The 72,089-nt window shown below is 44.4% G+C and overlaps 3 protein-coding genes across 4 annotated transcripts; 1 reads left to right on the forward strand and 2 right to left on the reverse strand.

Annotated features, from left to right (window-relative positions):
• Positions 1 to 24,766: 24,766 nt before the first annotated feature.
• On the forward strand, positions 24,767 to 25,593 carry LOC133900540 (dirigent protein 22-like). Its single transcript, XM_062341713.1, has one exon. It carries the CDS (start codon positions 24,830 to 24,832, stop codon positions 25,364 to 25,366), a length of 537 nt encoding a protein of 178 aa, XP_062197697.1. The 5' UTR covers positions 24,767 to 24,829; the 3' UTR covers positions 25,367 to 25,593.
• A 12,569-nt stretch (positions 25,594 to 38,162) lies between these two features.
• LOC133900766 (receptor-like serine/threonine-protein kinase SD1-7) lies at positions 38,163 to 40,811 on the reverse strand. Of its 2 annotated transcripts, none has more exons than XM_062341996.1 (6): positions 40,587 to 40,811; positions 39,910 to 40,119; positions 39,483 to 39,723; positions 38,771 to 38,996; positions 38,535 to 38,688; positions 38,163 to 38,456 (listed from the first exon to the last, which is right to left on the reverse strand). In XM_062341996.1, exons 2-6 carry the CDS (start codon positions 40,099 to 40,101, stop codon positions 38,292 to 38,294), a joined length of 978 nt encoding a protein of 325 aa, XP_062197980.1. In that variant the 5' UTR covers positions 40,102 to 40,119; positions 40,587 to 40,811; the 3' UTR covers positions 38,163 to 38,291. The 2 variants fall into 2 exon arrangements, with proteins under 2 accessions (XP_062197980.1, XP_062197979.1); XM_062341995.1 differs by having other exon boundaries at positions 39,459 to 39,723.
• A 15,358-nt stretch (positions 40,812 to 56,169) lies between these two features.
• On the reverse strand, positions 56,170 to 65,120 carry LOC133900589 (protein-tyrosine-phosphatase PTP1-like; the record flags this gene model as incomplete). Its single annotated transcript, XM_062341779.1, has 9 exons — positions 56,170 to 56,454; positions 56,588 to 56,672; positions 61,210 to 61,351; positions 61,442 to 61,584; positions 62,812 to 62,934; positions 63,039 to 63,173; positions 63,270 to 63,337; positions 63,431 to 63,524; positions 64,764 to 65,120. Coding segments are annotated over 8 exons (1,134 nt in total), but the record flags the coding sequence as incomplete, so codon positions are not given.
• Between the last annotated feature and the right edge of the window lie 6,969 nt (positions 65,121 to 72,089).

Genomic DNA, 72,089 nt, shown 5'->3' on the forward strand with positions numbered 1-72,089 from the left:
TGGTACTCCTTTTGAACTTGGTTCACGACTAGTTGTGAGTCCTGTTTCACAAGAAGTCATCTAATTCCAAGCGATGCAGCTATGCGGAGCTCGTTTACGAGTTCTTCATATTCTGTAACATTGTTGGAAGCTTTGAAGTCTAATTGAACAGCGTACTTGAGTTCGTCACCCATTGGAGATTTGAGTACAATGTCAACGCCTGAGCCCTGGAGCGTGAGCGATCCATCAAAGAAGAGCGTCCAGTGATCTTCAACAATGTTTGGTCTTGTTTCTTCAACGCTTGTCCATTCGGTGATGAAATCTTCTAACACTCTGGATTTCACGCTTGTGCGTGGTGCGTAGCTTACGTCGAACTCATTTATCTCTACCGTCCATTGCGCGATTAGTCCAGTAGCTTCCCGATTGCATATTACATCCTTCAATGGGTATGTTGCCATGACAGTGATCCTGTGTGCTAGAAAGTAATGCTGTAATTTTTGGGAAAACATCAAGACTGCATATATCAGCTTCTGTACTTGTGGGTATCGTAGCGTAGCATCGTGTAGAACCTCGTTCACGTAGTAAACAGGTTTCTAAACCTTGACCTTTTTCTCGGGACATTCCCGTTCGACCACCAATACCGTGCTTACAACTTGTGGGGTAGCTACAATATACAAAAAGAGCTCCTCTTTTTTGTTGGGCGGTGTAAGGATTAATGGAGATGATAAGTACCTTTTTAAGTCCTAGAAGGCACGCTCCACTTCTTTTGTCCACTCAAACCGGTCTTGTTTCTTCAACAGCTTGAAGAAAGGTATCCCTCGCTCGCCCATCCTAGAAATGAATCAACTAAGAGCAACAGTGTAACCTGTCAGTTTCTGAACTTCCTTCACTGTTCAAGGTGACCACATCTGGTCGAGAGCCTCAATTTTGCGTGGGTTGGCCTCAATGCCACGACTTGACATCAGGAAGCCGAGAAGCTTGTTGGATGGCACACCGAACGTGCATTTTTCAGGGTTGAGCATCATGCGATACCTGAGGTTGTCGAACATTTCTTTGAGATCGTCAACCAATGCGTTTTCGATTTTTGATCTGACTACAACATCATCGACGTATGCTTCTACATTGCGCCCGATTTGGGGTTGTAGACAGTTTTGAATACACCTTTAATACGTAGCACTAGTGTTTTTGAAACCGAAAGACATCTTTACATAGCAAAATACACCGAAAGGAGTAGTAAAAGTTATTTTCTCCTCATCCTCTACTCCCATGCTAATTTGGTGATACCCTGAATAGGCATCTAGAAAACATAGCAACGCGCAGTCTGCAGTAGAGTCGACTATCTGGTCGATGCGTGGGAGAGGAAAGGATCCTTGGGACAAGCCTTGTTGAGGTCGGTAAAGTTGACGCACATTCTCCATCTGCCATTGGCTTTCTTGACGAGGACGGGATTTGCGAGCCATGTAGGATGACGCACTTCTCGAATGAAGCCCGCCTTTAGGAGCTTATCGACCTCCTCCTGGATGGCCTGCTTCCTATCTTCTGCAAATCTTCACTGCTTCTGCACCACAAGTTTGGCGTCGGGTTTAACAGCTAGTCAATGCTCGATCACCTCCCTGGGGATCCCTGACAGTTCGATCTGGCCGAGAGGCATGGTCGATGAGTTGGGAGTTATGCCATGGAAAGGCTCGACTCCTAACCTAAGTTCTGATCTCTGAATTCCCATCTTGTCCAAGGTTTTGGAGAATATGAGGTTGAGTGAACTATCACCATCGACCAGAGTTCTGGAAACTTTGATGTTGAGTATGGTCGGTTGAACCACGACTGGGTATCGACCAAGATGTGGTACCGCGGCCAAATGGTCGGTTTGATCAAAGGTGATCAGCTGTTCCGACCACTTGAGATACTGAGTGGGCCCAGTTAGGTCCAAGTTGACTTCTCGTTCGACCATCTTGCACCGCCTTTTGGATTCGTACGTGGTGGATCCTCCGAAGATGTGCGCCAAGCTGTGGTCTGCCTTGTGGAACTAGGGCTCATCACCCTCAACATTTGGTGTAGCCTGCTTATTGCCACGCTCAGCATTTGCCTTGATCTTTTCATCAAGTTTCTTCTTGAACACATAGCACTCGTCGAAGTCGTGCTGGTTGCTCCGATGGATGGGACACCACTTTCCGCCACCTCGACTGAGGCCTTTGTTGTCTCCAGTGTTGCGCGATTTGGTCATGTCGACTGTGGCAATAGTCGTATCAGGACCCTTACGCTTGTCACTCGGTTTGTTCTTCTTTCCTCCGCTCTTCGAGGACTCGTATTTGTCCTTGCCAGATTAAAGGTTTTTAGCACGCACCTGAGCTTCTGCTCATTTTGCGCACTTGTCGACCAACTCGAAAAGCTCTTTGACCATATAGATCTTCCGAGTAGTCATCTTTCCATGCAAATTCGTGTCTTGAGCACCTTTTTTAAAGGCAATGATTACCGAGTCATTGGATATGTCTAGGATTGTGTTACGCTTGTCACTGAACTGATAGATGAAATCTCGAAGGGGTTCATCGTCGCCCTGGTGCAATTGGTGGAGGTTGTTCTCCGTTCCTGGGCGCTCGAATGTGCCTTGGAAATTGGCTATGAACTGAGCCTTATGTTCTTCCAAGAACGAATCGAGTTGGGTGGTAAGTTTAGCAACTAGGACCTTGTGGGTCCATCAAGAGCGGTTAACAGGTAGTTGGCTATTACTAGGTTGTCACCACCAGCTGCTCGAATGACAGTGCTGTAGATCTGCAACCACTCATTGGGATTGATCTTCCCGTCATACTTTTGGATCAGACCTTCTTTGAACTTCTCGGGCCACCGAATTGACCAAAGTTCGCGTACAAAAGCCTCACAGCCCCCATCGAACTCTTCAAGAGGAGGTGGTGGGGGACTGTCACCCCTGTCTCTTCGGGCAGGGGAGTCATGTCGACCATCTCGTGCTGTAGATCTACGGTTATAGTAGCGGCGATTGTCTTCATGGTGTTCAGTGGTTTTTGATCGCCGTACGTAGATCATGTCGGTTATGAGGAATACGGTTTCTTAGGTCTTCATGATTTCTGCGTCTATGGATAGGGCAGCTACAGTTTGGTCCACAGTGTCATGTTCGAGATCGACCACCTGAGCTTCCCGTCTGAGATTCCTATACTCGAGAGCATTCCCACCCGTGGTTCCTCGAGCCGGGACCGTAACGACTGGGGGGCCTGAAGTTGCGGGGATTGTTTGCTCGAGCAACTTGGATCTGGGTTGCATTGAGTAGGCTCTTGACTTGATTGACCATAGGAGTTAGTGGATTCACCGGATCCAACTTTGGAAGGGATCTGAGAATCAGATGAGCTCCTTGTACGTTAGCGTCTGAAGTACTGAATACGCCGCTTCCGAGGCTCGGTTGCAGTCGAGCTGATGAAGCCTCATGGTGACTGTTCAGAGGGAGCTTGTCCCTTGAACCGTGGACTATCACCGGCGGAGGCGCACCCACCAGAAGTCATCGGGAAAGGCTAGGAGGCATCTGCCTTCCTGTGGTCCACTGGTGGAGGGTCGTGTTGGGTGCACGTAAGGCTCCAGCTACGGATGTTTCAGGTGGTAACTCGGCACCGGTACCATCGGCAGCGATGGCTGTCGCCGGATCTTCAGGAATTCCCACGCCGTTGTCGACCACGGCGTTTGGATCCACCACCATTGGGTCAGCCGGTGGGGGGTCATCGCCTCTGGCCATAAACACGAATCAATCTATTTTGCTGCTCTGGCTAGTGTTGGAGTCACCGTTCCCACTTTCATCGCTGTCGGTGTCCATACAGTGGAGAACATTAGGCTCCATGGGATCCCACTCAAGATGTCCCACCTCACGGTACGCATCCAATGGTCTGAACTCGATGGTACCAGTGTAGATCAGTCCACCTTGATCGTCCTAATGAAAAACCATAGTTCCGAAGATGATCTCAGAGTCAATGGGAGGGGACTCGAAGATGTCCGCCATCGACTTCAAGTGATAGTAGAAGCTGGTGTCGGAGAATCCAACATAAAAGTGAGCCCGAGGCATGATTAATCCTACAAACAGAAGAAGTCCCCTACCTGGCGTGCCAACTGTCAAAGTTTAGTTCCCGACAATGTCCGTAAATTGACTAGATACCTTCAAGTGCAGGGATTAATCATGAAATGGGACACACGATGTATATAGGTTCGGGCCTCCGATTGGAGTAATACCCTACGTCCTGTGGGGGTGTTGCTGCTGTATGTTGATGATCTTGAGTACAAGTGATGTGGCTAAAACTATTACAAGGAGTAGATTAGATCTAATCTAACCTAGGGCTAAGGTTGCCGAGTACCTCCTTTGCTAGGGTCTTGATGCTTCCCTCTCGTCCTTCTCCTCCTCCCCCAGCCTTTTCGCCATATATAGGGGGATGTACCGACTCCTATCCAGCTGTAGTCGATAGTGAGTTATCTTCCTTGACGTCCAAGTAGATAGTTCTGTTTTGGATACTGATCGTTCCGAGTTGGGTAACCAATCTAGACCTTCCTAGTATGTACTTCCTTGATTTTGGGTGTATCAGGTACTGCTGATTCAGTTCCGTGATATCTGGAGCTGCCTAATATGTGTTGTATATACCCTGTCTGTGTATGGTATACTTCTTATGCGCATATACCCTATAGTTAGATATTTGACAATACGAGCAGTAGAGATCTCATAGTTGGAGTCCATAATCTCCCATATTGCACTTTCTTGGCTCAAGGATAAGCCTCCATGTCCACTTTTCAGTAAAAAAGTCCTAACCTTCAAAGAGAGGAATCTTCCCATGTTTCTCTATTGTCACACACGGATCACAAAACCGGTTAGGGTCAATAAGTGATCAAACTTGCTCTGATACCAATTGTAGGATCGAGAATGATGACCAGAGGGGGGTGAATATGCGTCTTACCAAATTCTTACGAATCAAATGACCTTCTCCTTCGTTACACCCAATGCACCTCAAAAACTCAAGTGGAAGCAAAATGGAAAGAAACAAGTCACAATCAGGAATGAAAAGGAAATCATAGCTCTCATGGTTATATAAGAACCGTAGGTTCTAATGAAACTCAATCCACGAGTTATCACCGTAAAAAGATTACAACTTGAGGAAAGAAACCTTCAAAACAAAGACAAGATCACAAGTAAAAGAGATTCTCCAAGTTGATGATCTAGAGTCAAGGGAATTCAAGACCCAATTGTATACATATATATGTGAATTTTATACATCTAGCAACAAGAAGAATAGCTTCCCAAGGTGGAAAATTTTCAGCTCAATAACCCAAACAAAAACACAACCGAAAAGAGAAAAACTCACAACAGAACAAAGAAGCCAATAGAAAGAAACTAGAAGAAGATGAACACAAGCATCGAAAGAAACAATGTCTTTATTTCTTGCGGAGGACAACTCTCTTTCGGTAGATTACAAGATGTTTTCCTCATAAAAAGCTCTCACCTATTACAAAAGCTAAGCTCTCATTTTATCTCTTCTAAAACCTATCTCTCAAGGCTCAAATGGCTAGCTCGCCCTATCACTAGCTCTACCCCTCTATTTATAAGCCTAGGGAGGTAGCTTAACCCTTAAGGTTCTTTGTTCCCAAAATACCCATATCTTCCAATGGTCTCCTACCTACCACTGGAGCATTTTGGTCCATTTTTTTTCCATCCATCGAATGGTGGTGGCGCTTTCATGCCTTAGCTTCGCTTCGATGCAAGCTTCGTGATGATTTCACGTGCACTCCATTCTTTCACGGTTTTAAGGCCAAACCGCTAAACCACCTCGCACACTTCTCAAAGCGTGACTCGCTGCCACTTGCTTTCACCTCAAGTAAGCATCCCGATATCAACGTGTGTACTCTGTTTTGCAATCTTGACCGTCGGTAAGTCTCTCTCACTTTCAATCCCTCGGGTTGCCTTGGCACTTGCACCTGCATCCCCTTATCTTGATTTCATCAACACGTCGTCTTCATCCTTCCTTCCATGCTTTGCTTGATCTCCATGTGCATAGCTAGAATCGCCCTTGACTCCGCCCGGCCCCCTCGATCGCCTGGCACCATGCACCCCACTTGGTGCCAGGCGATCGAGGGGGCCCGATCATCCCTCCATCAGCCGCCAAGCTACATTCATCACATGCACATCATGAGACAAGCACATACATATCTCCAAACCATCTCCAGTTAGTTCCAAATCGAAATCCTCAGCTTAAGTCACATCCCAGAAAAATCATGAATGCCGAATGATCCAATGTTCACAACTTCTAAGCACCAGATCAGCTGGTGTGTATTTCTTTTCCAGACCATCCATCTTGCAAACTCTCTACAAGAAATGCTCTGGTGAAGCATTCAGCATTCAAACCTTTGAATGCCAGACCATTCGACGAGTACAAGTCCACCAGAGCCGACTCGCAACCTCTCTGCAAGAAAAGCTCCGACGTTCACTTTACTCTATCGCTGGACCATCTGGTGTATACTTCAATCTTTGCCTCTGGGATGAAATACTCCGGCGTATACATATGCTTGTTGCCGGACCGCCCGGTGCATGTAAGTCCACCACGGCTGACTTGCAACCTCTCTGCAAGAAAAGCTCTGGCATTCACTGATACCCAATGCCGAACCATCCGACGTGTACTTCAGTTTTTGCTTCTTCGTTGAAATGCTCTGACGTGTATTGCACATAAACGTCGGATCATTTGGCGAGTTCATTTTATTTAGCGTCAGATCATCTGGCGTGTACAATTCTCCTAAACTCAGAGACGAACATGCCAACTCCATTTTCTCAGCAACTTTTGTTAGTTATGATCATAATTGCAGTACATAACCATGCCAATGCAATCTCAAAATCATCAAACCAAATCAACACCATTGTCAATCACTTATCACATATAAACCAAGGCACATTTCAGCTTAGTTCCTCAATCTCCCCCTTGATGAGCATATTGACAATCCTTAAAGCACAAAGATTTTGGTTTGAAGAAATCTAACAAGAGAAGTGAAGGTGATATGCTCTAGAGGCAATCATAGAGATGATTGTATCACACGTCTATGTTCATGTACTACTGAATAATGTGTTATTCCAAGAATGACTATCGTTTACTTTGATTGGCAAGTATGTGACTTGTTCATGAAACTCTTTGTTTATATCATGATGTTATTCTTAGTCGATCCCTGATCGTATATCATTGTGATGATACATAAGACCAGCACATGTATTGATTGATGATCACATTTTATGGATCATGGGTATAGAGATACCAGGTCAATAATGTGGATATTTATGTTAGAGAATATGATGTTGGATAGACCTACCTTGAGATACTGCTGGAATTGTTATTTATGATGTGCCATCAGTTGTTATCTCAAATGGTGTACCTGCAGGATCCTTAGACATGAGATCTTCATTGGTTCCCAGAATGTGTAGTGGCATACTTTGAGGCTGCCAAACGCTATTCCATAACTGGATAGTCATAAAGGTAGTTTTCGAGTTTGTCATGAAACATGTCGTGGGGTATGAACGATCAAGATGGAATTTGCCTCTCCTTGATGATAGGAGAGATATCTCTGGGCCGCTCGAGATCGTTGGATTGAGAAAGTGCATGGCCATGACAATATGATTAAAGAGTTAATCATGATGAATTCACTACTTGATTGAGTGAATGGTTGAGCTATCACAAGGGTGGCATGTATCTCGCCTTGAGCTTGACTGGTATCGTGAAGTGAAGGGATCGGTGTATGTTTATATCAAGGTTCTGCCGATATGATCTTTATGTATACTCGGGAGTCAATATGTCCTGCTAGGGACCGCTATTGATTTCGGTTTAGAAAGGGTTTCTGATTCATAGCCATTTGCACATGAACCTAACGGGTCACACACTTAATGGGTTAGAACAAAACATGCAAATTGGATTCATATATAGATTTTGATTGGATTGTGATCCATGAGAAGTTAGAGTCCTAAAGGGCTTTCAACGTGGGAGCCTATTGGCGAGCTCTATATAAGGAGAGGCGTGGGTAGGGCGTGCTGAGGTTTTGAGCCACTCTAAAGCCCTAGCCGCAGCCTTCCACATGATCTCCCAAAACCCTAGCCGCGCGTGCGATGCCAGCACATCGGAGCTCGGCGTTTCTGCCCAGTACGTGTGAATACCATAGAGACATTGCTGCTATTGTGGCACCGATCTTCTCTTTGAGTTGAACGTAATGTGTTCGGGACTGGTCGACCACCTGCTCAGAGTTGGTCAATGAGCACGACCACCTACTCGGAGTTGGTCGAGGAGCACGACCATCTGATCGGAGTTGGTCGAGGAGCACGACCATCTGATCGGAGTTGGTCGAGGAGCACGACCATCTGCTCTGAGTTGGTCGAGGAGCATGACCACCTGTGTGGGGCTGGTCACAGACCTAATTGAGAAGCTGCTTGAGGAGTTTGACGCGCACGACGTTGGATTGGTCTACTCCAACTCTTCTTCCGTTGCACTGCGCGTCGAGTGGTAACGATCTAAGATCTCCTACTACCATAATTTTTTGGGTGAATGTGGTAGAATTTTTTTGTTTTAGGCTAAAGTAGCCTGTCCATTCCCAACAAGAAGCTCATCCAAGTGACCAAAAACTCAAGAAAGAGCAGAAAATATCACTTGGCCTCAAAACCCTAATAAAAGCACAATTGCTCCCCCTTGATGAATGCACGATTCTTCTCTTGATGAATGCATGATTCTTCTTTGTGGCTTAGTGCATATATTTCTCTGCTTTTGACAATGCAATCATCAAGGACAAAACACCATGCAATGCATGAATATTCAATCCTAAAGAGCTTTCACAAGTATACCACAATGCATTTGCAAGAGCTAGAAACTTCAAAGGGCTATGAAGAGTGGAATGAGGACCTCCCAATTGCACAAATGCTCGAAAAGATACAGTTACACAAAAACATGAAGCTACACAAGCTAAACTAAATAATTGTTGGCTCATTTAGGTTCAAATAGCCAAATCATGTTAAATGAGATCACCACGTAAGTATCCACTTGTGTCGAGGCAATACAAGCATCAAGAACTAGCCAACTTCAATCTCAAACTTGCCAAACAAGCATTCAGGACAGAAGGCTTTGCAAAGCTCACATATGAAACCAAGACTTAGTTAGATCAAGTGATTAAAATTGAGTTGGTCATTTTGGCATATTTTTCATTATTATTCTTTTTATCCTCAAAGTTGTCTCTTATCTAAGTAGGGTATTGCGCGACTAGGTACGACAAACACCTTGAGGGTTCAAGACAAACGTATTGGATCTCATTTGAGCACAAGAAACTTGATTACTTAAGATTATTCAAATTGCACAAAATATCAAGTTTTCACTTAGATCAAGTCAAGTAGTGTCTTTGTGATCTAAGGAACACATGTTCCTACAAGGTTCTATCATGAGCAATTTTTTTGACAAAGACAGAAAATATAGTGCAATATTTTCCAATCCATTATCTTGAACCAAGAAACCTTATAGGAAGGACGAGGTCTAGCGTGACCCTGCTCACCCTCCAACGTCATTAGGATCTTCTTCGACTACATCTTCCACAAGCTGGTTGCCGATGACCGTGGCCACTGCTGATGACCCCAACAATCATCCGGATGAGGACACTTTCCTCATCTCGACATCCTTTGACCTAGAGCAAGGGATCAAGGAGTGAGAGTGATGCGATTGTTCGCCTGATCTTCCGATAGGTAGCGATAAATCGGTAGGTGGAGAACTCGACGTTGATGATCTGAAGGCTTCAACCCGAACATATCGTCTCCCTTGCAATCACTACACCACAGCTCCGTTGGTTATCAATCGTGTCGCGCGGTTGACCTCGCCAAGAAGGCTCAATCCCTGCAAGCGTACCGAGAACACAAGCAAGAACGTAGAAGATGCAATCTGAAATATTGCAAATAGAATTCAAGCACTCGAAGTTGGGGTTCCACAAACACTTGCAGCGGCCTAGTCGGTCCGGAACAAGAGCAAAAATCTCACAATCTGTGTGTAGATCAATATCTAAGCAAAACCCCCCTAATTGGGGAGACATCAACTGTATATAAGAGACTAGGGTCGGCCAAGAATCCCTGGACGCGTCCCTAAGGGACTCCAATACGTTACACGGCCCAACGGGCCAAAAGATGGTGACGCAGCACCCTGACAGATTCTGGACATCCACTTGTTTTGATTATTACTGTTGACTCAGAAAGAATTTGGACATGGGACCAGTCCCGTTGGAAAGCCTATCTCCTTAGCTTTCCAACCATATGGAGAATGTTGAAAACGGAGTCCGTATGCGTCCTGGGCGACGATTTTAGTGCAGTCTGGTCCTGAACTCCGAAACGGACTCGAACTTGATTGGACCTCCACCTTGGCTTGGGCGCCCTTGCTGGTCTTCTCCCGTGTTCCTAAGTAACAATACATCAAAATTATTCAGTAGCATCCTATCCTTATCAAAATATAATGGAACACTAAGGAACGAGCTCACCTCATGATTTAGTTGACGTGCACGAGCTCGTGTCAATGGACCTATTGTTGGAGGAATACTCGGTGTGTGTGTATCCGAAAGAGTGATGTCCTCATCAGAGAGGGCACTGCTATTGTCTCCCGGGTGCTCAGTCTCCCACATCCCCAAGGTTTATGGCTAATCTTCACTCATCGTGCGCTGGGCAACCCAGCCACTTCCTTTCAGGTCTCTGAGGTCCCCCCTGAACAATGGCAATACAACTACAAGTACCAGGTGCTGGTCCACTTAGATCTCCTTGAGGACTACACTACTTCGCCTAACAAGCTAGGCCTAGGTGGCTCAGAGATTGTGCGCCAGCCACTAACCCTATAGTCGTTCAACTGGTTCCGCAGCATGAAAGATGGCAAACTGGGGCCAAACGTGTCCTTGAAGCACCCTGCTTCACCACGTGGCCACCATGCTGACCGCAATGAGCGCGGTGATCGTGGCTAGGAGCGTGACGCACGCTATGACCACGCCAAGAGCAGTGACTGCAAACAGGGGCACCACGCGCGGGAACATGGAGACCATGGCCATACCGGTGGTAGTGGGCATGTTTGACGTGACTATGAGGATGACCACCCAACATACAAGGCACTGCGGCATGGGCGCAAGGATCCCGAGGATGAAGACGGTGTAGGCAGTTATCATGGCTTTGGTGGCGGCTGCTCTGGCCATCAAGACGGTCGTGGCAGGGACGCAAATTGCAGCACCATTCACAAGGAGTGCACACGCTCCCTGTTGCACTAGGTACATGCCGACAGCAGATGGCGATGCCAGCAAGAACCTACAAGCATGATGTTGTAGCCAGCGGACTTTAACCTTAGGCTCCTCTTGTAGGAGGAGCTTAGAGCAAAACAAGCTACTGAGCTACAGCGGCTCTTCTCAACCCAAGCGGCCGCACTGTGCTCTGACCTTCAACACCTCCTTGCAGAGCAGGTCCACTCCTCCGTTCGTGATTCCTTAGCTCCAATCCACTCTCGGCTTTGTGGCATGTAGGATGTGTAGCAACATTTGATGAAAGAGGCCGATGAGTACATCTTAAAAGGCTTGCCAGCTTGCAGACAAGCTCAACATGTGGGCAGCCACCTGCCGGCCAGCTGCAATGAAGCCTGGTCCATCACAGGGGGCAAGTCGCTAGGGAGGGCATCACTACATGCACGTGCTGGGAGGGGTACACCTGGGGGAACTACCCCCTTCCGCTGTGTTTAGCATCCCCCACTGATAGCATGCCAACAGACCTGGTGCAGCCATCTCAAGTCTCTATGCAACAGGTGGAGGATGCTCTGCGCCTTCTAGAGCTCACAGCAGCCACTGACGTGCATGTGCAGACGGATCAACCCCTACCACCAATGGTGGGCCCTATGATGACTGGGCTTGCCACCGACGTGGCTAACTCGACACTGGTAATGCCCGAAGTGGTCAGTAGTTCCCTAGCAGCCTCGGTGCCGCTCGACCAAGATGTTGTGGCCAGGGCGGAGGATCCACTGGAGGCTCCAGCCAGCCCTGAGGCTGCCTCTGATGCAATAGCTTAGGGGGGTGTGCAGCCAGCGACAACGCCATTGGTGGTGGAGCTCTTCTCCACCCCGCTGCACCCAGTGCTGGACAATCCACCACTGGTGCATGTGCAATAGTCATCGCCTACCCCTGCAACAAGGCGCCAGCGTAGGCATCACGTCCATGACTAGACCTCGATACATCGTAGCGCACACCTAGCCAATTAGCCCCCGATGGCACTGATGCATAGAGCTAACCACAACTTATGCCGCAAGCTTGGCCTTCTCCAGGATGACCAAGCCCCCATTGATGTTGCACTATAGGAGTATGTGGCCAAGTTCAATGGCCCCTTGCCACCGGAGGTGATTGCGAGTGATTGCGACACTGATGGTAATTTTCCAGGTAGACGATGAAGTTGTTGCTACCATGGACAACACTATACCAGAATTGGTAGGAGAAGGCGACATTGAGCTGGCACAGGAGATCGCAGTAGTGGCATAACAGCTGCAAGTTTTAGGACCAATGCAAGCTGTCGGAGTGCTCCCTGTTACCATGGTTTATTTCAAATTTCAGAACTTCATCTTCGTTTTGGTTGTACTATGTAAAGCCAACAATGGCTGCTACCAGAACTTGCATGTATGCTACAACACTCCCAAAACATGGAGGTGTGCCAATTATCACTCTGTGCATGCCAACCCAGTGATGTCCAAGTGGTGGTGAAAGGCACGGCTCACATCGCCACAATGGCGCTAGCATCAGCCACGCCATGCTTCCTGCGCTCTCACCAGTTCTCCATGATAGGCCCGAACCTAGACATTGCTTGCTCGAATGTACGCGGACTAAATGAAATGGCACGTCACGATACAGTATATGAGACCCTCACCACTACAACGTGCCACATAGCATGTCTCTAGGAAACAAAATTACAAGATGTTGATGCTACCACTGCATTCTATCTGGGGGATACCGCCTCAACAAGTTTGCCCAAAAGTTGTCCATCAGCACACGTGGAGGCATCTTGATGCTATGGGATGACAACCATGTTGATGTTCAAAACATTTCCACTGGGGAGTTCCATATTTCGGCGAGTGTCATGATACGAGAATGCTCCACGAGCTTCCTTCTTACTACGGTATATGGACCAGCGAGGGACATTATCAAACTAGCTTTCTTGTAAGAGCTCAGATCCATCAGGCCAGCAGCTGGGCAGAGTTGGCTCATAATGGGGGACTTCAATCTCATCTATAGCGCCAATGACAAAAACAACATGAACCTTAACCATAGCCTAATGGGACATTTCCGCGTGGCTCTGAATGACTACGACTTGTGCGAGGTTCATCTACAAAATTGCAAATTTACCTGGAGCAACGAGCGCAGTGACCCTACCCTTGTCAAGCTAGACAGAGCCTTATGTAATGTGGAATGAGATTCCACCTTTGATAATCTCATCCTCCATGCCCTCTCCACTTCGTTATCCGACCATTGTCCACTCCTGCTATCCAATCAAAGTGGTCCACGGTGCCCAAAATCATTCAAGTTCGAAAACTTATGGGTCAAAATTCTGGGTTTTATGGATATAGTCATGGCCACATGGAACAAAAATGTGGAGCACCATGAACCTTTCTACATTTTGTACCAAAAATTCCATCGCAAGGCCCAAGAGCTAAGAGCATGGAGCAAAACCATCATTTTAGACACAAAACTACAACTTCATATTGCTCTCGACGTCATTTTAAGGCTTGACACAGCACAAGAATATAGGCCACTCACTACGGTAGAAAATTACCTACGTGTCCAGCTCAAACGAAGAATTATGGGCCTTTCAGTGATAGAAAGAGCGCGTAAACGGCAAGATTCAAGAATCACAAATCTAAAAGAGGGGGACGCTAACACAAAGTTTTTTCACCTCAAGGTAAATGCAAGGAGAAGGAAACCCCACATCCAAATATTGCAGAAAGGACAGGGGTGGGTAGTCACCCGCAAAGACAAAGCAGCGGTGGCCCAAGAGCATTTTTCGCGACTAATGAGCCATCCTACGACACACATAACTGACTTGAACTGGGAGGCCCTCAACTTACCCGCTGCCAACCTACAGTCCTTAGATGCTCCCTTTACAGAGGAAGAGATACAACATGTTATCAGTCAAATGCCTTCCGAGAAGGCCCCTGGTACGGATGGCTTCACTGGGGTCTTCTTCAAGACATGTTGGACTGTCATCAAGCACGATGTGGTACAAACAGTTAACGCCTTCTGGAACCTGCGCTGCCCAAACATGCAACTACTAAACTCTGCAACTATTGTGCTATTGCCAAAAAAGGAGGGAGAGGATAAAATCACTGACTTCAGGCCCATAAGTTCAATCCACTTCATTGCAAAAATAATTGCCAAGCTCCTTGCACTAAGACTAGCCCCACACATGAACTCCCTCATCTCCTCATGTCAAAGCACCTTCATCAAGCAAAGAAGCATACATGATAACTATATGTTGGTAAGGAACACGGCACAACATTTTCACCGCAACAAAACCCCAATGCTCCTTCTTAAACTAGACATCTCCAAAGCTTTTGACTCTATCCGATGGGAGTACCTTCTCACTCTCATGCACCGGCTGGGCTTCCCTCCGAAATGGAGAGACTGGATCTCCTTGCTCTTATCAACATCCTGCTCGCACATACTCCTAAACAGAGTTCCAAATGAGCCCATCGTGCACGGCCATGGGCTTCGCCAGGGCAACCTGCTATCCCTGCTCCTCTTCGTATTGGCCATCAATCTGCTACAACGCATTCTTGATTTGGCAACGAAGATGGGACTCCTAAGCCCTCTACAAGGCCGAGCAGCCAGTATGAGAACATCGATGTATGTTGATGATGCAGCATTGTTTATTGCTCCTAAAAAAATCTGCCCTGGTAGACATTCTGAACCACTTTGGGACGCCATGGGGTTAAAGACAAATTTCTAGAAATTGTTGGTGGTGCCAATCAGGTGCGACTTGATAGACCTCGACTACATCCTAGATGGTTTGCCAGCAACCAGGTCATGCTTCCCCATCAAATATCTAGGCCTACCACTCAACACCACACTGTTGAAGCCTATCGATTTCCAACCCCTAGTGGACAAAGCGACCATCAGCTTTGCAGGGTGGGAAGGGTGTCTACTCAACCCCTCAGGTTGTCTAGCCTTGGTTAAGTCGGTTCTCACATCACAGCCAATATATTTCCTCATGGCCCTACAGCTCCAAAGCAAGTGCTCAAAGCAATTGACAGCAAGCGAAAACAACTTTCATGGTCGGGTATGAGGCGCTCACTAGCGGCAAGTGCAAAGTTAACTAGAGGCGGGTTTGCCGCCCGAGCAACAAGGGTGGGCTAGGCAGTCTTCACCTGGGGAGTTTCGCAAGAGCCTTGCGACTACATGGCTGTGACAAGAATGGAAAATGGACCAAACATTGGGTAGGCACTGAGACGCCTCTTCACAGCCTTCACCATTCTATCGATCAGAAGTGGCGATAGGGCGTCCTTTTGGCACTCAGCATGGTTGCAGGGGCAAACACCCAAGGACGTGGCACCCCTGGTTTTTTATTTATCCAAGACAAAAAGCAGAACAATCAAGATGGCCCTGCATAACAACGCTTGGATCTCCGACCTCAATTTCCAAGCGAATCTAACGGGCCGGCATATTGTGGAGCTGGTAAAGCTATGGACGACTGTGCAGCAAATTCAACTCCAACCAGACACCCCGGACAATATTACATGGAAATTCTCGGAACATGGCGAGTATACGGCAAGCTTGGCTTACAAGGCCTAACTCTTTGGAGCCATGGACACAAACTACGATCTCTTGATTTGGAAGACATGGGCACCGCCGCGATGCAAATTTTTTACCTGGCTGGCAGTTCAAAACCGGTTGTGGACATCACATAGGCTTGTGGCGAGAGGAAGGACCAACAATACTCACTGCTCGCTTTGCAGATGCTCGTCGGAAACGTTACATCACCTCCTTGTAGAGTGTAGATACACCAAGAGAATTTGGGAACTCATAGCAGCCTGGATCTCGCAACTGTCAGTTAAACCACAAGAGTGGGAGCCCAGTGAAACCTCTCATCAGTGGTGGACCGCCAGAGCTCAAGCAACGGGCATGCCCAAGCGCGGCCTGTGAAGCCCCATTATTCTTGTGTGCTGGGAGGTATGGAAGGAGAGAAATGTGCGCATTTTTTAACACAGAGGGTTGTCGGTGCACATTCTTGTACAGAAAATTAAGGAAGAGGGGAGAGCGTGGATTTTAGCTGGAGCACGGCGCGCACGCTTAGGGCGTCTTATTAGGGAGAGTAACCATGCGTTTTGGCCACGGCCTCCTTTTTTACCTTGCCATTCTAGGCTTTCACCTCTCTTTTTAATACAATAGACAATTCTCCTATCCGTTCGTTTAAAAAAAGATAATTCACACAAATAAGAACTGTCAACTTCTTGAGACGAACAGCGCGTGGGTAGGACGTCTAGTGTACACTGTTCTAGCTAGCATTGCTTGCTTTTGAACCTCCATTGCCGTCGTCGGCCTTGTACGTAGTTATTGTAGTCTTCGACGATGAAATAATCACCGACGTTGCCGTAGCCTTCGTTGAAGTAGTGGTTGATGTCCTCGTTCAAGTAGTTGCTGTCGTCGACGTAGTAGCCGTCCTCCTCGGCGTTGAGCAATTCCGTGTAGTAGCTGGCCCATCTCTCTCGTGTGACACCGCCGCTATTATCGCATTGGTGGGCAAGTCGGCCTGCGCGCCTGCTTGATCCCTCGCCATCGCTCGCCACGATGACATGACCGTTGACGAGGTAGTTGCTCGGGCCCGGCTGTTGTGGGTCCTGGACAACCTGCTGGCCGGCGGCGGCCATCTGCTGCTGCTGCTTTCGGAGCTCCTTCTTGGCCCTGACGCGCGAGAGCACAGCGCCGGGGAGCGGCAGAGGCAGCGGCTTGGTGATCTGGTACTCGTGCATGACCCACCCGGTGGTCTTCTCGTCATCGTCGCGGTAGTACGTCAGGTTGTACTTGAGCTCGATCTCGGCGCCGCCGCGCACGAGGACGAGTTTCTCCTCTTGGCGAGATGCTGGGAATGTGATATCTCGTATTTCCTTCGAATGGGAATAATTGGTGTCATGTGGTTCTTCTTACACTTCTAAGGTGTGACGAAGTTAGAGACCCAGCCTTGGCTTTGGTGGTCAGAGGAGATAGTTGTGCTCTCATATCTAGATTAAATTCCAGAATTGCTCCTTACGTGTCTCCTTAAGATGAAATCTTCTTTTAGTGTAGGCAATGTGCCCGTTGACAGCGAGTTATTTGTAGTAATTTTGTATCTTCGATTTTCAATAGGTGTTGCTTGAATGCGTACGTATAGTGTTATGATGGTGTGCATGCGTCTATGTATTAATCTGGAGTTTCTCAACAAAAAAAGTGTGATGGAATTTTGAAGAAAGAACTACGGACTAAGTTCTCCTAAGATCGATCAAACCTGAAACACCCAAATGTTCACATGGTTTGGTGGTTGGCTAAGGATTGCAGGTGTTATTAGAAGGGCAGTGCCCTTTTTTGATGATCCAGTCCTTTGGTGATTGCAGGGTGTTTCTCTTTGTTTTAGACCGTTGCATGATTCACGGCAATTGCGACACCGGCCAGTGGATGGCTCCAGCAATGTATCACTTCTGCTTTGCTCTTGCCTCCAGCTGGTTGGTGGCATAGCGCCATGGCATCGATGCTCTGCAACCTTGTAGGGGACATGGAGCTGATGCATCCACTCAGCTCGGCTGGTGCTGCCCTAGCACAACACATCGACAATTACACAGGTATCTGCTGTTAGGTATGATCTTGGCTAACCGCCACCAAAAATAGAGCCACATTTGACTGAGAGGCTGTGATCGATCAGGCACGATCCTAACTCGTTGGCTTGGTTCCAGTCCACCCCGAACTATAAGAAGGGGCTACCTCATCCTCACGATAGAGTAAGAAAAACACAATTAAGAAGAATTAGCCTCAAAACCTACAGATCAAGATTGGCTCGGGCAGTGGCTTGAAGGCCAATGCCAACCGCCGGTCATCTGTGCTGGCGATCACCCTGACAATGCCGAGTCACTGAACATCTACATCAACATTGACATGCACGACTGCATCAAGCAGGCGAAGGTCTTAAGGGCATCTACAACCGGGTATGTCACCTAATTATGCATTGATCTTTAGGTATTCATGTCTAAGGCTAGCTATCGTGTTGTACTAAGGATCGATTAAGTCTAACATTTGGTATTAAAGCCAATCTAACCTAATCATGAACCTTAAGCTCCGGTTAATGGTGATCATGCGTCTGTTCATCCCTAATTGTTATGTTTTATGTTTCGGATTAATATTTTTAGCCCAATTAGCCTCGGCTCAATGACCTATATGATCAAGTCTAGGTTCAATTAATGTGAGTTGGGCTCAATTAGTTCATGATTATGCACGTGTATTCATGTTTATGTGTGATGTTGTGCTTTTGGGTTCGGGTTTTGGGTAATTAAGCTCGGATTAGAGCTCATATGTTTCGGTCCATGTAACTTTTGAACTCGATTTGATGTTTTTGAGGCTTAGATAGCATAAAGAAGGAGGGGACTTGGGGAAAATCAAGAAATCCTAACGAAAGCCCTAAGAAATTCCCCAATCTTCCCCAAAATCCAACCCCAAAATTTTCTCAAATCAAGAATCCTGACCACCAAAAGCATAATCAAGCGCTAGATTTATGAAGAGAGGAGCGGCTACTTACGTGTTCGTGTTCATATTGTTGTTCTCGTCGTCGTTGGAGCAGTCGCGGAGCATCTCACGCCTTTGGTCATGTGCGGATGCCTAGGTCACGGCTTATGTGTCCTCCTTTTTTATTGCCGCACACACCTCCATCCTCTCGGATGCCACCGCGGAAGGGCTCGATGGAGCCGCGTGCGTGCCCCAGTGAGCAGATCCACGAAAGTGCCGTTTCACTACTTTGGCATTGCCGCTCTCTCTCCCGCTCATGGATGCTTCACTCATCTCGCTCTCTCACTCTTTCGCCGATGGGGAAGCCTCGCCGGAGCACTCGCATGCGCGGCTAACAGTCCTTAGCTCTCGGCCGCCATGATTTCTCTCAGAGGAGTCAAAGGAAAATGAGTTAGGGTTAGGACTGAAGCCGTCGGCCGTGAGTTTTGATCTGGCGAGAAGAGCGACGCGCTGTTGGATCGGATCGGACAGACGAGATCTGGCGCACGCGTGGAGGCCGGCTGGGCCGTTTCCGGTGTTCTTTTGGGCCACCGCTGGCGTTTTCGGGCCGCGCTAATGCATGCGAATTATGTTGGGTCAGCTGCGCACATGTTTGGGGCCGAAAAGGCCTTCAGCAGCCTGGGCCGTTTTCAGGTTTATGCTTTTTTATTTAAATGATTTGTCTAGTGAATTATTAATGCTTTGCTCTTTTATGCACTGGAATTCCTAATGTGTATATTACCCACTAATGAAATGTTTATATCCCTGTGCACTGCACAATTAATGGGCTCATTTTTGGGCTTAAGATTTAGGTGGCCTTTGAGATATTTCTCAACTAGGCAATAAAATAATGTTAAGTGCATTCCGAAGATAAGTTAAGATGAGATCAATTATTATGTTTCCCTTGAGATATTCAATTAACTCATTTTATGGTATCAAGAATTTTCTTATGCTTTAATTTTATCCTAAATTATGAGATTAAGTTTTTCCCATGTTTCCAATTTAGTATGATATTTTGATTAAGCTTTATGCTTCCGCAATTAAGTAATGTTCAATGCTCATTAATTTTGATCGGATGAATAAGTTGGCATCTAATTTATATATTTTTCTTTAAGACTTAATGTGTTTTATGATTATGATTAAATTTATGGCTTGCGGCTGTATATTGACCAACGTTGTTTATGGTCACGTGCCATTTAATTAATTCTTAGATTAATTAAGTTACAGATTTATTTTGTCTTAAGTATTTATGATCACGATTATATAATAATTAAGTCACTCTAATAAGTTATTGATTATGTAATGTTGTTCTTGGGATTACTTCATGGCACATGTTATTATCCGACAAATGTCGATGCTAGTTATGTATTTTCTAAAGAATTAAGTTGTCTATAATTAAGAAGTCTTAATTAGAGATTTGATGATATTTGGGGTTATGTCATGATACACAATTACATTCTGACCAATGTTGATTGTAGTCATGTGTCATTCTCATAGTTTCTCTGATCAAAATAGAATTAACGAGAAGTTTTTGTTAGAGATTTCATGTTGATTAAGGCTCATTGTTACATACTGACCAACGTTGTTTGTGATCATTTATCATTTTCATTAGTGAATCCAATTATTTTTCGTTTTCTGCCAAAAGGTAATACGAAGTTAGACTGTTGATTCTTTCCTCAAGTTTCTTCTTTGTTTCTGCCCAACGGTGGAGCGAATTAGAATTATTAAAGTTTATCATCAGCATGTTATTAATCTGACCAGCGCATGGTTAATTTCATGACAGACAATTATTTATAGCTTTTGTGGATATTAAAATAATGATCAGTGATATGTCCCTATTATCAATTCTACTATAAGTTCTTTCACTGTTTCAAGTACTCTAATAAGGAATTGAGTAATTTATTACTATATTATTCTTGAGGTTATGTATATTGATTATGCACACAAACATAATGATAATGATTAGCTCCCATTAGAGAAGCCATTAACGATTAAGGCATTTATGTAAATTAAATAAATTTGTAGTTTGCTAAAGACTAGTGGGAGCAAGTCAAGCAAATGTCCCTTATGATCATAAAATTTAGGATCTGGGGGAGCAATCCTCTGTTTAAATTATGATTATCTGGTAATAAGGAAAAGTATTATAAAGTTTGTCAAAAGTTCTTACCAGTACACTGATTATAAGAGTGCTCAAAATATAATGAGCTCAGACATAAAGAATTATTGGAGTCTTTCTAATCCACTTCATTACGTCATTCTTTTCTACGATGACAACGAAGAATGAGAAGTGAAATATGACTGTGTCCTAAATTAGTGCATTCATAAGAAAAATTGGCGATATACTAAGATAAAAAGACTATATTAACGCTGCCAACATTACCTTAGGAATACAAAATATTTTAAGGCGAAGCCTTAGAGAAGGGATAGGAGGCTAATGTTTGAAGCTGTTGGAAGTTTTCCATTAGTATTAAATTATGTTTTAATCTTCTATCCTAATAATGAAGTTTATGTCCTCATTATAAGAAGTAATTTTCTTATGTTACAAACATGTTGCCAACTCTATTGACTTCACTTAGAGTTCATCGAAATTGTGGCATTGATTCTTATACCATATTTCGAGAGGGAGAATGGAACATCTTATTAAGAAAGGAAATACTTCATTATGTGAGATATAAACCCCATGAATATTTTTCTTACTCCATTATGTATATAGAAGGATTAAAGATAATCATACATATATTTAGTTGGTATCCCAGAGATAAGTTGCACTAGTGGAATTGTCAAACTTCCTATCATTATTTTTCCTAAGTCATACCACTGGTTTGTAGAGTTATCGATTCTGGTAGGAGCTCTGAGGCAGGGTAAACTATACTTGAGGACAATCAGGTTATATTCCAGTACCGAAAGTCTGAAAGACCTTAAACCCTTCATCTCTAAAAGTTTTTCCTCCAGTTGATTATGGAGTTTTTGAATAATGTAAGAATTATGTATAGATACCTAAAGTTTTAACCTTAAGACTACATTAAGTTCAGTGGAAATAAGTTTAACCTCTTAGATATTTATATAGATGATGTCTTATTGACTATCAACAATAGGGACATTAATGTTTAAGACCCGAAGATTCCTTTTCTTCTGGATATTAAGATTGTCTTGGTGAGGCCTCTCATATTTTGACTATTAAAATTCACCAAGATAGGTCCAATATTAAAGGAGTTTACTCTGATTATTGAGGGTAATAAAAGTTTTTCTTACGATATCGCTATCATGAATATTATGTATACTTTAGATTCATATGTGCCCTCATTAATTGATGTAACTGGAAAACTTAGCAGATATTCATCAAGGACTGGACCACTAAAAAACTACTATAAATACAGCTTGACGCTAATGATCATATGCTCACATATAAGAAGTCTGATAACCATAAAGTTATGGATTATTCAGGCACTAATTATGCAAGGTGTGTTGATATTAAGAAATCCACCTTAAATCAAATATTTACCCTTGCGGAGGGAGCCAAATTGTGGAATGGCTCTAATCAATATCTTATGGCATCATTAATGATGCAAGCTGACTTTGTGGCATGTTATAAGACTATTAGATATAATAATAAAAATATCCACAATAGTCTGTTGTGGTTTAAGAATAAGAAAATTTTCTTTTGGCTTAAAATTCTATCCCGGAATTTATTATGCAAGAGTGCAATTTTATTTCGAGTAGAAACTTGTCAAGTAGTGTTGTCAAAAACATGACGATGTGAAAGATATAATCCAGAATCAAAATTACTATTGTTCGACCTATAAGAATTAAGTATTATGTTCAGCATAGAAGTGTTATGCATCATGTTTAGCTTAATAATTCCCTACTAAAGGCTTGTCTCAAAATTAGTGCCGGTATAAGACTTATTGTCATCCTATACTTCTGAGACAAATTGAGATCTCAAACTTTGATTCTAAAAACTACAAAGTTTGATTTCACATTTTCAAAGTGCACATGATGATAAATGAAAACAAACTGCAAAATTGCACAAAATGACCATAAGTGTTTAAGCCATCCCCCAAATGAATATAAGTGTATATCCTATCGAGATAGAGTACTACACTATAGATGTTACGGTTCAGTGGTGCTATTATCAACTGTTGTAACATTGTATCTTAGTGTGCTGTTCTATTGAGTATGGAGCTTATGATGTTAGTCTTTTGATCAAGTAGGAGAATGTTAGGTTTGATCTCGGCTAACCGCCATCCCAAAAATAGGACCATAGTTGACCGAGAGGCTGTGATCGGTCAGCCACGATCCTGACTCGTTGGCTTGGTTCTAGGTCACCCCGAGCTATAAGAAGGGGCTACCTCGTCCTCCCGATAGAGTAAGAAAAACGCAATTAAGAAGAATTAGCCCCAAAACCTACAGATCAAGGTTAGCTCGTGCAGTGGCTTCAAGGCCAATGCCGACCGCCGGTCATCTGTGCCGGAGATCACCCCGACAACGCCGAGTCACTGAACATCTACATCAACATCGACATGCACGCCTACATTAAGCAGACGAAGGTCTTTCTGGCATAAAAGAGCATCTATAACTCGGTATATCACCTAATTATGCATTGATCTTTAGGTGTTCATATCTGAGGCTAGCTATCGTGTTGTACTAAGGATCAATGAAGTCTAACATCTGCTGATCAGCTTTCTATAGCCTAGCTTGGTCTACGAACCGAAAGATCCTGTAACAATTGGGTGAACCACCATGATCTTTAGAATAGGTTTAGCAAGGGGGAAAAATCACATGAATGCTTTCCTATGCCTCAATTCCATAGTAAATTAGACATCAGATAAGACCTCTTGGAAACAACACCATGTAAAATCTTGTTTGTTTTTACTGTCACTGATATGTATGACCATAGAAACTACACTGAATTTTATATTCACGGGGTGGCTAAAAAATTCACAAAAGAGGCGACAGTGTATGGTGGTCTAGCCAGCTTGCATTCCATAGTAAAATAGACATCAGGTAAGACCTCTTGGAAACAACACCATGTAAAATCTTGTTTGTTTTTACTGTCACTGACACGTATGACCCTAAAAACTACACTGAATTTTATATTCGCGGGGTGGCTAAAAAGTCGGAAAAGAGGCGACAGTGTATGGTGGTCTCGCCAGCTTGCATTGTGCCTCCTGCTGGCGTGGCATCGATGCCTTGCAGGAGACATGGAGATCCCTTCAGCTCAGCGGGTTGCTGTGCGTAGAAGCCAAGCACACGATCCGCTAGGAGCCGATTCAACATTGGACGTGTAGCCTATCTTATCTAGGAACCGAAAGATCCTCTAAACTGGCTGAACCACCGTGGTCGCTCAGTGACTTAATTTGTGTACATTCCATTCCATGGAAAATTTTAATCCTTCGATCGATCTTTTGAGAGCGAGTACGTGCAAGGGTAGCGACTAATCACAATCGTCCGCTAGAATTTTAACCAGAGGATAATCCGACATCGCATAGTACTACCTATTACCTCAACACTCATGCATAATTTTTTTGCCGAATCAAATACTCTAAATCCGAGTCGATTCCGATACGCATGTCAGATTTCAAGTTATATTTTGTGATCAATTTTTTTACCAAATCAAATATCTAAATTCAAATCAAATTCTAACATCCATATCTATATTCAGGTAACACTGCCCTCTGATCATAAAAAAATTATGTATGCTCAGGTGGTGAACATGCCACAAGTGCCTTCCCCCCTTCTTTGCTCTCCACTGACAAGAGCACTACCGAGTACCCCGGTTAAAAAAAGGACAAGGGCACTGAGCATCCACTCAAGTCACAATCTTTCCTCTGACACCACAAGCGATTCACATTCGCCATTGCGATCTGCTCCTCTGCATTTTGCTCCCCAGGTTCCTTTCACGATCGGCCAAGCAAAGCATTGCGGCCCTGCCACTTGTCACTTTGGAGAGACCCAATCGCCACCTTACACGTGTCGCCAATTTTTTAAAACGCCTGGAACACTCCATCCCGCTATAAATAGCTCATGAGCCTGGAAGTGACTAGCACATTCTAGTACGAAGTCTCACTCGCACACTACGACACCTCACAGCTCAAATATGGGCAAGGGAGTGTTGCTTCTGCTCTTCCTTGTGCTGGTTGTGGCCGAGGCCCAGCTACGACATGGACCCACGGCTAGCCGGCTCACCGAGGCCACCCCGACGCACCTCCACTTCTACTTCCACGACACGGTGAGCGGCAAGTCGCCGACGGCGGTGCGGGTGGTGGGCCCGCCGGACGCGTCGTCGCAGTCCATGTTCGGGATGGTGAACGTCATGGACGATCTCCTGACCGAGGGGCCCGACGCCGGGTCCCCGCCGGTGGGCCGCGCCCAGGGCCTGTACATGGGGTCCGACCAGGCCAAGATCGGCTTCCTGCAGGCCATGAACCTCGTGTTCACGGCGGGCGCCTACAACGGCAGCACGCTCGCGTTGCTCGGCAAGAACTGCCCGCTCGACGCCGTCCGCGAGCTGCCCGTCGTCGGCGGCACCGGCGCCTTCCGCTTCGCCCGCGGCTACGCGCTGCTGCGCACCCACTGGTTCGACTTCCGCACCGGCGACGCCACGGTCGAGTACGATGTCTACGTTATGCACTAGCAATGGAAATGCTTGCATGCGCGGCTGTGGCCTGTGGCCATAGGCAGAAGCAGCGATAAGCTTTAGAAAAATAAAAGAGTCTAGAAGTGCTTTAAGCACGATTGTTCTTCACAGAGTGTTTGCTTTTTCTTTTCGTCAACCTTTTCTTTTCAGCTTGATGCGCGAGCTATGCAGTATGATGGAAAATGTACTTCTTTAATATATGAAATTTGATTTTTGTTCTTGTATTCTAGAATTTCGTATATCTTAGCTCCTGCTAGTTCAGGTTTGAAAGTTACGAGCATACCCTGATTATGCAAAGAGTGGTGAGCTCTGAAACACCGATACTTCTCAATGTCCACGTATCCGTATCAGATATCGTATTTGATACCGATATGCACCGGATACTCGATAGATACATATCCACCGAGTATCTGAATAAAAATAAATATTGAAAATTCATATACTCCTTGGATACAATACATTTAGGATACGACCTAGTCTAGTCTGGCCCTGTCATATCTCCTAGGTGCATAACTTAATGATATTGCATCTCCTAGTCGCATCTCCCACTCCCAACCGCATCTCCCATACCTCCATCTCGCCTGTCGCAACACGTGCCGTAGCGCCGGCGGTGAGTTCCTCTCCTCTCTGACTCCCCCTTTTCCTCCCTCTTTCTTCCCATCCCCATTCTTTTGATTTTTTACCGTCGATGACTGAGTGACCATGTGCGGATAGCGGCAGACAGGTAGCACTGTGGGGGCGGTGGATGTGAGATGGTGTTTGGGGTTGTGCATATCGTCGAAGCAACCTCCCACACCGGCTTGCCCAACCCCAATGACATAAGGATGATAGTGAAGCCCAGGCCACCACCGCGAGCCAGTCTATTAGGTATTAGCTAGTGGTCAGGTCTAGCTAGATACAAGTTGGAGCCTTGGAGTTGGAGGCTTGGAGTAGAATATAGGAATAACTTATTATTGTTTTTTTAAAATAGTAAAATGTATTCGTATATTGGGTTTCCTTTAAAAAAATAGTGTATCCCTATATCCGTATCGGTCCGATACCGATACACATATCCATATCAGTACTGCCTAGGTGGTGAGTGTTAAACATTATTCTTTGAAGAACCGTACATATGTGGAAGTAATTGTAAGAAGTGTGCACGACCTACATCCACGAAAGGGTTCAGAACTCTTCTTTTCAGGAAAGAAGGTTCACAAAATCTGATCAACATTATGTTGAATTGTTGATAATTTAAAAAATGACGCACTAGCTTCTACTTTTATCCATGAGTGTGCTTCTGCCAGCCCACTATGTTGTGATCAGATGAAGTGGTACAAAATGATACTGCCTGCTCCAGCATGGCATTGACATGCTACTTCTTCATAGAGGTCTAGGGGATGCTTCCAATATGGGGGCAAACGTGTTCAGCCAATTTTCATGTTTTAGTTCCAACCATATACAAAAATGTAATATTGAGTTGCTAAACACAAATAAATAAACTCATGTCTTAACCAACATTATTCCGAGAAAGTCTAATCTTGCATCTTTTTATATTATTTGGGAATTGCCTGATAAACTATAAGCTCAAGTTGCTGCTACTGAAAGTCTGAAACTAAAGAAGGTATTTCGGAATTTTAGCTATCTCTTGGTCCTCAGCTAAACCCTGACCATTCGTCCCCCTGCATAAGAATTGCAGGGACACTAATCCAATACTGATCCTTCATTGTGATCAAGTGGACGATTCACCATTGGTATCACAAACCGGAATCGGTCACTTCCTGCTTGGTCTATCTTGTGCAATATGATAGATCAAACCGATCTTATCTGGAAATTTATGTTTGCGCGCCCAAGTCACAACAGAATGGGCCAATATCAAATCTTTCCTGGACAGTCGACTTCATGTCAGAGGGCGATGCCACAGTCGATAATTGATATCCCAACATCCTAACATCATCTAAATTCTAATTCAGGGAGAAAAAAATTGTACAAGTGAATCTTGATGCGACCCAGTCGTTCACAAATCACAAAAAGGTTGCACATATGAATCGAAACGCCAACCTTCAGATCAGACAATGTTAGAAAAGGCTTCCTGCTGAAATATGCATATCGGTCTTTTTTTTTTTTAACCAGGCCCCTTCCCAGAGCCTTTACGGAGGCTATTTGATGAGGAATATACGACGTCTAGGGTTCGAGTCCCGACGGGCTTAGCACCACTGAGCGATCTTGCCAAGACTCTATATCCGTCCGCTTGCATTTCAGTCTTCATGCTGTACATGAATGCTTTTACCTAAGCTTAAGTAATAGAGCAATTAAAGAGGCATCAGACCATCAGATATGTCAACACAATACACAAGACTGGCATTACTTGTCCCTGCAGGCAAGTATAAGTTTGTAACGAAATCTTGAGATGCGTCAGACAATGCTGTACAAGTTTGTAACGAAGATACCATCAGATACGTCAGGACAACAGCATAAATTAAAGTAAGATATGTAAGATTTTGAGATTAATGATGCAGCCAAGGATAAGTCTCACTACGTGAAAAACAGACAAAAAAGATATAAAATTAATGACGGATCATAATATGATCCTCCCTTATGTCAGATCACAACTTATGAGTGATGCAATGTGACTTGTTACTTATGACAAGTAATAAGTAACGGGTCACAATTTGACCCGTCACTTATGACAAGTAATAAGTGACGGATCACCTTGTTACTTATTAGTGACGGATTAAGTTGTGACCCATCACTTATGACCTGACATCAGTGACAGGTCATGTTGTGACCCGTCACTAATGATTATAGTCATAGATACTTAGTTCACTAATATTTTTTATTTTCTTTATTTTTTCTTATTTTTTATCACCTAAGCAACATTAGAATAGGAAATATATATAATTTATGCTCAAGTTTGATGTAAGGGGAGGCGGCTATGGACACAAACGCGCATTGCGAAAATGGTACAAAAACTTCAAGGGATGAGAACTCAATCTTTCAAGCCATCTTTGGCCTCAAAAAATCACTGAACCTGACAAAGTCAGAGAGAAACGAATGTAACTTTTTCTGTAGATGTCCGTAGAGTCAAAAAATTCGAAATCCGAGTTTGTATGCAAAAGTTATGCCCGTTTACCGGATGCACTCTGGAGCACCTATCAAATTGCGATCGTTTGTATGAGATATTCAGAAATTTATAAAATATTAATACAATTTTATAGGTAAATTATAACCAGTCACCTATCGAATTTTATATGTAAATATTAATACATATTTTATATGTAAATATTAATACAAATTTTATATGTAAAATAAAAAAATCAGTCATTAGTGATGGCTCAAGATTACGACCCGTCACCTATAATCAACTGTGACCCATCACTTATGACCTTCAGCAAAGAAGATAAAAGGATAAATATCCGATGTTTATCACAAACACACGATAGCTGAGGTGGTAACATGCACGCACGAGGGGAAGTGGTGGGTTCGATTCCCGCTTACCGCAAAGACAGAAAATAGTGCTGAAAAAATAGAAGTGACCCGTGGCCAGTGGTGATAGGCATGTGTTGGGATGGCTCAGGTGAAATAATATTTTTTTTGACTTTATTCTGTCAAAAAAATGTGAAAACATAAATCAGTTATAAGTGATAGGTCATAACTGTGACCCGTCACTTATGACTTGTAATAAGTGATGGATCACAGTTACGACCCGTCACTTATGACCTTAATAAGTGGCAGGTTAAGTTTTGATCTGTCACTAATGATTTTATTGGTGATGGATCCTTACCCGTCACTTATGACTAGTCATCAGTGATGTGTTTGGGGTGACGGGTGCGGCACCCATCACCTATAACGATTATGACATGTCACTTTTGACTTTTTTTCACATAGTGTTTGTAAAGAAGATCACGCATATTGTTCAACGTGCTCGGACAGAGGGTGATGAGAGCTCATTCTTCTGGAGGTGGCTCAAGCTTGGAGATGAACTGAGAGCCAAGAGAAGAGGAAGAAGTCAAAAGCGCGTTGTGGGATGAATCCTCAGAGACTCCAGCCTCCCTTCTTGCCCCTTGGGAGCTTATTTTATACAGAGGAGGGGTAGGGAAAATTATCATCTTATCCCTAAAATTATGTTACAACTGTGTACATTTGAGGCTATTGTTGGTCATTTGCTTCTTTTACATGGGCTATACCTATTTGGTAATTATAGTAGCATTTGTGTACTGACATACACCATCGGAGTACCCATGGCCTAGGACATTTTCCCCAACAGCATCCCCTCATCTGCTGGTTCTAAGGTTATGAGGGGTAGCGGATGCATAGAGAATTAGCTCTAGCCCCTTCAAAGTCAGGATATCTTGGGTGGCTTTTCATCATTGCACCGTGGACATCTTGGGCCAGGAGCAGAGAGTGAGAGCTCGACGGAGTCACACACCGGGGACAACGGTAATGTAGCTCGACGGAGTTGCACCACCCAAAGCATTACTGATGTGGGGCTCGACGGAGGCAGGGCTGCCTGAAGCCCCACGGTGGTAGCCGAAGGCGGAGTCGACGGTGTTGAGGAAGGCAGTTCGCGACCCCCTTAGCGGTAGATGCGGCAAGGCTCGATCGAGGTATGACCACCCGGAGCTTCGCGATGGTGGCCAGAAGCAAAGTCGACGACGAGGTTGAGGGAGCCAGTCTGCAACCTCCTTAGTGATATACGCGGCGAGGCTCGATAGAGGCAAGACCATCTGGAGCCCTGAGGCGGTGGCTGGAGGCGGAGTCAACGACAATGCTAAGGGAGGCAATTCGCGACCCCCTCAGCGGTAGGCACAATGAGACTCGATGGAGGCAGGGCTGTCTGAAGCTCCACAGTGGTGGCTGGAGGCAGAGTCGACGGCAAGGCTGAGAGAGACAGTTCATGGTCAGCTTAGCAGTAGACATGGCGAGGCCCAATGAAGGCAGAGCCGTCCGTAGCCCCGTAGTAGAGGCCAGAGTCAAAAGCGATGGCGAGGCTGAGGGAGGCAATCCGTTACCCCCTTAGCAGTAGACGCGGTGAGGCTCAATGGAGGTAGGGCCTTCTGAAGCCCCACAGTGGTGGCCAGAGGTGAAGTCGACGGTGAGGCTGAGGGAGGCCACGATCCCCTCAGTGGTAGACACGGTGAGGCTTGAGGGAGGCAGGGTCGTTGGGAGCCTCGTGGCGGTGGCTGGAGGTGGAGTCGACAGCGAGGTTGAGGGAGGCAGTTCGCGACCCCCTTAGAGGTAGATGCGGTGAGACTCGACGAAGGCAAGGTTGTTCGGAGCCCAGCAGTAGTGGCCGAAAGCGAAGTCAGCGGTGATGCTGAGGGAGGCAGTTTGTGACCCTCTCAGTGGTGGACAAGGCGAGGCTTAATGGAGGCAAGGTTGTCTAGATCCCCGTGACAGTGGCCAGAGGTGGAGTCGACTGCGAGGCTAAGGAAGGCAGTCTATGACCCCCTCAGCGGTAGTCGCAGCGAGGCTCCATGGAGACAGGACTGTCTAGAGCCCCACGATGATGGTCGGACGCGAAGTCGACGGCGAGGCTGAGGGAGGCAGTCTGCGACCCCTTCAGTGGTAGACACGTTGAGGCTCAACAGAGGTAGGGCTAAGAGAGGTAGTTCATGACCCTCTCAGTGATAAATGCGGTGATGCTCGATGGAGGCAGGACTATTTGGAGCCCCACGACAGAGGTCGGAGGCACAGGCGATGGCGAGGCTGAGGGAGACAATATGCAATCTCCTCAGAGGTAGACATGACGAGGCTCAACGGAGGCAGGGCCGTCCGGAGTGTCGTAGCGGTGGCTGGAGACGGAGTCGACGATGAGACGAAGAGTAGCAGTTCGTGACCCCCTTGATTGTAGAGGCGGCGAGGCTCGATAGAGGCAATGCTATCCGAAGCCCCGTGGTGGAGGCTGGAGGCACAGATGACTGCGAAGCAGAGGCAGTTCGCGACCCCCTCAGCAATAGATGTGGTGAGGCTCAACGAAGGTAGGGATGTCTGGAGCCCCGCGGTGGTGGCCGGAGGTGAAGTCGACAGCGAGGTTGAGGGAGGCAGATCGTGACACCCTCGACGGTGATGCGACGAGGCTCGACGAAGGCAAGTCCATTCAGAGCCCCATGGCAGAGACTGGAGGCGCAGGCGACAGCAAGGTGGAGGGAACTAGTTCATGACCGCCTCAGTGGTAGACACGGCGACGCTCAATGGAGGCAGGGCCGTCTAGAGCCTCGGGACGGTGGCCGAAGATAGAGTCGACGGTGAGGTTGAGGGAGGCAATCCACTACCCCCTCGACAGTAGATGTGGTGAGGCTCGACAAAGGCAGAGCCATCTGGAGCCTCGCGACGGTGACCGGAGGCGCAGTCGACGGTAAGGCAGAGGGAGGCAGTTCGCGACCCACTCAGTGGTAGAAGAGTTCAGCGAGATCCCACAACTTGTGCAGGAGTAGCCAAACCATTTGACTCTTTATAAGAATTAAAGTTTTGAACCATTATTTGCTGGCCTAGCGTGCAACATGTTTCATCGTTGCATAGTGCCCGCTATTTTGACTTCCTGACTCCCTGGCCCCCCTCGCATTTTTCGGCCGCACACGAGCGGAGGGCGCGTCTCGCATGGTATGTGTAGTGTGTATCGCGTGGAGCGTCATTCCCCAACCCTCTCACATCTTTCGGTCACGAGTGGGCCAAGGGAATATCTTATCAGTGCCATGAATGCCGCTGGTGTGCTTTTTTATTTTTACACCAATTTTAGAGCCATCGAGGTGTCTGTCGAGGCCTAAGGCCATTGTGGCATTATTGCCATGGGGGTGGGTTTTTTATTTTTACACCAAGATCAGAGCCGTCGAGGTGTCCACTGAGCCTTAGGGTCATTGAGGCGTTATTGCCATGGTGATGGGCTTATGTTTTTACACTGAGGCTGGAGCCGTCAAGGTAGTGTGTCGCGCGACCGAGACCTATAGCCTATGAGGTGCGGAGCTAGCCACTATGATGGGATTATTTATGCAATCATCATGGGCTTTTTGCCGATGCATGGGACCGTCGAGGCAATGCGTCGCATGACCGAGGCCTACAGCCTATGGGGTGCTGAGCTAGTCCCAATATGATAGGTTTATTTATACCATCGTCATGGATTTTTACGGAGACATGGGGCCATTGAGGCAGCATCGCGCGACCGAGGCCTATAGCCTACAAAGTGCGGAGTTAGTGTCACTGTGATGGATTTATTTATGCTATCGTTGTGGGCTTTTATCGAGGCACGGAACTGTCGAGGCAACGTGTTGCATGACTGAAGCCTATAGCCTATAAGGTGCAGAGTTAATATCACTGTGATGGACCTATTTATATTATCGTTGTTGACTTTTGCCGAACAGAGTTTTAGATTTATGACATGTAACTCAAAATCTCAAATGCAACCGGTAGCCTGGAGCAGCCATTCGAAGCCTCATATGGGTGCTCGAATATCTAGGCACTCCTTAGCGCTAGGAATACTAAGTGCTAGCAGCTAGGTAGTTTAATTAGGAGGCAAAAGGCAATGTAGTGCATGTTGGTGCTTGGTGCCACAGGGATCAACATGGGACCCACCATGTACAGCAGCTAGGATTAATAAAAGGAAGGCCAGCTCAGATTGATGTTTCTTGTTTGCCTACGCAACCAAGAGCTGAGGGATTGCATGTAAGCTCGCATGCAATAAATTGTTTTCTGGAGTTTAGGTTGGTGTGTCAGTGCATCTGATTTGAGCTGTTGGCGCACGCGCACCAGGATTTAACTAAAAGAGGCCCCAAGATTCAGTGCTTCGAATTTGATACCATATCTTTTAGAACATACACAATTGCATGATAGCAAAACATGTATTGCTCCTTCAAAGCAGAAGAACATCCCATTGGGACAGCTAGATGGCCATGGTAGTGATTTATTCTTTGTTATTCTTAGTGATTTATTCAATTGGTCTTGCTTATGGGGCAGTGATGTGTTCTCTACTAAGTGTGCTTATCTAGCCAATTTAGGGACTTGTGCTGCTAATCCTTCTTTCAAAAGGCTATGAAAATCCTGCTGCCGAAGCAAGCATAAGTTCTTCTTTTCGTTGGTTTTGCGGGACCGGCTCAACACTCGCAACATGCTATGCCAGAAAGAATGATTATACATGTGTTCTTTGCCCAGGCTCCCAAGAAGAAACTAGGTCTCACCTTCTCTTCCAATGTTTCTTCAGTCGTAGTTGCCGACATTTCTTGGGCTGGAATTGAGATCTTTCCATTTCCTTTTTTGATATATTGACTGAAGGTCGTTGGCTCGTCGCCCACTTGGATCACATATTTTCATAGAAGTTTTGATAATTGCTTGTTGCTCGATTTGGACACTCTGCAAAGCTTGGAAACAGATCCTCAAAGAGGAAGTGGGTCTGGTGTAACAGCACGTTTTCCCGCTCTCAGCATCGTTGCCATGCGAGACCCACCTATCATCGACATCTCCTTCCTCAGGATTTTCCTCTTTCCTTTCTCCCTCCCTCTATTCAAATCCGAATCCCCTTCGAGCATAGTTGCCTGAGAGCTTGTCTTCTTCATTGCCGGTGAGGAGCTCTATCAAACCCGATCTTCACAACCCACATCGCTCCGACACTGCCAAGAGTCTCCACTGAGTCGCAAGGATACAAGGAGGCTTCCCGTGGCAATCTAGTTGACTATCTATCGCCGGATCATGATCGCTAACGCGCATCGACACCTTTGGCCACATCTCGTCGTGCCATACCTCCAGAAGCCATCGCGACACCCACCTCGACATCAAACGAGATTGCCTTTAGCCGAATTAGTCTTGCCACGTCAGCATGCAACGCAAGTGTTTGTGTCCGACGTGGCCACTACTCAACACTGGTTAAGTCCAGTCAGCGCGATGACATCAGCTTAGTGCAATAAATCAGCCTTTTCCTTTAAAAAATAATCCAAGAAAATCCATAATTTCGAAAATAAGGTTTGCTTATTAGGAAAAATTTGATAAATTATTTACTAAATTTGATAAATCATTAAAATGTTTTTCTTAGTGTAATAATTTTTTTAATATGTTTTTATTTCCATTTTAATTAGGTTAATTATTAAATAATGCCAAAATATATAGAATAAATGGTTTCCTTAATAGAATAATTTTAGAAAATCTATAATAATTCGGTTAGTGTTATATTTAGGTTTTCCTTAGCAAAATAATTTATTATAATATGTTTTAATTCATATAAGTATGTTTTTAAAATCTTTTTAATTCCTATAACTGCAAATAAACTATTTAAATTCTTATTAAGCTTTTTAATTAGTTTTATGCTATAATTTAATTCTATGAAATTATAAGTAAATCGTTTTTACCCATAATAAATTAGTTTAAATCCTAGATAAAATAATTGTTTCCTTTTCATCCTTTTATATTTTCAAATAGCCATATCTTTCACATTTTAGCTCTGTTGTGGGTGATTCTTGCTCTCAAATTTTTCTAAAATCATAACCTAGCCAACCATAGAATTTACAAACTGTTTTATCATTGTTTGGTGTATTTTATTAGTGTTTTTGTTCTCTTCATGTGTAGATGAGTTCGTCCAAGAGCCGTAGAATAAGAGTTTGAGGACCCCGTGCAACAATTCAGAGAAGGCAAGCGTCCTTGACCATATTGCGTCTATTTGTATAACATTTTTGTTTTATAAAGTACATGCTTGTTGAATATGTGTAGTTGACATATTGTTAGGGTTTACTAGTTGTTCCTCGATATTCCTTATAGCCTTAGTGTTGTTTTCATGTTATGGATAGAAATGCTTAGTTTTGCTTACATATAGGTATTGTAGGTGATAATAACCTTGACTAATGATGTATGGAACATGAGGGTAATTTGGTAAAGTGCATAGACATGTGGAACTTAAGATCTGGGTAGGTGTTGGTAAGATGGTTGGCATGTGGATGTGTTTCAAGCATTGTTAACTTTTGATGACTATATTGGTGATTACCCTATTGATTGGTTGGTGGTGGTCTTTCCCGGACCATGTTTAAGGACCAGTTCGTGGAGTAACCACCAATGACAATAGCACAACCACGAGGCTTATATGGATACAGCTTGGCCAAGTAACTAGATACTCTCCTAGTAGTGCATGAGCTAATGGATGTGTAGGAAATGAAGGGTTACTTCCCAGGACTACCAGGCATAAGAGGGGACTTCTGGAGTGAAGGGTTACTCTCACGGTGGTGAAACTTCAATGGGCGATTTCATGTTGGGAGACTCTTTGAAAAGGCCCCGTAGTGGTCTCTCGGCGCACACCATAAGAAGTGTGTAAGGTAACGATTAGTGTCGGTAAAATAGTGGATTATGACTTGCGAGTGAAGTGTACAACCTCTGCAGAGTGAAAATTGATATATCAGTTGTGCTCACGGGCATGAGTGACATGGACCCTCACATGATTAGTTAGGTGGTTTTGGTTTAGTTTTGGTGGATCGCAATGGTGGGAGCTGTAATTCGAGGTTGGTTTTGGATAGAGGTGGATGAAACATCAGTTGTGGATCAAGGTGATTGGAACCTTGATTTGAGTTTTAGAGATTCTTTCACATAGTAAGTATGTTATTTTTATAACTGTTTTACTACTAAAATGATATTTATACAAATAAACCCCTAAGTTAAGCTAATATTGATAATGGATCATATGTCATACTTTTTCACACTTTCTGAATATTCCATATACTCACTCTTGCTCTCTCCCCACATCATGTCGCTGCTCAGAAGATGAGGATTTTGTGGAGTACCCTGAGGATGATGCTATGTTCAAGGCGTGTGAGCTTTTCGGTCGATGCCTATGGAGTGTTTGACACCCTGCAATTCTACCGCTACTGTGTGTTTTCTTTTAGACCCTTGAGGTCATTGATGTAATAAAGTTAAATATTGTAATAATAGATTTTGTTTTGTTATTGCACTTATGACGTCACTACATATATGTAATTTGATCCTAACATACATATAGCTATATTTGGTTTGGTCTTAAAACCGTGTGTGGCATCTAGTTTGTCAAAGGGTGAAACTAGTTGCAAAAGTAGCTTTAAAATCCTGGGTCCCTACGACACTCGTCCCGTCCATCGGTCGCACCCCCGTTTGTCGCGCCTGACCTGCCCTGTCCTGTCGCAGGTTTCCCACGCGTGCCTGCCGCTCCCCGTATCACGTCTGTGAGCCCGTCCCGCAACAATTAATATTTGCAGGACGGGATACGGTAACTCTGTGCTGGCCATATCGTCTCAGCTGGAGTGAACATTGCGGGTCATCCCGGTGAGGGACCCTATACTCTTTACATGGACACCTAGGGTCTCCTTTTTGAGTCTACAACTCAACCTGTAAATATTTGCTCTCATTTTTCATTTACAAAATTTTGCAGTAGGGGCCTCCACTCCTATTTCAATAAAGAAAATATTAATCGACTAAAACTCCTTATTAATCAAGAAGTCCCAACTCCCAACTCCCAACGAACCCCTGTAAAGTGCTAGCTGCACAGGCAAAACAATATCTAGCTACTACATGGACAACCTACCTGTATATCAATGGAGTACCACAACTTTGACAAATATAGCTAAATTCCAAGTTTAAAGTGCAGTTATCTTTAACTCTAGTTCAGCAAAGAAGTAACAATCACCCTTCTGTGAGCAGGTGCTTTTACAGACTTTTGGTGAGCAAGTACTAATTGCACGATAAAGAAACAATGTAGTCACGCAATAGGGCAAGTGAACTATTGGTAGACATTTGCATCAAGTTAGAACTGAAACAGTAGAGGCACGCAATAGAGAAAGGAGTTAGCATAAGGCATTCATATATGCACATTTTTGCCAGGATCGTCATTAAACTGGATAGAAAAGGTATATTTACTGGGAATGATAAATGGTAATGTTTCTAGAGGGGACAGGCGAATGCCCAAGTTGCTCTCTCACTCCGGACCATTTGGGCCTCTCGTTTCCATAAGAAAACGGACCGTGATAATGTAACCAAATGGCGTGATTACACCACTGCACGTTTGTAAGAACCATGCAAGACCTTATTTTTTAAGGCAGGGAAGCTCCCCCGGATAAGGATTCCCTGACTTCACTGCTCATCACTGAAACGTGAGATCAGGTTCACACATCAGTGACAAAGTCACGGTGAAGTTAAAATCAGGGGATCTTGATTCAAGCTCCCCCACCCTTGTTCGCGTAAAAAAAATGATATAAACTTTGAACCAAGCAAAAGATATTCAGTTGTAGTACAACCGCAACAGGAAAATAGCTCAAGTGCATTATAAGTTTATGTGCCAAACTGCCAAAAAAAAGTCATTTTTTTTATAACAGAGCTCCAATAATTTACTATTGGACTAAATTTACAAGGTACTCCTTTTCTTACTAAATGTATAATGTTTTAGATTACTTGCCTTCTGCAATGAATTTTTTTGCATTGGTTACATGAGGATAATGTTTCATAATGATTTATCTTACTATATTTAACTTAAAATAAGAAAAAGAAATCTGTGTCCAAGGCCGTGTCAGTTTCTTAAATATCATCTGTTTATAATAAACACTGCAGTGAAAATTTCGTTTAGTCCACATCACCAGTATTTCGATAATCATTTGATTCAGGATGACAGTGAGATGTATCTAACCATTTATATATGGATTTTGGTAACACTATAAAAAAGAGAAAAACTAACGTTCTGTAATCGATATAGACAAATGTGAGATTGAAGGTGCGCTCACTTCACGTCAAGACTAGAAAATTTTCAACAATAATAATGCGTAATAAGAAAACATTCTATAAATTCTCACAAGTAGAGGTCTGAAAGATCTATATATATTATACTTCCATATCTCGCCGTGCAACTGTGGATAATTTGGGTACTTACAATTGAAAATCAAAACAACTTGTTCGAGAAAAAATCAAAAGAAATTACAATTTACTACTAGATGTGAATCCTAACTAATTTTGGGGTACTCTAAGATAGCTCTTCAATTACGTCCGACACAGTAGGCCTTTTGTTCGAGTCATGATTGACACATCTTAGTCCTGTCATGATGCATGTGTAAACTTGATGAGTGTATACTTTCAAGGGTATGTACCTTGGTATGTTTTTCATCCTGTTACTCCAATTTCCAACCACCTAAAATTTTACCACATTAATCGTACCACATTAAAAAAAAAAGAAAAAACATGCAAAGACTGTATTGGTTCATCTTACATTTTGAACAAATTGGTCCAAAGATGCTTCATCATTTCTTTGGGGGTAGTCCCTAGATCCCGTCATTAGCTTTATGATTATAATGCCCAAACTGAACATATCTGCTTTCTTTGATATCAATCCATCTATTAAGTATTCTGGTGCCATGTATCCCCTACATTATAACAAGGGTCAAACACCATCATATTTATAATTAGATTAAAAAGAATATGTCAGCCTTAATAGAATGAGCTTACGGTGTCCCCGCAGGAGCTTCAGTGAAAATTCGAGTTTGTCGTTCGCCAAACAGTCTCGACATACCAAAATCTGCAATTTTTGGTATCATATTGTCATCAAGCAATATATTCTCGGGTTTAAGGTCCAAATGAACAATATTGCAATCCTCGTGAAGGTAATGCAAACCACAGCAAATTCCCCTGATCATCTCGTATCTCATGTGCCACTCGAGACCACTAGATTCATCTGTAGGAATAGACAAATGGACAGATGTGTGAGATCATCCAACCTATGGCTGTGTTACTGCAGCAATGCTATCTAATGGGAAAGTTGGCAAACATAGAAAGTTTATACTAGAGTATATTTCAAATACCTTCAGGTAGCTATTTTTAACTAATTATCATGAACACAATAGAACTTGTGGACCCAATTTGATATGGCTATAGAAACTATTGGCCATTGTATCGCAGACCAACAATCATTAAACCCGGCAAACTTACTAGTTTGTGCAGTTAATTCATAGTTATTCCAAAAACAGGTAGAAACGTTGTAGTAGGTTCATGACAATCAAGACAAATATTTTCTTTTTTTTTTTCTGAGGAATGAAGACAAATAAATTGTTGTCATGTGAAATTTACTCTTTATTTATGCTATGTTAACGCAAATTCGAATGGAAGCCAAAAGTAGAAATCAGCTATGCTGTCATACCGGAAAGATACTTATCAAGGCTACCGTTATGCAGGTACTCGAAGCAGAGTAGCCGTTCTCCTTTCTGCGTCATGACATATTTCCCTTTTTGATCCCTTACTTTGCTGGCTTCCCACCGTGATTCAGCACAGTAGCCTTTGAGCTGAATTATGTTTTGGTGCTTCAACTCGATAAGATAAGTAACTTCATTCTCGAATTGGTCATGTCCTATGTACATTTCTCGAAGCCTCTTCACAGCAATCGCCTTCCCACTTTCGAAAACACCCTGTTTAGGCTCATATTTTCAGTACCAGTAGCCTCTCGTCGTTTAATTTTCTTCTCTTTTTCTTCTCTTTTTTCTTTTACAGGAACCATTTACTATTATTTACTCTTTTTTATAGGAATCATTTACTACTATTGCTAGCGTCTGCAAAATGAAGGGTGAAAGAAAGAAAGAAAGAAATAGGCACACCTTGTAAACCACACCGAAGCCGCCTCCTCCGAGTTGTCTCTCCTCGGAAAAATCAAGCGTGATAGCTTTCAGAAAATCCAAGGGCAGGCACATCGGGGTCGCACATGGATCTTGTAGCATCTTCTCCAATACTCCAAAATCTGTAAATTGTGCCATCATTCTCGAACTATGCTTGCTTCTTTTATTGCCCATCGTATGGTGATTGAGAAACTGCAGGTGCAGAAACGTTAAGGGTTTATTTGTTTCAGCCTGATTCTGGTTTCTGCTTCTGTGAGAAGTTCAAAAGTCAGAAGCTCAGAAGTTAGAAACCCAAACAAACGGGTTTGCTGAAAAGTTATTTCTGGAGAAGTCAGAAAATTGTTTCTGAGAAAATGAACTAGAAACTAGCTAAGAATAGCTTTTCTGAGAAGTAGTATGCTAGAAAGCTAAAAATTATTGTAAAATTCAATAGTTAAAATCCAAAACTATACCTTTTTAGAAAAGTTAGAAGCAAAAATTCAAACAAACAGTCACTAATTCCACCAAGGCCCGCCGCCTTGCCAAAGCCTTAATCTGTGGTGCTGATGGCACGAAGAATGCTACTAGCAAAGGTCTACTTGGAAAGAACAACAGAAAGAGAAACGACGCTGCTAGCGATGTTTACAAATGCAAGAGCGACAACAGATTATGTGTATTACCTGCGTGCAGCTTAATTTCTGCTTCTCTCCCCTTTTTATGCGATATTACCAGAGAAAATGGTGCATGAAAGCTTAGCTGCTATCAGAAAACTGTCTGGGAAAGCATTGGTCTCTTAGAGGAAAGCACGCTCTTGGGAGGAAAAGAACCAAAAACTCATGCGAGAAGAAGACAGAAGAGTTGCCTGTGTCAACTCGGCCCGGGGGTTGGATGGATATTATGCTTTAGTTGAATGAAGAGGGAAGACCGGGCAAGGCCCCCGGGCCTGCTCGATACATTATATTGGTCGAAACAGTTGGCATGGCTCCAATAAACCACTCCTACACTCCATGCATTAGAGGAAAGCACTCTCTTCCATGTCAATTGTGCTTGACCGGTTCTCTATCCGTGTAAAGCATCTTTCGCTACTGAGAGGGCATGTTTGGTTAGTTGCTAAACATTAACATGTCAAAAGTTAGATGCACCACAGTTTCTTAGAGAGTGTTTGGTTCTCCGTCACAACTATGGTTTGCCACAATTATTGAGCTATATGCCTCACATGTCATGAACTCATACATTTGATATGACGAACAAATTGTTAACCATGTCTTACGCATGGTCTGTCAAAGATGAGTGGCAATTTGTGGAAGTCCACCGTACATGCCCTAAGTATCATTTGTTCAAGAAGCAGCAGCAACAGTTTTTACCAAAGGATCAGAGGAGGATTTGGTTCCAGGTTTCACACAAATAAGAGACTCACAAGCTCACCGAGGAAGATCTTGAACGTCGAAATTACAATTTCCTCCCCTCAAACGGATGAGTAATGTAACACTTGTGAAAGCCCTGCGTTAGCTCCTTATATCACAAACAATCATAACGTAACTGCATAATAAACCGACTTCTTCAAAATTCTTCAAAGCAAGTTGGCAATTAATTAGTTCCACTAGAATTTGACTTTATGAAGATGGTAGCTTCAACCACTACCATGAAACATTATTGTTCAAATGCGCATACGACCACTTCATCTATAAATACCCTCAAGACTTATTATTTATTTGGATTGTCCAATGTTCTTAGATAAGTTGTGACAAACAATTAAGTCTAGGATACAAATCCATAAATTGCATCCATTCTTCATCAACAGCTACTTGTTATTCAATCGAAAATAATGGAAATTGGAGAGCATATTTTCAATCGAATTGTCGGTATACCACATTTACTCGGAAACTTTCCCCTTTTTCCGTCAAAATTTTGAGGTTCAGGGCCCATATGCTAGTTTGCCGGCCCACTAAGACCATGTGTAATCACATGCTATGTGTGATTATATGGAGAACATATTGTTATGTTTAATGAATATATTGTAAGTTGTGTTGCATACTCATGTTATGTAGTCAATAGTAATGGTTAGTCTAACACCCGAAGATATGGAATGGTTCTATGGTTCAATATTTCCAACCTGAATTATCGATTCTCAACCGATATGTTATGTTTCCATTCTGTCAGTCTCATTCCTATATTCCAACAATTCTACTTTTGTTTTCATTTCCGGCCTTATTGTTACTGATTTTTTTTAAACAATGGTTTAGGAAATGAAACTAGCAATTTTCGAGCAGTTTTTTTATCGTTATCTCCGTTTTCACCCTTAGGTAGGGGAGGCTCGCTAGAGGCACTGCACCTCTCGAAAACTTCTTGAGATTTTCAAATACATTTATTTATTGAAACAAATTGGTAGGAGGACTATTAATTTTATATTAGAAAGGAAAGAGAAAATGAGAAAAAAAATGATACATATAACGAACTCTGGCACACCGGCTTTGTGAGGAACCCTCAAAAAGAGCACCCTAGGCTAGAGGCAAAATGCCCAATAGAATAGAGCCGTAATAAATAAATATAGCCTGCTATATGGCATGCACACGACACGGCCAAACGAAGAACAAACCCTTCAATTGATACACCAAAAATTCAATATAATAACCATGGCAAGCAACAAACCGCTAAGGCAACCAACATCAACTTCATAATGTAGAGCTTGAGAGATAAGAATAGAAGCAAAGATAAGATGTCTCACGAGCTTGTCCAAGGTTGAAAAAACCATGGCAAGCAACACACCGCTAAGGCAACCAACATCAACTTCATAATGCAAAGCAAGGGACTGCCCCTCGGCTCGACGGCGACGGTGGCACTACTACAAAAATTATTTTCAAAGGCGGGTGGTAACCTATTTTTACATGCGTTTAGCCCACCTACCTATGACTCAAGGTCTGTGGAAATAGACGATTTCCACGTAGGCAAAAAAGACCGTCTGTGAAAATATATTACCACAGACGGTTCACTTAAGGAACCGCATATGAAAACAGATTTCCACAGGCGGTTCACTTAAGGAACAGCATGTGGAAACCGATGTTCACAAGTGGTTCCTTAAGCGGACTATTGGATCGAGAGTAGCGACTAGAAGGGGTGAATAGGCGCCTCAACAATTTCTTGTGATATACATGACCTTCTCCTATTTGGATCACCTAACATACCTCAAACCTTGAGCAGAAGCAAAATACTCAGAGAGACAAAGCAAGATAGAAAGTTTTAAGGTAATATGACTCTACGGATGGAATATGAACCATATATTTCATTCAAGACCATTCCATGTGTCATTGTGTCCAAAAGCTCACAACTTTAAAGATGAACAAAACAAAGACAAGATCACCGGGCAAGTAAACTCTCCAAGATGATGGTCTAGAGGCAAGAGAATTCAAGACCCCATCACATATGCATGTGCATATGAATTTTATACCTCTAGCATCAAGAAGAACAACCTCTCAATGTGTTAAAATTTCAACCCAAAAGGAAAAACGAAAACCAATAACAAAACATCGAGAACTTGAAAACTTGCAAGGGAACCAATAGAAGGAAATAAGAAGGAGGGATACTCAAGCATATGCAAAAATATAAACTTCATTACTCAAAGAGATCAGCACTATTTTAGACGGATTACAAGCTTTTTCCCTCACAAAAACTTAACCTATTACAAGGCTAAGCCTATCCTCTTCTCTCCTCAAAATCTATCACTAGGCTCTCTCAAATGGCTGGAAGTCCTCCCATAGCCCTTCTCCTCTATTTATAGTCCTAGAAAACTTGACCCCTAAATTTCCTAGCTTTTTTCCAAAATACCCCTCTCTTGTAGTACACTCCTACCTACCACCGAGGGTATTTTGGTCCATTTTTTCTCCATTCATCAGAGGACCGCGGCGTTCTCACGACTTAGCTTTGCCTCGACGCAAGCTTCACGATGATGCCATGTGGACCTCCAGTCCTCCCACGGTTTTAAGACCAAACCGTGAAACCCTAGCACACTTCTCAAAGTGTAACTAGTTACCACTTGTTTCACCTCAAGCAAGTGTTGTGATATTGACACGTGTCCTTCTTGCGATCTTGATCGCCGGTAAGTCTTCCGCTTCCGATCCCTGGGGCCGCCTTGTCACTTGCACCGGTATTCCCTTCGCTTGACTTTGTCAACACGTCGTCTTCATCAACCTTCATCTCATGCCTTGCTTGACCTTCACGTGTACCACTAGAATCATCCTTAACTCCGCCTGACCTCTTTGATCGTCCGGCACCAAGCACTTCGCTTAGCCCCGATCACCTGTCGTCGGCCGCTAACTTGCATCCATCACCTGCACACCATGAGACAAGCAAATATGTTTCTCCAACCATCTCCAAATTCATTATAGATGAGTCAAAACCTAAATGCACAGTTCAAAGCTTATCCAGAAAAATTGAGAACACTTTTTACCAAGTTCAGGCTCATTTTACCAAAAGTCAATAGTTGTTTACTTTTCCTAGAAAATGCTCCAGTATTCTCATTTCCTTAACACCAGACCATCTTGTGAGCATTTTATCAAAAGTCAATAGTTTTTACTTCACTGAAAATAAGGTCCGATGAAAGGCTCCGGCGTTCACAACCCAACAACGGACCATCCAATGTTCAAAGCTCCATTTTCCTTCGAAAAATTTCTTCTCTGCAAGAAATAGTCCGGTGTTCACATCTTCAGAGCACCGGACTATCTAATGAGCTTTTTACCGAAAGTCATAAGTTTTTACTTCATTCTTTGGCTTTTTAGTGTCCAGTACCGAACCATCCGGTGAAGCCATTCTTTTTAGTGCCGAATCATTAGATCAAAGATAGAAACTCTGGCTCTGAGGTAAAATCATCAAATCAACTCAGACAACCTTGTCAATCACTCATCACAAATAATCCAAGGCATATTTCAACTTGGTTTCTCAATCTCCCCCTTGATGAGTGCATTGACAACCCTCAAAGCACAAAGATTTTTGTTTAAAGAAGTGAAGCACATCCAAGTGACCAAAAACTCGAGAAAGAGCAAAAACACAATACTTGGTATAAGAAGGATTGCAAAAGGCCGAAGAGAAGCAAAGACAAACCATAACCTCAAAAGAGCTAGAAAAGTCCAAAAACTAAAAAACAAGTGCTCCCCTTGATGAATGCACATTTTCATTTTTCTTTGAGGTTTGTTGCAAATTTTCTTATTTCTCTCCTTTGAAGCATATTAATGCATATTCTCATCTTTGTGCATTATGCTCTCCCCTATGGCAATGCAAACATCAAGGATAAAATATTGTGCAATGTATGAATATGCAATCCTAATGAGCTTTTACATGTATACCACAAAATATTTGCGGGGATAGAAATATTGTTGGGGGAAAAATATGCCAACCTGAGGATAATGGTTGAAGATTACTATCCAGGTCCCCCCGAAGCCTTGATCTCCGGATTCTCAGCTAAAGGCTCGACCTCCGAAGTCATCAGGTCCCTTCACGGTACCTCTTTGTACCTACGAAGCCTTCCCTTGGCTCAAGTGGCTCGGCCTCTCGAAGCCCCAGTCTTCCAGAGTCCTGCTTCCCCAAGCGTTCACCTCCCGGATCCATGCCTCCCGAGGCCCCCTCCTCGGGACGATCAGTCCACCTCCCCGAAGACAGTAGGGTGAGTCAGCAGTCCCTGGGAAGATCTACCGAAAGAGGAGCGCTGGTCGTGCTTTGCCTGCCAAGAAGTGACCGGCATTAAAGACCTAGGCTGATGGGCGCCACTCTGACACCCTGGCATAATGGAGGCTATCTTGACACCCCTGACAGTGCGGCGCCAGGCCGCAATTGGCAATCGGCTCGCCGCACTCCAGGGGGCAGGCACCATGATAGTTACCACATTGGATATTTATCTTCCCGAAAGGATAGAAAATAGTTATCCGGGATAAGGCCTGGTAATTCGGTCGGGTTCCAGATATTCGTACATTATGATAACTTGTACGCCAAGCTACACATGACCCTATAAATAGGGGGGCCATGGTCGTCTGGAGGAAAACAGGCGAAAAAGGGACAGACAGGCGAACAAAAAATGGTGGCAACGGACACAGAACACGAATCGCAACAAACATGTGATCCCTCCCCCCCTCCCAGATCGATCCATTTTTCCTATCATCAATATATTCGTGGTGTTCTTCCTCTCAAACTTCGTCTCCAAGCTTGAGTCTACTCCTTAGAAGAAACTCTCACCGTATTTGCTGGGGCCAGATGAACTCTTGCTCTAACAGCGCACCGACTGTGGGGATTCGAACACAGAAGTGCTAAGAGAGGTAGGAATCCACCAGCAAAACCACCAGAGAATTGGCTAAAGCTGTCATACCCACTGTTGCAAGCATGCAACCATATGCATGGTTGTCTCAGCCATATGCATCGTATGCAGGCTCCAGCCCCGCTACCGTGTGGGATGACGTTCCTCCGACCTTGGCCCACCCAGAACCCTGGGTCGGTACAGGAACTCCAGACGGCACAGATGCCTTCCAGCCCCTACACAATAAAGACCTCACCGCCTCAGGAGAGGACGCGACCGAAGCCACAGCCAAGCAGGCCTCCTTCCAATGGTTCTGGGCGGTCCAACCCAGGAATGCTCTCAACTGGGCTTGGTCCCCGTGTATCCCCTTGGACCACACTTGGAATACCCCGAGCGAGCCAACATCTTCAAAAAGTTTGTCCACCCAGCGCCCTCCTTGGGCTCCTCAGGCAAGAAAGGGTTCCAAGGAGACAGAGGGCTCCAGGAGGCGCAGATCCTGCCAGCGCCTCCGATGCCGCCCTCGCAACGCCAACCGCATGCAAGGAACTCCAAGCCCGTCTCGTCCGAGGAGGCATAGTCAGAACCACTTTGGCTCCAAAAATCGGTTCACCGGGCGGCCTCGATGGTCTCCCAAGGGGGAAGGAAACCCTGGGGAAACCACAAGCTCCGAGGCAAACCGCCTTCGGCACCGACCCCAACGACAACTCCAAGCTTCGGTGCCCCTGGTGACATATGGGTGCATCCTGCACGGACCAGGGCGCAGCCACAACACCAACGACTGTCGCACCCTCATTACCTTCCGAGAGGAATACCTCAGAAGGCAAGCCGAATACCTGGACGCAAAAGGAGCCGGTGAAGGACAACGCAGAGTTCGGGGGCCTAGGGCAAACTCCCAGGCAAATTCCCAGCCCCTCAACCTTGCACCATCACCACCAACCCTACTATCAATGGTACCATACCCAGCAACGAGAACTGAGTCGAAGACACGCCATCACCAGGCTCTGGACGAAGTACCTCTGGAGCCAGGCAACGTCTGGGGGCCAAGGCGGTCGAGGACCGCCTCTCCCGACTAGCCTTCGACCACGCCTCCCACGTGCCGCTGCCAGGCTCCGGACGGATTACCTCCGGAGCCAGGCAACGGCTAAAGGTGGAGGAGGTCTAGCTCCGCCTCTCCAAGCCTAGCCACAGGCTTCGAGGCTGCCAAGCCTCACAATAGAGGCCTTATTCCTACAAAGGTACACTCACTGTTAACTACCCAATAGTTTACCTAGTGATCCGTCTTTCATGTGGTAAGGTTAGAGTCTGTTGGGGGCTTCCAACTATATTGTTATAAGTCTTTGTGTAATAGATAGCTACTAAGTAGATGCAGTAGAACTTAAGTTACATTCTCATTTAGCATGAGCAGTCGTTTAACCTAGCTATATTTCATGCTACAAATAGCTTCTTGTTGCCAACAATAGACTGCAAAACTTAGCTAGTATAACCATGCAAAATCCCTGCACTCCCGCAGACACATCGTGCCTAGGTCGCCTGGGGGGGGCGGGTCTGCCCAGGTTTCCTGGAAGGCATTGTGTGGCCTCGGAAGTGTAGTTGCCACGTATCAAGGGATTTCCTTGATAGACCGTATTGCGGCGCCACCCGTAGAACATCTTTGGGTGGCGTGACAAGCCCACGTATCACGGATGTAGCATGCCTAGGTCAACTGGAAGGCAAGACTGCCTAGATTTCCTGGAAGATATTGCGTAGTCTCGATAGACAGCGAGGCCCACACCCGCGAGCGCTGCCCATGCCTAGGTCACCTGCAAAGCAGATTTTGCCCAGGGTGCCCTGGAAGTCATTTGCATAGCCTCGGGTGTGGAAGCCACGCCCCGGGGAATGTCCTCGGTGGCGAATTTGCGGTGCTCCGAGTAATGCTATTGCAAGGAATCCTCGTTGCACGACATGGCTATACACCACGGGCGTAGCATGCCTAGGTCACCTGGAAGGCAAGACTGCCTAGGTTTCCTAGAAGGTATTGTGTAGCCTCAATAGTGTGTAGATGCCGGTTATCAAGGGACTTCCTTGGTAATGTAGTTGCGGCGCCCTCAGGGTATTTCTCCGGAAGCGTGACAAGCCCACGCACTAGTAAGCGTCGCTTGCATAAACTCAAGGTCACCTGAAAAGGTTTCCCGGAGAGTAGGCTTTGCCCTGGTCAGAAGTGGAGCCCACACACCGCGAGCGTAGCATGCCTAGGTCACCTGGGGGGCAAAACTGTCTAGGTTTCCTGGAAGGTATTGTGTAGCCTCGATAGTGTGTAGATGCCGGTTATCAAGGGACTTCCTTGGTAATGTAGTTGCGTCGCCCTCAGGGGATTTCTCTGGAGGCATGACAAGCTCATGCACCAGTAAGTATTGCTTGCCTAAACCCAAGGTCACCTAAAAAGGTTTCCTAGAGGATAGGCTTTGCCCTGGTCGGAAGTGGAGCCCACACACCGCGGGCGTAGCATGCCTAGGTCACCTGGGGGGCAAGACTGCCCAGGTTTCCTAGAAGGTATTGTGTAGCCTCGATAATGTGTGGACGCAGCATATCAGGGGACTGCCCTAATGTGAGGATGCGGTGCTCTGAGGAATGCTGTCGCAAGGAATCCTCTCTGCACGACATGCTTATATACCGTGGGCGCCGCGTATGCCTAGGTCACCTGCAAGGCAGATTATGCCCAGGGTGTCCTGGAAGGCATTGCACAACTTCGGTCATATAAATGTCACGCGCCAGGGTACATCCTTGGTGGACAGTGTTGCGGTACACCCCGGGCGTTTCCTTGGGAGCACGTCAAGCCTACACACCGCGGGTGTAGCATACCTAGGTCACCTAAAAGGCAAGACTGCCTAGGTTTCCTGGAAGGTATTGTGTAGGTCCGATAGTGTGTAGGGTCTTCGGCATTAATACATGCCACGGAACCTTACCAAAACCTTCGATAAAAACGAAGAACTTCACCAAAAACCTCTGGTAAAAAGGAGAGCTTTACCAAACCTTTGACAAAAATGGGGAGCTTTACCAAAACCTTTGGTAAAAACGGAGAGCTTCACCAAAAACCTCCGGTAAAAATGGAGAGCTTCACAAAAACCTCTAGTAAAAATGGAGAGCTTTACCAAACCTCCGACAAAAAACAGGGAGCTTTACCAAAACCTCCGGTAAAAACGGAGAGCTTCACCAAAAAAATTTCGTAAAAATGGAGAGCTTTACCAAACCTCTGGTAAAAAGGGAGAACCTTACCAAAACCTCCGCTAAAAACGGAGAGCTTTACCAAAACCTCTGGTAAAAACGGAGAGCTTCACTAAAAACCTCTCGAAAAAACAGAGAGCTTTACAAAACCTCCGATAAAAACGAAAAATCTTTCATAGGCCTCCGGCAAAAACGGAAAGCCTTTCCCAAACCTTCGCACGACGGAGAGCTTTCACAAAAACCTCCGCACCACAAAGAGACTTCCGAAAAAACCCCGCGATGGAGATGTTTCTTCGAAAACTCCGCCAGGCCAAAAGATTCTGAAAAGACCTAGCGGGAAAGGTACCTCGGCATCTTGAAGGCTAATGCCTCCGTACCGAAGGGGTACAAAACCCACTAGCCTCTAAAAAGGCACAATAGGCCAATCAAAGGGGTATAAAAATTCCCCTCCCTACAGGGAAAGGTATGACCCGCGTGACTCCAAAACACGCATGGTAAAAGGTAAAATCGTTACCCTACCATCTCCTTTTAAGACACATTTCATAAGTCATTTTTGTTATACTAACATTTAATAAAATCCCATGCTGCGTGGCACAGGAAACGTAGTGGAACTTCCGACTATCCATTGCAGGGATAGCAAGGCCTTGCAGTGGCTAAGGGCCGAGGGGGTCGCGGACCCTCTCTTCCGCCCGACCTTCAGCTTCGCCTCCGACGCACCATCGCCAGGCTCCGGACGGAATACCTCTGGAGCCGGGCAGCGGCTAAGGGCCGAGGGGGTCGCGGACCCTCTCTTTCGCCCAGCCTTCGACTTCACCTCCAACGCGCTGTCGCCAGGCTCCGGACAGAATTCCTCCAGAGCCAGGCAGCGGCTAAGGGCCGAGGGGGTCGCGGACCACCTCTCTTGCCTAAGCCTTCAGCTGCTCCTCTGACACATCATCGCCTTCAACCCGGGCAGTTGCTAAGGAACCCGAAGGGTCAAGGACCACCTCCGGAGCTCATCTCCAAAGGTTCCAGAAGACTTCACGGAGTCGGAAATCTAGAACAAATTAGGAAGGAGCACGCAGTAACCAGAGACGATGAGATCGCCACTACTCCACCCGGTTCTTCTCAGTTAGCCTAAGTATCCACCGGTCGTCAGAAAAACTAGCCATCGCCTTCAAAAGGGACGAAGAAGTATGGTTTGGAGGCACAAAAGCACACACACATGCGGCCACCCCTTCGAAAGGTCCTATCGCATTGCGATACGGAGGGAGACATGACCGTTCCCGAAGACCCACGTTATATTATTAAATAACCAGTACATCCAGGGGATACAAACTAAAACAACCGTACAGAAATTGCCACGAAAAACAAGGGAGAAAGAGTACAATGTGACTAAGCTCAGCCGTGACATGGGTATATCACGGCATCACCAAGTACGCCATCCCGGTGACCGCTTTCACCTCCTATGGGTCCCTGCAGGGGCCACGCATGAGACAGCGTATGCGCCTCATCTGCAGCCTGCTGTTGCGGAAGCCGATACTGTAGCTGGCTCCCGAGCTGCCAGAGGATGCTGAGGAGTCCGAGGAGGTCACCGGCGAGGCCCTCTCCCCCGCCTTCCCGGCCTCTTCTTGCTTCACCGTCGGCCCCATTGACGTTGGCTCACTCTCCCTTAACAGGATATCCCAGTCGATCTCCTCGTCGTCATCGGAGATATCAATGGTCTCGACAAGCACGCCCTTCCCAGCCAAAGGTCAGGCCGGAGCAGCGGACAACCACCTCCCCTGCAGGGGAGGAAGCTGTTTCACCTCCGATGCCTCTATCGATGACCGAAACAGCCCGGCTCCCGAAGGAACCGTCGAGATCATCGATGTCTCCGAGGAGGATGAGGAGGAAGACGATGCCATACTCAAGTCAAGGATAACTACTTGCTCATGGGCTGTGGAGGCTCCAACCGGGTAACCCCGGCTTTATACCCAAGCCACGCAGCCACGTAGGTCCGGAAGATGAAGCTGGAGGAACGTCGTTGTGTCCTCCCATTAAGACTCCTAGGGGAGGGGGCCATGGCCCTATCCGGTTTCCCTCCAACACGTGGCGCACTCCACGACGAAATGCCTCATTTTCTCACGCGGATGTCTCGGTACATTAATGACCCAAACCTCTTTCGGCGTGTGACAGGATCGCGGGCACAAGACCCTAGCGACCCCTCACATTATCTAGTCAGAACGCAGCAGTGGCACGTCTTGTCCCGCCAGGCGAACGTACGGGATTCTCCAAACCTACACGAAACCTCTACTCTGGCGACTTCGAAGGACAGAGAACCACCATCAGGCATCCTTGATACGACACCAGGCTGGGGTTGATTTTTGCTCTGCATCCTCTCCCCCATCCGAAACATCGGGGCCCAAGAATGAGGGGGTACTATTGGGGGGGAAATAAGCCAGCATGAGGATAATGGTTGAAGATTACTATCCAGGTCCCCCCGGAGCCTTGATCTCCGGATCCTCAGCTAAAGGCTCGACCTCTAAAGTCATCAGGTCCCTTCACAGTACTTCTTCATACCTACGAAGCCTTCCCTTGGTTTAACCGGCTTGGCCTCTCGATGGCTCAGCCTCCCGAAGCCTCGATCCCCCGAAGCCTCAGCCTCCCGAAGCCCTGATCTTCCGGGGTCCTGCTTCCTGAAGCGTTCACCTCCCAGATCCATGCCTCCCAAGGCCCCCGCCTCGGTATGATCGGGCCACCTTCCCGAAGGCAGCAGGTTGAGTCAGCAGTCCCTAGGAAGATCTACCGAAAGGGGAGCGTCGTTCGTGCTTTGCCTGCCAAGAAGTGACCGGCATTAAAGGCCTAGGCTGATGGGCGCCACTCTGATACCCTGGCGTAATGGAGGCTATCTTGACACCCCTGACAGTGTGGCGCCGGGCCGCAATTGGCGACCAGCTCGCCGCACTCCAGGGGGTAGGCACCACGATAGTTACCACAGTGGATATTTATCTCGCCGATAAGATAGAAAGTAATTATCCGGGATAAGGCCCGGTAATTCGGTCGGGTCCCAGATATTCGTACATTATTGTAACTTGTACGCCAAGCTACACATGACCCTCTAAATAGGGGGACATGGTCATCTGAAGGAAAACAGGCGAAAAAGGGACAGACAGGCGAACAAAAAATGGTGGCGACGGACACAGAACACGAATCACAGCAAACCTGTGATTCTCCCCCCAGATCGATCCATTTTTCCTATCATCAATATATTCGTGGTGTTCCTTCCTCTCAAACTTTATCTCTAAGCTTGAGTCTCCTACTTAGAAGAAACTCTCGCCGTATTTGCTAGGGCAAGACGAACTCTTTTGCTAAAAAATATCAAAGGGCTCCGGAAGGTTGAACGTTGAGCTCACAATCGCATAGAGACTCAAAAAGAGACAGTGACACAAGAATATGAAGCTTGACAAGCTAAACCCGAAGAATTGGTTGGCGTATTTAATTTCACATAGCCGAATCATTTTCAAAGTGACCACCATATAAGCATTCACCCATGCCGAGGCAATACAAGCATTAAGAACTAGCCAATTTCAACCTCAAACTAGGCAAACAAGTGTTCATGACAATAGGCTTTGCAAACGCTCATATATGAAACCAAGACTTAGGTTGATCAAGTGATTAAAAAAATTAACAGGTAGACACACATCTTTGAATTTCATTTTATTCTCAAGTTGTCTCCTATCCAAGCAAAGTATCATGCGACTGGGTACGTGAAACACTTTGAGGCTTCAAGATAACTGTATTAGATTACAATTTAGCACAAGAGACTTAATTTTTTATGATTATTCAATTTGCACAAGTTATCAAGATGGTCACAAGATCAAGTTAAGTATTATCTTTACGACATAGAGAATACATGTTCCTTCAAGGTTCTATCATGGGCTAAATATTTAACAAAGATAGAAAATATAGTGCAATATTCTCTAATCTACTGTCTTAAACCAAGAAGACCTAGAGCAAGATATTCATCAAACTAGCCTTAACATAAATATTGACTAAGCCTAAACAATTACGAATATAGTGATCAAGAATGTAGCATTTCATAGCCTACATAATTTATAAAATTGTTAAATTTTATCTTAAGGAAAGTAAGCTTGCTTAAAATGTATCATATCAAAGCATCAATAAGAGCCTAAGATTAAAATATTGCTCCACACAACTACTCAACTTAGTCCAAATTCAAGTCTAGCAATCGAAAATGCTAAAGACATACAAGTCAAAGCTCAACTACTATGATTATCTTACATAATAAAATATAATGCAAATATAATAAAAGTAAAATAGAGTATGTATAAAGGATAACTTCCTCTCACACAATACTATAGAGATGACACACACTAAGCTCTCCTCTCAAATAGGTAAATCTTGCAGCATCAAGAGGCTTGGTGAATATATCGATTAGCTGGTGTTGGGTATCTATGTAGCTCAACTTAATGTCTCACTTATCATTATGGTCTCTTAGAAAGTGGAATCTCACATCTATATGTTTGGTTCTAGAGTATTGAACTGGGTTGTTGGCTAAGCTTATGGCACTGGTGTTGTCACACAAAAGTGGCATACTCCTGAAATTCAACTCAAATTCCCTCAAAGTAGCAACCATCCACAAAATCTGTAAGCAATAGCTAACAACAGCTACGTATTCAGCTTTAGCAGTAAAGTGTGCAACGTTAGATTATTTGCGAGAAGACCAATACACAAGAGTACCCAAGAAGTGACAGGTACCAGAGGCATATTTATGCATATTCTCAACTTTGTGCATTATGCTCTCCCTTTTTGGCAATGCAAACATCAAGGATAAAACATTATGTAACGTATAAATATGCAATTCTAATGATTTTTTACAAGTATACCACAAAGCATTTGTGAGAACTAGAAATGTCAAAGGGCTCCGGAAGGTAGAACGTAGAGCTCACAATCACATAGAGGCTCAAAAAGAGACAGTGACATAAGAACATAAAGCTTAACAAGCTAAATCCAAAAAATTGGTTTGCGCATTTTGATTTCACGTAGTCGAATCATTTTTAAAGTGACCACCACATAAGTATCTACTCGTGTTGAGGCAATACAGGTATTAAGAACTAACCAATTTCAACCTCAAACTAGGTAAACAAGTGTTCATAACAGTAGACTTTGCAAACACTCACATATGAAACTAAGACTTAGATTGATCAAGTGATTAAAAAATTAACAGGTAGGCATATTTCTTTGAATTTTATTTTATCCTCAAGTTGTCTCTTATCCAAACAAAGTGAACTCCAATAACAAGATCAACAAGAAAAAGATTAAAGACTCCCACTATCAACAACAAGACTGCTTACAGAAGTAGTAGTGATAACAATAGGATCTCATTTCTACAAGAGGTTCACATAAGAAACCGCCTTCGGTAATGACCATTTCCACATGTGGCTTTTTATGTCACCCGCCTCTAAAAATGGCTCAGAAGATTTGTCATGATCCGCCTGTGGAGAGACTAGATGGGTGTCTTTAAAAATAGTTTTTGTAGTAGTGTGAACGACATATTGAATCGCATAGCCACAAAAATTGTTGCCTCTCCTTGGCAGGCCTAAGAGGGGATAAGGATGTACATATGTACACCTAAATTTTTATGTAAATTTTTTTATATGTTAACTATACAAAACACGAGTTATTTTCTCCTCCTATTTAATAAAAATCCTTAAAATTTAAATAATTTACCCACTTTTGTTATTCACTCTTGTACTCTAGCCTCCTTGTCTCATTCCCGAGTACGTATATAGGCTCGTTTTACTAATAAAAATAACTAAAGAAATTGGAAAGGAAATTAGCGGATAATCTCCTACTCCTTTTTCGGATCTCATCTGAAATCAAACTACAAGATCGCTTCTGACGTATTCATTCAACGGCACTCACATGGCGCATCCACATCTCCATACCATGATTTTATACTTAATGTTACATCCAATAATTGTGTTTTCGTTGCAACTCACGGACACTTAGTGTCATTTTCTATATGTGTGTTTGGTAACTGCGATCCACAACGGCTTATCGTCACAACCTGACTAGCGTTGGCATGGCCATAACTCACGACCCACTCTCCACGCATAGCGGTCCAGATGCCCTCGAAGCACAAGTGATGGTCACGAGCGTGAATGTGATAATTTCTAAGAGGCTAAGATCGTGTGATGATCGCGTTCCTAAGATGGAAAGCGACAGCGACACAGGCACAAGCGAGGCAGGAATCACGATGGTGAGGTGTGGGCTCAAGCCTAGAGGGCAACAGCGATGACAGCACAAACTCAAGCTAGACGAGGTGTAGCAACATAGTAGACATGAGCGAGACAGGACACACGTGGTTGCACGCACAGGCACGAGCACGATGGGTATGTACACACAAGTTGAAAATGTTGGATTCGCCACTTACGATGACCTACTTTCCCTTGAAACCAAAACATTTTTTCTTCCAACCATATAGACAAACGTGAATTAAGTTCCTTAAGCACAGGTGGATTATCTACGAGCTACAGTTCTGCCTCCGAAACAGCAGGAAGCATTTCGGACTTCCTAGATGCCTCCCCATTCTCAGCTAAACCCTAACCATTTCTTTCCCTGCATAAGAATTGGCAGGTACTCTTATCTAATTTTGAGCCTTGATATGATGGAATGGACGATTCATTATGTTTACCGCTAGCAAAACCGGTCGCCTCCCCGGCTTGCCGATAGATGGATATCTGAAGTTCTCTAGCTACAATAACGATGAGCCTCTCACGGGTTTGGTGCAAAAAATGACAGATGAAAAGCACAGAAAGGCCCAACATGAAGTCAATAGAGAATAAAAATCGACAACACATGTGAATCTTGATGCGAGCCATCCATTCACACAAGGGTTGGATCGAAACCACAAACTTAAGATGATCAGATCCGCGGAAGTTTGATAGGCTTCTTGCTGAAATCTGCATTTCAGTCTTACATGCTGCACATGAATGCTGCTACCTAAGCTTAAAGAATTGAGGTAGTGAAGGGGCAACAGACAGTCAGATAGGTCAGGGCACTGCATACAACTGACGTATCTGTCCCTGCAGGGAACATCATAAATTAAAATGAGAAGACATGTACAATTTTGCTATCCCTGGTCCAGGCAAGTATATATTTGTAAATATGAGACAATGTCACAGCAATATGTCATGCATGTTTCTGCACGAAACCTACCTCAAAAATGATTTCAGTGTTTCGAGTTTGATACCAGATCTTTCAGGTCATCCGCGATTGCCTGATAGCAGAACTTGTATTGTTCCTGGAAAGCAGAAGATAGCATTACGAAAACTAGACGATAGTGCTTATAGCGAATTTATTCTCTGCTACTCTTGGGGATTGTTTAATCAAAGGATAGTATTATTTGACTAAACACCTTATAGGATGTCCCAAGTCCCAACACCCAAGGTCCAAGGAAACCCGAGCAAAACAATTTCTATCTGCTACATGAGCAACCTACCTCTAAATCAATGGAGTACCAATTCTAAAGTATAGCTAAATTCAAAACTAAAGTGCATATATCACCACCCATTTATTCACTACCGCTAGTTTCCGCATATAAGTTTACGTCAAAAAAAAAATCAGCAAATAAGTATAATCACCCTTTGGTGAGCAAGTGCTTTTGTAAAGTCTACTGGTGAGCAAGTATTAACAGCGCAACTCCCTCCATTCAAGAGTACAAGCCGTATTTTCTTTTGGCTCTGTCTTCAAAGTTACTTTGACCATTGTTTTATCACAAAATATATAGTTTATGGCTACAAAACCAATATAGTGTGAAAGAGTTTTGAAATATGAATTTAGTTGTATAATTTTTTATAGACTAAACATACTTATAATTTGACTAATTGTTGGTCAAAATATATAAAGTTTGACTTTTTCAAAATAAAATATACCTTGTGTTTTTGAACGGAGGGAGTATATGGAAACTATTCTGTACTTGAGAGGATTTTGTAAAGTCTTCTGGTGAGCAAGTATTAACAGCACCATTTTCGGCTGGGCGGCTGATGATGCCAGCCAGATCAGAGTTGTGGATGATCTGTCTGTGTGTGTTTAAGTTTGAGGAGTGTTCTTTTTGGTCGCTTATTTATTGTTTTTCAATGATTGCTTCTAGTATTTTGGTCTGGAATGTGAGAGGTCTCAACATGGTTGCTCGGCGGGATGCTGTCCGAGATGTGGTGCTCTCCTCAAACGCTGATATTGTATGTTTGCAAGAAACAAAGCTATCCATTTCTCCCCGTCTGCTACTAGCGGTGCTTGGTTCTGATTTTGACCAACATGTGGCAATGCATGCAGATTATACGAGGGGAGGAATTCTCATTGTGTAGAAAGGAGCAGTCTGTTGAGCCTTGTGCACAAGAATTGGCACATTCTCGGTTTCGGTTTTGTTCGCCAAAGATGAAGGAAATAATTGGTGGTTCACTAGGGTCTATGGGCCTCAAGAAAATTAGGATAAGTTGTTTTTACAGGAGCTTCGTGACGTTCATGCGCTGTGTACTGGTCCTTGGCTTTTGGCAGGAGACTTTAATTTGATCTATCAAGATGAGGATAAGAACAATGGGAACTTGAATTGTGCTATGATGGGTCGTTTTTGTCGCTTGTTGGATGATACTGAGATAAAAGAGATCAATCTGTTGGGCCGCAAATTTACTTGGTCGAATGAGCAGCAATCTCCTACATTGGTGAGGGTGGACCGGGTTTTTAGTTCAATTCATTGGGAAAGGATCTTCCTGGATTTCCAAAGCGCGGCTTCTTCAGTTTCAAACCATTGCCCGTTATTGCTTGGCCTCAAGGTTAATATCTGTGGCAATCGACGCTTTCATTTTGAATGTTTTTGGCCCTCTTTTCAGGACATTCATGAAGTGGTAAGTTCAAATTGGGAGGCCCCAGTCACCGCTACCTGTCCAATTGAGCACTTTTACATCAAATTGAAAATATTGAGTAGGGGTCTCCAAGGTTGGAGTCAACGGAGGGTTAGTCATATCAAGTCTCAGCTGGCTATGGCCAAAGAGATCCTCCACTGTATTGAAATAGCTTGTGATCTTCGGCAGCTTTCAGTGGAAGAGGACTGGTTGAGAATGAACTCGAAGAAACATTGCCTCGGTTTGGCCTATCTTGATCGCACGATCGCGAGGCAGAGTTCTCATATTCTTTTTCTTAAAGAGAGGGATGCTAATACATCCTTTTTCCATCAGCATGCAAGATATCGCAAGATTAAGAATTTTATAACCAAATTCCTAGTAGATGATCAGGTTGTCACATCTCAAGTAGATAAACAGTCTGTCGTGTTTGATTTTTATTCAAGGTTGTTGGGTTCTCCTAAGCAAATATCTTTGACTCTAGATTCAAGTATGATCCATCATCAATAGCATTCTTTGGACTTCCTTGATGTGTTGTTCTCCAAGGAGGAAGTGTGGGCAGCGATCAAAGATTTTCCACAAGACAAAGCTCCGAGCCCCGATGGATTTACTCGGCGGTTTTATAGGTCATGTTGGTCAATTACTCAAGATGACTTGATGTGTGCGCTGTTAGCCGTGCAGCAAGGTAGGAGTGTCAATTTGAGGCTCCTCAACGCTGTGTTTCTCACTTTATTGCCTAAAAAGGTAGGTACTATTCATGTAAAGGATTACCGCCCTATAAGTTTGATCCATAGCTTTGGGAAATTGATCGCCAAAATCTTGGCCAATCGGCTAGCGTAAAAGCTACCTTCTATGGTTTTGCCAAATCATAGTGTTTTTGTCCAAGGAAGGAGCATTCATGACAATTTTCTAATGGTCCAGCAAATTGCCAAATGTCTGCATAGACGAAAGGAGCCTCACCTTCTTCTCAAATTGGATATTTCAAAGGCTTTTGACTCTGTCTCATGGCCTTTTCTTTTGAAGGTTCTTAGAAGTTTGGGTTTTGGCCGTCGTTGATGTAATCTCTTATGCAGTTTACTTTGCACTACCCCTCCACTCGTGTTTTGCTTAATGGTGAGCCAAAAGAGGTGATTAGGCATCATCTTGGCCTCAGGTAGGGTGAACCTCTCTCTTCCATGCTCTTTCTTTTGGTGATGGATGTACTGAATTCTTTGATCTCTCGAGCTTCTCCAGATGGCATATTGCATCCTTTGTCAGCACGAGGTCTTCAGCACCGGGTCTCTTTGTATGCTGATGAAGTAGTGCTCTTTATCAAAACAGCTGCCAAGGATTTGGAGTTAATCTTAAGACCAATATCCTCGAATGTTCTGTTACACCTATTCAATGTCAGGAAGTTGATTTGGCTATCATACAAGACCTTCTGCCTTGTGAAATAAAACATTTTCCTTGTTCTTATTGGGACTTCCTTTGTCGGTCAGGAAACTTACTAAATCAGAATTACAGCCTCTTGTTGACAAGGTGGTTGATCATTGTCCGAATTGGAGGGCTTCTCTAATGAACCGAGCAGGAAGATTAACAATGGTTCATGCTGTCCTATCAGCAACACCCATTTATCAGATGATTGCAATGGATCTTCCTAAGTGAGTGATTAAGGCAATTGATAAATTGAGACGTGGTTTTCTTTATAAGGGAGAAGATCGAGCTGAAGGAGGTAACAATTTAGTTTATTGGCAGAGGCTATGTAAATAGTAGACCTCTCCAGTAATGGTAGCCACGGTATTCATGATTTATCAACCCTCGGTTGGGCTCTCGTATGAGGTGGCTTTGGCTTCATAAAACCGAGCCTCGGACACCATGGTCTGGGTTGCAAATTCTAGACCATCCGAATACTAGGGCTTTGTTTTCTATGGCCTTGGTTACCTTGATTGGGGATGGCAATAATACTAAGTTTTGGTCAGATCAGTGGCTTTGTGGTCGAAACATTGGTGAATTGGCTCCTCTCTTTGCGTTGATCCCGGAAAGAATAGTTAAGCAAAGGTCTGTTGCAGAGACGTTAGCAGATCTCAAATGGTTGTTTGATATCAAGGGGGTCCTCTCTATTCATGCTATCGTTGAGTATCTCCAAATTTGGGACTTACTTGACGGTTTGGTTCTTCAACAAGGTGTGCAAGATCAACATATTTGGAAGCTATCAAGTTCGGGAGTATATTCCAGTAAGTCGGCCTACAATGCCTACTTTGTTGGTTCAATCAGGTTTGCTACTTGAAAGCAGGTTTGGAAATCTTGGGCACCACTGCGTTGCAAGTTGTTCTTGTGGCTTGCAATTCTTAATCGTTGTTGGATAGTGGACAAACTGGCTAAACGTGGCCTGCCTCATCCTCCTGCATGCCCATTCTGTGATCAAGCTGTGGTTTCTTGTGTGGTTGCTAGACAAATTTGGTTCAGCATTTCTCAACAGGTCGGTTTGCAGGCTGTGGTGCCACAGCCGAACATGATGTCTTTCTCAAGTTGGTGGTGTCAAGTGCTGAAACAGGTCAACAAACAACATAGAAAGGGACTAAATTCGCTAATCAATTTGGTCGCTTGGAAAATTTGGAAGCATCGCAATGATTGTGTGTTCAACGGAGCTTCCCCCGATTTGGAAATGGTGGTTTGTGTTGTGGCTGAGCAAGGAGCACTTTGGTATGCTGACGGGGCAAAGGACCTTCAAGTCCTGTTAGCTGGGTATTAGGTTTCATTTCCTAGTGCTTGTTTTGGTCATCTTTATTTTCCTGAGGTGTGACAGCTCTATATGTTTCTGTTTTTAAGTGTTTAGGTGGTTTATGTTGTACTTTGTTACTCTTCTTCAATGAAATGGCACGCAGCTCTCCTGCGTGTTTGAGAAGAAAAAAGGATTTTGTAACTTAAATAGAGACAAAAAAAAAAAGAAAAAGAAAAATATACCTCTGTCTGGACTATTCCAGGTCGCTGAGATCTAAATATTTTGACAGTTTTAACAAGATCCAAAGCATCCTGTTCACCAAGTAAAATCCTCTCTATTGTATTATGGATAGTGATATAAGCACCTGTTCTTCCGATGCCTGCACTGCAGAAAGAGAAATTAATGGTATTGAGTTAGTGTGTAGCCAAATAGGAATGGTTGCACCCAAAAGCGAGTCATTAATTTGAAACAAACCTGCAATGTGCAACTATTGGATGTTCTCTTGGAATGTAATTTAATCTTTTCAGAATTTGTCGTACAGCAGTACTGCTGTTTGGCACCCCATGGTCAGGCCATTCAGAATGCTCAATGTGGAGAAGAGGGTGCACTACATCTGACTGCAACATGAAGAATCACAGCAAGGGAGAAAATTCAGTAATAGAATCCTCCAGCAAAAGATTGCAACAATTCTAATACTAATATGTTAAGAAGAAAGAGAAGAAAATAAACATACAAGGAAAGGTAAACAAGAGGAAGTGAACAATGAGAGAAACATACAAGAATTCATGGAAGAATATGAGGTGAAAGTTGCCAGCTAGAGAGTCTGCAGCATCTCAGGCAGCCTGATAAATATTCGCAATGACAAGCTAACATTTATACCATCATTGACTTGACACCTCACTCATCAATGACACGTCATATGCTGGAAAGAAAATGCTATCTCAGCAAGGCTTGGCATCTAATCTCACTCACTAATCACATGGATAATAGGACACTTTGTGATGCCACTATCTAGCCAATATCCTATAATAGATCAATGCCCTAAAAAATTGAACTTGAAGCTTCACTACCACATAAGTTTTAAAAATGAGCATCCTAATCCTAGCTGAACCAGAAAATATATCGAAGAATAATATCAATGATTAAATATACCATTAATGAGATCTAACTCAATCAGACTATTATCAAGGATTTTTTCTGCAAATCAGAAATGTCAAGATTTGGCATCTGATCGCACTCAGTAATCACATGGATAACAAGACACTTTGTGATGCCACAATCTAGCTAATAAAAACTCGACTGACCTAGGAGGAACTAGGTGGCATTATAAATAAGAAGAAATAGGCACCCAAATTCGCGTCAAAGAGGACTCGAACCTAGATGGTCTAGGCGTACATCCACACCCTCAACCAACTGAGCTAAGCTCTAACCAATAGCCTATGGTAGGTCAAAGCCCTAAAAAATTTGAACTGAAAACCTTCACTACCACATAAGTTTTAAACATGAGAATTCTAGCTGAACCGGAAAATATATCCAGGAGTAATATAAATGATGAAATCTGACATTAATGAAATCTAATTCAATCAGACTATAATCAAGGGTCTTTCCTGCAAATGGGAAATCTCAAGTTCTTAGTCGTGGCTAGAAGGTCCTACAAAAGCTGAACTCAAGTCTGTGTCTATGCCTACTTGCCTATTTGCACAAGAATAACTCTTCATCTTGAAATTTATATGCAATGATGCAAAATATGGAATAGTATAGTCCGTGGTAACTGGTGGTACAGCCTATCTTACACTTTACCTAGAACAGAAAGTGTGTGTACGACAGCCTTAATATATATTTACCTCAACCTTTTGCACCTCCACACCACGCAACACTAACTGGCCATCGTTTCTGGTCTTTGTGATCTTAATGGTAAATTTTCCAAAAACTTCCTGTCCCTTGCTCAATGGAAGATACTCATCACACTGTCATTATATGAAGTGTGAATAATATTTAATAGGCTATTATCAATTCATAGGATAGCTGAAATTTTGAAACGTATATACAAAATAATGTTGAACATCAGCACCTTAAAACTGTCAAATTTTGTGAGCATAACAATCACAGGACAGTGGTTCTCATAAACCATCTGCCAAAAATCTTCAAATGTACTGCATAGTGGACCTTGTGTGGAAATGAACTTCGTTTGACCTCTACCAATAGTCTGCAAATTTTATATGCCACAAGACCGATGAGGATTTGTTTGGACAGAAATGAAATAATAGGAAAAAGTAAATACAGGTAAACATGCTAACTTTACCTTTATAAGGCTTGCATTGATGTAATCATTGCCTGTTGAAGACTTTAGTCGTACCCTGGTTTCATCAACTGAGGATAAGAAGTCAAGTTAAATCAAATTAATACTTCCATGGTGCTCTTCCTCACTGCACATATAAGTCTATACAAGTTCACGATGCTCACATGGCAAGACATCAGTGTAGCGGTTTCTTGCCCTATTAGCAGGACTCCGAGCAGCAGTAAACTTTTGTGCCAACTGAAGCACTGTTCTTGCATCCTGAAAAAAATATCTAATCAATAGTTGCTTGGCTTGGTTCAAAGAAGTATTTCTTACTAAAAAAAATAAACTCAACAACGAGGAGAATACATCCCCTGGCTTCTACTTAAAGGAGGGAGTACCGAACCCTAGCTGGCCAAGAAACTCGTTGAAACCCGTTCTCAAGGAGGTACCCACTTTTTGTGAGCACCCAGGTTTGAGCCTGGGTGGGTGGCCTCTCAACTGGCTCTACCAACTAAGCTATCACTTGGTTGTCAAGAAGTATTTCTTATGCAACCAACTTATAAAGATTTCCAACAAAATAATTCTTACTTCCATAGTTTGGAAGAAATGAAAAAAAGGGAGACTCAAGTGCACGAGTTCTTGGTATATTGGGCTGAACAAAAATACATAACAAGTGCAATTGTTTCTTTCCCTTACTTTGCAATAAATATGGACAGAAGGAAATTCCATATCATAATTTTTTGCTCTTGTTACAGCAATTTGCTGACAGCAGCTAATCCAGTTGTTTATACAATATTCAGTATGGTCACTGTGCTATTTCAGAAAATATCTCCTTATAATTCTGGTATGCAAACCCCATATAGGTTACACTAAATTTCAGGTAATTGAATAAGGAACCCGAAAATATACAACAGGTTGCCTTCAAGAGAGAAATTAGTTAACATGTATGTTTGGTTTGGGGAAGAGGAGAGGGAGGTATAATTATTAAAAAAAATTACTTTCACCATATGGGCGCTAATTTAACTGAAGCAGTTTTCTGGAGGTAGCAGCATAGATTCCTCTAATACGATGTTGGCAGTCCAAATATTAGGTCTCAAGTCGAGTTGCTGAGTGTTACCCCCATGTTACAATGCAGCTCAGGAAAGATAGACTGAAACAGTAATCATCTCCCCCATCAAAAAGGTACCGATATAGCATGGCGTAATCATATCCAGCACATTTCTGATCCCCTTCTGTCTGAGTGCCTGTGCACCAATCGCCTTCCCAGAAACTTCGCTTAGAAGCAACGCTACACTAACCTCTGGTGCAAGATCATACAGCACTAAGCACTATACAAAATTCACCCCCTGCAATCTTTTCACAGCTCGAGTAATAAGCGGTCTCCTGATTGTAAATTCGGAACGCGCTCAGGGTCAGCTAAGGTTGATCCATTGATTCCTTTTATGTGCTCTTTTACAAACAACTGCAAAGAGAGTAGGTAAAAACATCCTAATTTAGAACGGGGAAATTGTATACCGGGAGGCTCGAGTACTCCTTGGAGATCGCGGCGGGCTTCCCGAGCTTCTTCTCGAGCACCTTGAGCGCCTTCTTGCAGTGCTTCAACTGGTCCTTCGTGGGCGCCCGCGGCGGCGGGTCAGCTTCAGGGTCGAGAGGGCGAAACCCCTCCACCCCGACCCCATCAGCCGGCGGCGGGGCGGGGGCGGGGGCGGGGGCGGGGGCGGAGGCGAGCCCGCCCCGCCCGGGGTGTAGCGGCGAGTTCCCCGTGGCGTCCGTCCCGCGGCGGCGCTTGGATGCGCGGATGGTCGGGGGCGAAGGGGAACTGGGAGCGGAAGAGGCCGGGGGAGTCGTCGGGGTCGCCGTGGCGGAGCGTACTTAAGTAAAGGGGAGGCCTTGGCCGGTGGGAAGGAGTGGTTGAATTGGTTTTTTTTTTTTGTGGGAGCAGAGGTGACTTGACTTGGGAGGGAAGACGACGACGGGGCAGTGTGACGGCGAGAGGATGACGCCGTAGATCCGACGCGGATCGGAGCCGGTGGCGGGTGGTTGAGTGGGGAAAGGGAGGACCCCCGGTTCCCTCCTCTCGAAATGTTTCGGGATGGCGGACGCGGTGGTCCGGGCCCCCGACGGCGACGGCGCGGTTAGTCAGGTGGGGGAGGAATTTAGGATTTGGCCGCTCTCAAGAATTGATTTCGCCAATTTACCATCCTAATGTGCTACACATTAAAATGCCACTTTCAACCGAAGCCTTCCTGCTCGTTTGTCATTTTAATGATTTTAACTCAATTGTAAATATTTTCTCCTCGTTACGTATGTGCGTGGACCGAAATGCCCTCCCTCCCTGGTCTGATTGAATTGGCTGGGTCGAACTCATTCCATAGACTGCAAGAGTTCTTTCGCTCTGTGGCTGCTGCTTCGTGCCTGTCCCCGGCGACAAAGAAGGCGACGGCGCACCGCTGCTCCTCCTTCTCTGAGGCGACGCGCACAGGTTTGATTTGGGCTTCCATCTCTATATTTCATTTGCCTTGTTTGATTTGAGAAATCCCCATGCATGAATCTAACCCTAGGCCCTGCTGCTTGTGAAGAGAGGAGCCGTGCTATAAATTCTAATCTGGATGACGGTCTTGGACGGTAATGTGTTTCAACTCTCAACCTTCCTGCAGCATCGCGTTGATTTCGTGCTCCATGTAACGAGAACAGAACGGTAGCTATGGTGCACTAACTCAATTTATTTGGTTTTTTCCTCCAATGTTTCGATTAGGCTTGTTCTAGAGCGAGAGCTTAGTTTTGCAGTTGTACAATCTGAAACAAATGCACCCCAATTGCTTGAGCATGGTACAGATGCTACATTATTGCTTGAGTCTGGTAGTGATGCTCCAGCATTGCTTGCGGCCGGCACAAACTCAGTCCAACCACCGGTTCAGACCGTTGATCGGGAGAACATACAGATCCAAAAAACACAGGATGAGGAAGGAAGGATAGAAATCATTTAGGTATGTCAACGGAGAAAATTCTTGTGGGGAATGGGTAATCATCCCCATCCCCGATTAGGAGAAATTTCTCCATCCTCGCCGGCGGGGAAAAAAATTCTCCCATCCCCGCCCCCGCGCTGGGAATGGGTACCCGACGGGGTCCCCGTCCCTGCTATCAAGAAGGAATTTTGGGCTGGGCCGATTGGAGTTAGACAGAAATTTTCGGGCTGGACCGATTGGAGTTAAGTAAGCACAGTTCAATACAAGTAAAGCTTATAGATATTCGGGGCCCCGCGGGGAAACGGGGATGGGGAACCATCTCCGCCCCCGCTATACCCGACGGAGGGGATTTTTTCCCATTAAACTCCCCGTGGGGGGGAAAATGATCCCATCCCCGTTCCCTAATAGGGGAATTCCCCGTCGGGGAATGGGGATCGGGGCCCATTGACATGCCTAAAATCATTAGTGATGAATAGTTGTATGTGCTTATCGGCCTTAAGGATGAGGATGAGAGGGAAAACCTAGCTAGACAAGCTAGGGGTACAGATGGTTGTTCTAGAGGCCCTGTCGTGGATGATCCTGAAGGTGCAACCATTCCCGTCGATGATGGTATTCCAGAGGAGAGGGTGATAGTGTATGACAAGGATAAACCCTCCATGGATCTTGGCACCATATACCCCTGCATGAAGGAATTTAGGTTGGCTATGAGGCAATTTGCTATAAATGAGGAATTTGAGCTGGACATTGAGAAAACTGACAGAAAAAGATATAAAGGGTTCAAGGAGAAGGCTGCCCTTGGCACATTGTTGGTAACAGGCAGACAGATTTGAAGACTATTATGGTATTGACTTGATAGATAACATTGATATTTGTTTCAATGTGTTGGTAAATTTTGTATTTTTTCTTTACAATTAAGGTGTTGACTTGATTGTTATTTACTGTCTTTTGTGTTTGCAAGTCACATTGTTGATTGATAAACACACTTGTTCATCAAGTAGTAGGAGGAAGACAACTACACCTACTAGTGCTTCGGTTGCTTCAAAGGTTGTTTCTATCCTTAGGAAGACTCCAAGCATGGGTGCAAAAGAGTTGCGGACCAAGTTACAGTATGATCATAAATGCAAGATTGCATATGACACAGTATGAAAGGGCAAAGAAAAGGCTTTGCAAGAGCTGTATGGTAGCTGGGAAGAGAGCTTTCAACAGCGGTACAACTGAAAGGCAGAGGTGTTGAAGAGGTCACTAGGTAGTCATTTGATTACTCGATCTCAACAGCTGTACAACTGGAAGGCAGAGCTATTTCATTTGATTACTCAATCTCTTAGCCACATGCTATGCATTTGCAGGTTATCATTTAAGGATAACCCTTTTAGATGTTCGGACATTCTTCCTGATGGCATACCACACAAGAAGGGATTTGTCAAGGATAAGGATGTAGACAGTACCATACAGGAATGAGTCAAAATGTAACATACATGATCACGCAAAAAGAATGAGAAAAATGCTCTTCATTCCCTTCTGATCAGCATTACATGATCACAATCACCACTACATCAACACATCAACAATGCCACTACATCATTTATCACTTAACTGGCATTGCTCAACAACTAAGAGAATGCTTCACTTAAAAATGCACTCACCACATTGCCTAGCGAGGATTCCTACTACCTCACTTAACAAGCATCACAATCACACCCAATGTGACCACAACAACAATGACTACATTGCTCAGCACCATCAACAGCACCAATTTAATCAGCTCGTCCACCTTTTCTTGAACCTTACCATTTTCTTTCATCTTCATGTCGACTGTACCACCAAGCACCTAGATGTCTGCACTCCGTCGCCCATCCATTTGCGAGAAACCAGACTCCACAAGGAATCCTGATACTCCTTGAGCCACTTGAAAAAGCTGCATCTATCGAGCATCTTTCCACACGAAATAGATTAATATTAGCCCCAAATTACAAACGACTAAATCCCAATCAAAGAAATGCAGCCAAATTAACTTACTTCTACTTCATTCTTGCGGCATTTGAAGAAGATACGCCCCCCATGTTTCCATGATTTGAGCTCCAACACCTGCTCACCACACCTAGGGCAAGGGATGAGTGGGAGCCCACTATGGCCTATCTGCGCTTGCGACATGGTGCCTGTTCTTGTGGCAACGCGGCCACAAAAGCTTCCTTGTGACATCCCCTCGGGCAGTAGAGGCGACCAACACCGATGAGGGACGAGATTGAACGAGGAGAGGACACCGGCAACTCTGACGAGAGAGGTGACGAGAGAAGGAAGAAGAGGAACGATAGCTGTGAGAGTTACGCGAGAAGGAAGAAGAGGAATAGGTTCGACCCAGCCAATTCAATCGAACCAGGGGGGGCATTTCGGTCCACGCACATGCGTAACGAGGAGAAAATATTTGCAACTGAACTGAAATCGTTGAAATGACAAACAAGCAGGGAGGCTTCGGTTGAAAGTGGCATTTGAACGTGTAGCACATTGGGGATGGCAAATTAGTGAAACCAATTCTTGAGAGTGGCGAAATCCCAAATTCCCCTCGGTGGGGCGAGACATGTCACACCAGATTTTCCCTAGATTATGACCTCAACTGTGTGCACCTTTTGCTCATTTCATCTTTATGTGCTGTTTGGATGGAGGTGGGAAAGGAAAAGGGTTTATGATACATCTAAAAAATTTAATCTTAGTTATTCATCTCTCCTTCACTTTTTATCCTAATCTTTCATTTATTTTTCTTTTCCTATCTCACCTCTCTTCTCCCAGTTGCCAAACACCACTAGTTTATTTTTCCTACCAACAATCGTCGTGGCATGGATGGCTAAATTGGTTGCCCGGGTGTGGTTTCGATGTTGAATTTAATTTATGCGTGCAAATATGGGCACGAATAAACACCTATAAACTTTACAAATATGCATGCAAATAACTGAGAGATTGAAATGGTCAATTAAGGATATGTATGAAAACGTGTTCTACGAAATAGACCTAGACGTTTGTGGAAATGCAACTTTCTTTACACTAAACAAGAAATTACCAAGTCACGTTGTTCTTGTTACACGCAAAAGACACGTTGTATGTATGAAAAAGGTTCGGTCAATATTTAATAAATAATGTTTGACTAAAACCCTTCCGAATATTAAAAAGGAGCTGTTGAGATGCAACTAGCTACATGGTAAAAAAAACCTTGTATACTACTTATTTTGTAATTTCAAGTTCACCAAATACGTGCTCAAGCACTGAACTATATGAAACCATTTCAACTTAAGATGACATGATAAACCGTGCATAGCTCATTTTAGACTTCCATTTGGAAGAACTATAACGTGTACAAGCCAAGCCGACTGTGACGCTTTCTTTATAATAATAATTAATATATGTGATGCTTTCTTTATAATAATAATTAATATATGGCCGTCTCTTGCAATTTGCAAAGAAAAGAAACAAAGACTGAAGTCTGAGTTGCATTTCTTAACTCAGAACGCACCCAACACAACCAAATGGCAAACCACCAAACGTCGACAACGACATGCTCTCGAGTAGTTGTGCCGGGCTTATGCCTATCCGAGACGACCAGACGGATATTTGAAACGCTCGTCCGGCCCATAATCTTTCTGCTTTTCCCTCCACTTCATGTTCACACGACACAAAAGAAAATGTTCCCAAGCATCAGCAAGGGAATTCAAATCTACTTGAAATCGAGATAGACGCTTCCGGCACGAATCAGATCGAAGTTTTCAGATCTCAAATCCACATGATGTGAAAAAATGGTTCGAAAATAGCAGTAGATAATGCCCCTATTTGCTTCATATGCACTGTTTGGCCTAGCTGAAATTTATAGTTTTTTACTTAAAAAAATTGTTTTTTTAAAAGCATCTTATAGTTTCTAAGAAAAGCTGTTAGCTTATGGTCTTAATTTTTAAGACTCTCAGCACACAGCTTTTTAGAAAAGTCACTCTCAGTCAGCTTATCAGCTTTTAGTCTATTTCATCAAAAACCAATTTATTAGGTTTTTAAAAACCAGTATAAACTTAACCTATTTGGCTAAATTTATGGTTTCTGAAAAGCAAAAGCTGCTGATAAGTTATGCCAAACAAAACCATAATCAAGATAGATTCACTAACATTCATAACATGAGAGGCTATAACCACTCGAGCTCACTTGTGGGTTTACACAAGGAGCTCACAACCACTCAAGTCGGGTGACTACAGAACAAGATACAATACCGGGTACATGGTGTCTTGATGTTAGACCTAGCCAAATGGGCCGGCTGGCATGGCCCGATCCCGTTTAGACACAACCATGTTGGCTCAACTAACTAATCGAGGCGTGCCGTGTCGACCCACATGCTGAAGGCATGGCTCACGACACGCCCGTGAAGCACAGTGTCATGCTGGGCAGGGTGGCCGAGTGGCGGGGCGGCAGGGTGGAGTGGCTGAGCGATGAAGCGGCCGGGCGAGCGGCTAGGGCTGGGGCAGGGGTGAGACGTCAGACGACGGGGCGGCCAGGACAGCCCGTGCTTATGCCTAGGTCGTTCTTGTGTCGACCCATCTAAATCGGGTCGTGTCGTGTCTATAATAACGTGCCTCAGATTGGTCTAGTAGGTACAATCCATTTGACCAGCTTTACATTGATGTGATCAAACCAATCATAACAGGGTTGAACATAAATAGTAAAAGGAGCCGTTGAGATGCAACTAGCTACATGGTAAAACCGTGTATACTACTTATTTCGTAGTTTCAAGTTTACCAACTAAACTATATGAAGGCATTTCAACCTAAGATGACATGCTAAACCGCGTATAGCTCATTTTAGACTTCCATTTGGAAGAACTGTAACGTGTACAAGCCAAGTCGACCATGACGCTTTCTTTATAATAATAATTAATATATGGCCGTCTCTTGCAATTTGCAAAGAAAGAAAACAAAAACTGAAGTCTGAGTTGCATTTCCCAACTCAGAACGCACCCAACACAACTACTAGATGGCAAACCACCAAACGTCGACAACGACATGCTCTCGAGTAGTTGTGCCGGGCTTATGCCCATCCGAGACGGCCAGCGGACATTTGAAAGGCTCGTCCGGCCCATAATCTTTCTTATTTTCCCTCCGCTTCAGTTCACATGACCCAAAAGAAGGGCCGGTGATTATTTCATACCTCCGTTTTTTTTCAGGTGACATCCTTGGCCACCTGATTGACATACGACGACACCACACTCTTCTTTCAATCTCCCACTCTTTCACGTGCCTCCTCTTATAGCGTTGGCCTCCTACCCTCTGCGTGCTCGCCCCACCTCTCACCCTCCTTCACCCATCTCTGACGCCATCGCCTACCGTTGATGGCTTCATCAGGCTGTCCCCGCTCACCTCCGCCCTTGCACCGTCCATCCGGTCGTCCTTCGCTACCCACGGCCAGTGGCACCCCGCCACCTCACCATTCCACCCCTGCGCATGCCTCCTTCGTCAAGCTAGACTGTCATCCGCCAACCTCCTTCTAAGCCCGATAGTAGACAAATCCCTACTGGGAAGCTACTGCTTCCAACCCTAGAGACCTAACTACGGAGGACGACACGAATTCACATATGTTCACACAGTCGTCTGATCTCACCTCCTAAAAGAAAATGTTCCGAAGCATCTACAAGGGAATTCAAATCTACTTCAATTCAAGATAGACGCTTCTGGCACGAATCGGATCGAAGTTTTCAGCTATCAAATCCACATGATGTGAAACAAAAAAAAAAGGTTCGAAAATAGCAGCAGATAATGCCCTTTGTTTGCTTCATAGCCAAGATAGATTGCATGATGCACACATCTGGAACAAGCTTCATACTAGCATTCACAACAGGGGAGTTCATAACCAC

Source organism: Phragmites australis, chromosome 19 (assembly GCF_958298935.1).
Source record: "Phragmites australis chromosome 19, lpPhrAust1.1, whole genome shotgun sequence".
In the NCBI taxonomy this organism is placed as follows: domain Eukaryota; kingdom Viridiplantae; phylum Streptophyta; class Magnoliopsida; order Poales; family Poaceae; genus Phragmites; species Phragmites australis.

Excerpts from the sequence above, each read along its gene's own strand:
- LOC133900540 (XM_062341713.1), top strand. The coding sequence starts at position 24,830 with ATGGGCAAGGGAGTGTTGCTTCTGCTCTTCCTTGTGCTGGTTGTGGCC.
- LOC133900766 (XM_062341995.1), bottom strand. The coding sequence starts at position 40,101 with ATGGGCAATAAAAGAAGCAAGCATAGTTCGAGAATGATGGCACAATTT. Across the intron at positions 38,997-39,458 it reads CCTTGATAAGTATCTTTCCG|ATGAATCTAGTGGTCTCGAG; the intron begins GTATGACAGCAT and ends CTATTCCTACAG. Across the intron at positions 38,689-38,770 it reads GAAGCTCCTGCGGGGACACC|GGGATACATGGCACCAGAAT; the intron begins GTAAGCTCATTC and ends GTTATAATGTAG.